Source organism: Prorops nasuta, unplaced genomic scaffold, assembly GCF_024137725.1.
Source record: "Prorops nasuta isolate Cenicafe-Biocafe unplaced genomic scaffold, Cenicafe_Pnas_1.2 PNAS00011, whole genome shotgun sequence".
Classification (NCBI taxonomy): domain Eukaryota; kingdom Metazoa; phylum Arthropoda; class Insecta; order Hymenoptera; family Bethylidae; genus Prorops; species Prorops nasuta.
In genome coordinates this window covers 8,351,375-8,423,463 of record NW_027116808.1, presented here as the reverse complement: position 1 = coordinate 8,423,463, position 72,089 = coordinate 8,351,375, and the positions used below count along the sequence as shown (strand labels likewise).

The window sequence follows — 72,089 nt, the reverse complement described above, 5'->3', positions numbered from 1 at the left end:
GATAGCACAAGATTCGTTATTTGGCTGGGTTGTGTATGGTACACTCGCGTCGCCCACGCATACTGCAACAGTAAACGTTCTTCATTGTTGTGACTTCGATAAAACGCTTCGAGATTTTTGGGAGATTGAAGAAGTTCCTAGCACTTATAGCTTGACCCCTGAAGATCAATTATGCGAGGACATTTTCGCGAGCAACGTTACTCAATTACCATCAGGCCGCTATCAGGTTGCATTGCCTTTCAAGACAGAGTCCTCCAAATCGGCACTGGGAGCCTCTCGCAGCATCGCCGAATCAGCTTTAAAGCGAGTTCTCTGTCGCATTAACAAATCTCCTGAGCAGTCTGAAAGCTATACTAAATTCATTAGAGAGTACGAGCAGTTAGGACACATGGAGAAGGTCACAACAAACGCGATTGACGCAGACTCCTTGGTTTACCTGCCTCATCACGCAGTATTTAAACTCGAGAATGGAAAACAGAAAATACGTGTCGTATTTAATGCGTCCGCTAAAACTAAGAGTGGTCTATCACTCAACGACGTACTCTTAGTAGGGCCAAAATTACAAAAAGATATAACGGCCATTCTTATGAATTGGCGTGATTTTCGTTTTGTTGGCGTAACAGACATTGTTAAAATGTTTCGCCAAATTCTAATCCGCCCGGAAGACAGAAAATTCCAAGCTATAATTTGGAAAGATGATTCTGGAAATACTCAAATATATCAATTGAACACGGTCACATACGGTACCGGACCTGCACCGTTTTTAGCTTCACGGGTAGTGCAGGAACTCGCAAATCAACATGGTAATGACTTCCCAGATGCGAAGTCCACCTTACTTCACTCAATCTATGTCGATGACATTCTTTTTGGAGCTAACAACCTTGCGGATTTACGCAATATCCAATCTCAATTAGTTCAGTTGTTGGATAAAGGTAAATTTGAGCTCAGTAAATGGGCCTTCAATTCAGCAAGCTCAGCTCTCCAAGAAATTTCTAATGATTCTAGTAACGCTAATCTTAATTTTAGTAGCGAAAGTCTTAACGAAACTAGCAAAGTGCTGGGCATATCTTGGAATACCAGCTCTGATTCATTTCAGTTTATAATTTCGCCTTCTTCCATCACTAAGTTAACAAAGCGCATGTTACTCTCGGAAAACGCGAAGATTTACGATCCTTTAGGCTGGATCTCACCGTTCACCATTGTGTTAAAGCAAATAATGCAATCCACATGGTTGCTCAAACTTAATTGGGATGACGAGGTTCCCGAGCCTATCCAATCTAAATGGATGTCTTATTACTCGCAAATGTGCGAATTAACAAAAATCACCATCCCGCGCTGGAATGGTCAACTTAGTGAAGCAGATAAATTAGAACTCTATGGGTTCTGTGATGCTTCAAATGTATCATATTGTGCTGTGGTGTATGCCAAATTCACCAACAACAATAATAGTCAAACATCAGTCAGCCTCGTAATGGCAAAAGCCAAAGTAGCCCCTCTTAAAGCAATTAGTATTGCTCGACTTGAACTAGTCGCCGCTGCTTATCTGACTAAACTAATGCTTCATATCAAGTCATCACTTAAACATTCAGTGCATGACATTTTTTGTTTCTCTGATTCACAAATCGTGTTGGCTTGGATTGCACAACATTCGTCCAAATGGAAGGTTTTTGTAGCCAACCGAGTCGAATATATACAATCAAGTCTACCAGAGGCTCATTGGTCTTATGTCAATACTAAGTCCAATCCTGCAGATCTCAACTCGCGAGGAATTCCTCCAAGCCAATTAATACACAGTGCGCTTTGGTGGAAAGGACCCTCAATAATTCGGGAAATGTCATCGGGAAATTCTCCTTTAATGTTTGAAACCAACGAGGAAATAAAGACCTCGTCGATCTATTCAAATCATGTCACACGAGATTTACCGTCATTTCTTTATAACTACTCGTCGTGGACAAAACTAATCCGTGTTGTTAGCTATGTGTTGCGATTTATAGATCGAGCGCGTAGAAAAAATGTTTGTCAACACGCGCACGTGTCAGCTCTCGAGCTACGTACTGCAACACTGCGTGTTGTGAAAATAATTCAAGCTGCTGCCTTCTTAACCGATATCTTAACGTTGCAAGGCAAAAAGTCAATTCCGTCAAATTCTCGATTACTTTCTCTTGCACCGTTTTTAGATGTGCAAGGAGTTCTCCGAATAGGTGGGCGTCTACAACACTCATTCCTGTCAGACAACCAAAAGCATCCCATTATTTTACCAACCAATTATTTAACCGAGCTACTCATTCGGCATATACACATTACGACCTTGCACGGTGGCCTACAGCTTACGTTAACAGTATTGCGGCAAAAGTATTGGGTAATCAATGCACGAAACGCTGCGAAAAGCATAATACATAGGTGCGTCACTTGCGTTCGTCAGCGTGCCAAGCTAGGAACACAATTCATGGGATCTTTGCCTACTGCTCGAGTAAACCGTAGCCATCCGTTTGAACATACTGGCATTGATTACGCCGGGCCCTTCCTTGTAAAACTGCATCAAGGCCGAAACTCAAAAACAGTTAAGTGTTATATAGCTGTTTTTGTATGCATGGCTACTCGTGCCATCCATCTTGAGCTTGTCTCCAAATATGATACGGATGCATTTTTAGCGGCTCTAGCTCGTTTTACTTCACGTCGTGGTAAACCCGCAGTGATTTACTCTGATAATGGGTTAAATTTTCAAGGAGCAAATAAGGAATTGAAACTTGCATTCCAAGGCTCTCTGAAACATGCGCAATCTATAGATTTTGAACCTATACGCGAAATAGAATGGAAATTTATTCCCGTGGCCACTCTTCATTGGGGTGGACTGTGGGAGAGTGGAGTACGAAGCGTAAAACATCATTTAAAGCGTATTCTCGGGACTTTTCTTCCTACGTTCGAAGAAATGACCACATTGATTTGTCGTATTGAAGCCTGTTTAAACTCCAGACCTCTTTCTCGCTTACGCGATGACATTGAAAGCTTGGAATGTCTAACGCCAGGGCACTTCTTGGTCGGTCGCGCTTTACTCGCTCCACCCGAAATGTCCGTTCTAGATTTAAAGGAATCTACTCTAAATCGATGGCAGAAAATCACTCGGATTACCGAGCTTTTTTGGCAAAAATGGTCGGGCGAGTATCTGCAATCATTACAATCTCGTCCAAAATGGCAAATCAGAAATAACGATTTTCGTGAAGGGGACATCGTTATAATTAAGACTCCAAACGCTCCACCTTGCAAATGGAACTTAGGCCGAATTACTCGTTTAATCATCGGTTCAGACTCAGTAGCAAGAGTAGCTGTGGTTCAAACAGCTAATAAACAGATTCAACGCAGCCTAACACAATTGTGTAGGCTCCCGGCATAAATACAAATATTGACAAACAATCCCAACGGCTTTGATCTGCCGAATCGTACATCTTCACCTTGACGCTCTACTTATTAAATCAGTTCTCCGTAATCATGGCTAGTGACAAGGTGCCTAATTTAGTCGACAACGTCGAAATGTTCTTAAGTGAGGTTTGGGGTGAAGAAGCGAACGCGTCCGATGTACTGGACCTTTCCTTCAGTGACTTGAGTCTTTCGGACGATGCTCCTTGTGTGGACTCTCTCCTGGAACTTCCGGATTTGCTTGTGTCAACGAAGGAGGAAGAAGACTCCAGGTTGCCGTTCATTTCAGATTCGCCCTGTCCACCCGAACCAGAATCAGCTGACGTTAGCATGGAACCCATTGCGGGACCTTCTCGTGCACCAGCACCAGCAATTGACTTAGCTGTTTTGTACGCGAGCAGTTGGGAGAAGGGAATCTTATACGATTCTACCGCTAAGGAGCTGGAGCGTACAGCAAAGTACGTTACAGTTTTAGCCTTCGGACTCACACACCGTATACCATTGCACGCTGTGTTGAAATATCGGCAGTGGAAGACGTGGGATCCCCAAGGAAAATTGCTCTTACGCTGGACTCCAGCGCTAGAGCTGAAAACTGCCAAACTCCTCGTTAAAAAATGAGTTAGTCTATGACCACTGGTGGATATTCGGAGCTTCGCTCAAAGGTTTTTTTTTTTCTCTCTCCACCATGGTCTTTGTTCTTACGGTGTTTTCACCATTTCAAATTTTAGCACATAAGTTTAGTTTCATGTCCAACATCTACGAGATTCATTTGAATTGACGCAGGATCGTCAATGCGGGGGAGGATTTGTTAGAGATCGGAGTGGGGGCGCGAGCGGTCTGGGACTCTCAGGCCGTCTCGCTCCTGCTCACACTCAGTCTCTCTTGGTCCTACCTCCAATCAAGGCCGACAGATGGCTCACAGCGCAGAGCTCTCTCTCGCTGTTACAATTTGTGTCCCTTGTATATATTAACTCCCCAAGAGTTCCGTCAATTTGCGGCTCTATTTAAACGGTCTAGACTCTAGACTTCGTCTTTTCTTTCTTCGCGGTAGCTTAGCCATCACTACCTTCCTGCGACGCCACTAAGTCTCTTAGTACGCATTTCCGCTCCATCGTCGATTTCTTGGACTCCAAGAAATCTTCTTCCTTTCTCTCTTTCTTCGTAGCCTGGGAGTCTCAGGTTCGGAGAATCCTGTCCTGGGACCTGGGGATCACAGGGTGGGATTTCGTATTTGCAAACTTTGGGTGGATTACTCATTTACTGTTCAGCCTCCTTTGGAGCATTTTTATTTTGTATTTATTTTTCGCAATCAAATAAACTGCCTTTTACCAGATTTCCTGGGCGTTGTTTTTTGCCACTCTAAAGCCTCCCTTCCTAGACATCCTCGCGGACATCACACAATCAACTTTCACACAATTATTAATATATAAAGAATTAAGTAATAGCTTAGATATAAATATATGGTAATATACTTACAACAAAATTGTGAGAAAGCTGGTTTCACACCTAATATACTTTTTAACGTGCGGTGATACCGCTCCTGGGTATTATTTGTTGTATCTTCAACTTTATATATGCTTAATAATTTGTTATTTGTGTTCTTAATCCATTGAGTTTCAAAGTATTTTAAAAGTCTTTGAAATAAGATTTTTAATTCCACTATTCCCTCTACTTCATTCTTTATACACAAGAATCCTTTTTTTATATCATTACTTTGAAGGTAAGGCAAATTGTAGAGTTTTCTAATTATTAATAATGTCCTTGCCTGCAAATTTGGCTTATATTTTTGTACTTCCTTCAGAATTTTTAATTTTTGTATGGGTTTACGAACATTCTACATAAAATTCAGTACGTGTTACTTATCAATTACAAAAGTTTTTTTTGTTTCAATTGGATTAATTAATTTTTCAATGTTCTACAGTTTAATTAGATATCAGATTTTTTAAAAACTTACGTAAGCAAAGTGAAAATAGCATCCTTGTAATTGAATTTCAGGAAAAACTTTTTTCATAGCGTTTTGTATTGATTTCTCATAGTCACTAATACAAATAGTAGGATTGAATTCTCTAAAGAGATTCTCTTTGAAAAATCTTAGCATATTTGTATAGATATCTTCCCGTTTTGTATTTATTAATATCCATATTAACGGAAAGAACTACGTATCGAATATCATACAAAATTCAAACGCAAAGAAAAATTATGTATATTTTATACATACGAAGAACATTATTAATTTACTATTTAGTATCGATGATTATATTATATGCGAAATTATTTATTACCTTATTGTGAATTTTACCCATTATAGTAAGTACTTGCTTTGCATCTACAATTTTTGGGACACACTGAAAAGTACCATCGATACTTATTACGGTGCAATTGTTTAAAACTTGTAATAATTGTTCATCATAAAATGCTACTGCAATATATTCATTTTCTGTATATTGCAATACTTTCAGTGGGTGTATTTCTTCTCCAGAGCCAAATGTCAAAAATTTTTTCCATTTTTGTGTACTTAAAACTGAAGCACAATTTTTCAAAAACTTCGGGGGAGAAGGATGATCTATTCTCCTCCATTTTTCAAGGGTTTTAACAACCTTAGGATAAGAAACTTTATCAGCTGCTTGTGTATGTCTACAATTGAAGATTAAGTATTAATGATAGAACAATATATATGCAAACCATTATTCTTAATGAAAAAAACAAATTAATTTGGATTTTTTAAGAATACCTATTTGCACATATATTATAAGCCTCTTTCGACGTACATGGTGTGGTTGTTATTTGTTTAAACAAATCTTCCCGAAATGCACAAATTTCTTCGTAATTTTGTGGTTTCTCATGACAATGGACTTTAACACTTGAAAAATTTCCATTTTTTAACATCGCTGTTGCATTACACCCCACAGTATTACATTTCAAATAACTGTAAATAACATATTTTATATTCACTTTTATTAATTCTTAATACTAAACATGTAGTCATAATGAAACCGTTTTATAAATGTTAAACTTGCATAACAATTCCCCCATTTGCCTTATTAATGGTCTTGCTTTTATGATATACGAATCCATCTGGATAATATACTGAAAAGTTTTTTCTGGATGTCATATTTTTTATAAGATTTTATTCCTTTTCGTTTAAAATGATAAACAACGAAAAATTTGTGTTTCGTTATTCGACGGTTTTCTGTTATCACACTTTGTTTACTACGTATCTACGCTTAAATATATAGCTCATATACAGGGTGGCCAACTTGAAATACAAAATTTTTAAATATTGCTAAAGATAAAGGATATAAATAAAATTTATTTTAAAATAGGTTGTCTGACTTTGAACAAAGAAATAAAATGTCGTTACTGATTTAATTTTGAAAGATTATTTTAAGGAAAAACATGAGATGATTTCAATTATACCTTCATTAATTTTATATATCATATCTTTTAGCCTCAGATTCAAATCTTTTGTAAATGCCTATAATATACAAAGTGACTAATTATAAGGTTTCGGATACCTTTCGAAATAATAAAAGCTACAAGTATTCAACAATATAAAAAGCAATATGTATTGATAATTAAAATTATTGCAGTCACCTAAAATACCCCTTTATGTATTAAACCAATAAATAGCCATTTTATTCTCTCTAATGTTTTTAAATTACTTTTTTACATTTCTTAATTTTATTTTTCGCTTAAAGAAATTTTTAACCATAAGCTGCTATTCAAAATAGGATTTAATTCTTGTGTATAAGGTGTTTTATTTTAAATTACTACAAGCAAATTTTTCAGAAATATGATAAAATCTTTAAGTAAAAATTCAATTAATTTCGAGGATTAAAATAAGCTATCCCGAATTTAATATGAATAATAAAGATTTCCATAAATTGTAAAAGGAAAACCTTCAATTGTTAAAATTAATTATACCATTTTTTATTCAAATTAAATTATTATATTCCTACATGCATGTATGACACATAGGTAATGTAATGAAAGTTCATTGAAAGTTTTAATGCATCTGTAAACTAAAATTTGAAAATTAAAACTATAAGCAAAGGTATTTTTAGCATTTTATTTCTGAAAATTTTAAAACGCCGTAACAGATTTTGTCTTTTCAAATTTTTCAATTTCTGATTTAAATAAGAAACTATCATTACAAATCGCGCTAATGTTAATAATATATTGTATTCATATAATACAATAAATTGCCGTTCACATAATTATATCAGAGAATTATTCCAGAATTAATCATAGCGGCAATATTATCAAATTTGTAAGTATCCCCTGAAAACGAGAAATTCATCAATCCAATACCGATGTTACATATTTTCAGTAATATATTAAGAGATTTTTGTTTGTTCAATAAACACATCATTAAATAAAATAATTCATTATTACCTTTCAGGCATTCTATCTTGAAGGAAAATAAAAATTTAGAAATGTATACAGATATTTACTGAAAAATGTTTTATTCTATTAAATAATAGATTATAAGCTGTTACACATTTTGCAAGCTGAACTAAAATGCAATTACACAGGTTACCAAATATAACCAAAGGTAATGAAGAAGTTTTTAATTTATTATTACCATGTTGAAGCATATTTCATGCATTATTAAAATATATATGGCTTGTGGTACTTGTGTGAAATTGATTAATGTAGTTTATTAGGAGCTCACCTTTTATTATATTATGAAAAAATGAGTATAAAAATATATAATAAAATTAGGTTTCTTTCACAAACTATAATAAAATACTTTGACCAGCAAAATGAAATATAAACCGCATCAAAATCACCAATAAATAGTCCGCCATTTAACAAAAATCCACTTAAAAGTTTCGAAACTATTAAATTCATATTTAAATGTAAATTCAATTTTCTGCATGAGTTTGAGTTTATAAAGATGTGATTGATATTCATTTGCTCCTTTGGGCAGGAGCATAACGAGGTAAGAACAATCAGATTCACCGTTAAATAAAAGTCGTCATAGATTGAGAGTCTAAGTAATGCGGTTACTGACCACCTATCGGTACAATGTACCTTCCATAGGGTGATGTGTCACATAAAAGGCCCAAGAGCTGCAATATATAAGAAAAATTCATTAATCTTCGTAACTGCAAGAAATATCAATTTATTAAAAAGGCCATTCTGAGCAAAAATAAGGAAGGAGTTTCTAAAAGGACCCAAAACAAATCGATATTTTTTATACTTAGGAACTTACACATGTACACTCATATATCTATATTTTGGGACACTATAGTTACCTTATCCTGTATAAAAGTAATATTTTATTATGGTACAAATATACTAATAACATTCTTAAATAATATTTAAGTAAACAGAGTGATAACCACAAATGTACATATATAAGTATTAACATATATTTTTCTTGGAGAAAACGATAATTTTTTGAGTATACAGACTTCTGAATGTATTCTCTTTTCTAATTTGTTAAACAGTAAATGTATATTTAAATGCAATTGGTTACCCTAAAGGAAAATAATAAAGGGCATATAATTTCCTTTATAAAAAATTATTGCAATAATATTTTCAATATAAACGTATGCTTAATGAAATATATAAGCAAAACTTAGTATGTAAGAGTAAAGTACATCCTAGCAATTAATGTAGAATGCATTAATCAATGTCCTATCAAATATATAAAATATATTCTTGAAGGGTAAGAAGATAAATAATTTGTACATATATACCAAACCCTAAGAAGATAATGGCAATGGGACATCGAAGAATCATAATACAGTGCAAAAAATGAAGTTAACGCAGCTTAGAAATAATAATCCTTGATACATGAAGACTGCGACAGATAAAATATGATGAGGCAGAGTAGGAATAGATTCTTACACTGTAGTCTGAAAATAATGTAGCAATTAAATTAACTAAAAAGTATAGAACAATGAAAGTAAAAGCACAAAAGGTTCTATAATATATGAATGTATTGCCTGATTGAACTCATTTTGTTACTTAACCACTTTCAATAAATGCCATATTTATTAAACATACAAATTTATAGAGATGTAAAAGATTGTAGTTAATCCAATTTCCTTATGATAGGAAATTATTGAAATTCCTTCAACATGTATGCATGAAGCATAAACATAGATTTTATATATGTAGCTGCCAAGCAAATCCTGTACTACGCTCTATTTTGAGAACAATTTCACCATATTTGTAGCGAACTATGCAACAATGTATATTACAATAACCAGCATTTCATTAGCAATATGAAAGATATCTTTTTTACTGATAAAAGTGTAAGTAGTTTGTACGTACCAAACTTCAAGAAGCTAATGTCCAAGGGATATCGAAGAGGCATAATACCTAGCACCTAAAATAAAGTATGCGTAGCTCAGCCACAATAGTTTTGAAACATATATGATGATGAAAGAGAAATTAAATATGAAGCACCTATTTTTAATAAGTTCCTCCCACTATGGACTGTAATTAAACTAACAATTAGGATAACCATAAACTGAAGAATGTACAAATATAAAATGTGAAATGTTTAACGCACCTTTAAATTTATTATTTGATATAATACTTAATACATGTTTCAAAATAATCTTACCAGCATCAGTCTATTTCACATAAAATCTCTAATTGCAAATGATATCATCATTAAATAGGCTTAATCAATTTCTCATATTGGAATTAAAATAGTACATTTTTTTTCTGCGGGTAGATGAAAGCATGCCTACGAAGACTGATTGACCCATAAGATTGTTATTTAAAGTCTTTCTTTTCATATTTTCCTGTAATAAAAAGTAACCATTTAGCTAAAAGTTTATTTTGAAAAATACAATCTACTTCATAAGTAATCAGATATTATGATGTAAATATAACAGTAATGTAATAATACTATTAGGATATATCAATAAACAATTATTCCATATTTATAAATAATTCTGTAAGATTTACCTTTTTAAATTTGTTAAGCCGACGCGGTAACCATTAGAATCGTTTGGAACGTCAGAAAAATTTGAACCAGCTTTACGTCGTAATGCAATGCAGTTACGACGGTTTACGTCCTCACCAGTCTTCAATATACATAGAACCTTGGAATAGTAGACTTTACATTATAGAAAACGTATCATGCGCAGACAAGCCATTCATATTCATAAAATTTATAGACGGCCGTGCGTAATAGTTATTTTAGCCTAGGGAATTTTCGGAGATAATAGGGTCTACCCTTTGGTTTGTTCTTGAAGCTCTTGAGTATGGTTATTTAAGGTAGTAATAGAAAGGTGTAAGGCGGAGAATTCCGACTGTACCACATGCGTCTGTTTTTCCAACAAGTGAGCGGTGTGTACTCCTTTCTCTTGCAGCTTTAATATTTCGCTGGTGTAGTATTCGCCATCTTCTTCGGTCAAGGTACCAAAAAGGGTTTTAGAGAGTCCTCCTACGAATCCGAGGGGAGCGCTTCTACGGTTCCGATTAAGGTCCGTAGAATGTAAGCCTCGGCGAAGTATTGAAGTGAAAAGTTCAGTGTCAACAATTTTGCGTCCGATCTCTTCAAGTTTACTATCATTGATGCAAGAGACGTTGCCCTTGCACACATAGAAGAGTGTGTCGTAGAATTTTCCGAGATTAGGGGCTTGGCTGGTCATACTGGTGATGTCAATGGTTGTGGCGACCTTCCATAGCACGGGATAGTACGGTAGGGTTGCGATTTTTTCGAAGAAGATACCGGGGTTGTGTTTCAAGTGAGTGATGTTGTATGCATTGGTCCAGGAGATCTGCGGGAGGCTTAGCATCATTATAAATAATATATTTATAATGGTCGTCATGGTAATATCGGTTGTGTAGTGCAGTGAATCTCGTGCGTCACAAAGTTGGTGTTGCAATCGCGAGTGGAGTGGGAAATTTGGTATAAAAGAGCGGTATTGATGCGGAGCGATATTGTTCTGATTAACGTAGCGACCGAAACAGCGCGATCAAAGTTGAAGGAGACGACAAGATCACGACAGGAACAAGAAAAAGGAAGAAGAAATGGCCAGAAGGAGATACCCGAGCTTGCTGAGTTTTGGCGGGAGGAGGTTCGCGGGAGGGGTGGCTGTGCACACTCGCTCCGGTAAGTAGTGTGGATAGTTGAAATTATGCCGCAGGGAGAAACTTGAGAGTTCTCTAATTCGTTTTTTTTCCTTGCTTGTAGTGGTGGTCCTGGACCTGGAAGAGATCCGGTGGATCAGGGAGGAGAGGAGGTCCTCTCGGGCGATCAACGACGACCTGGCGGACCGGATGATGGAGACCTGGTCCTTCCGAGAGGACTTCGACTTCCTGGGGTTGCGCTGGCTCCAGGACAGCGGATGGCGGCGGCTCAATCTCCAGATGGAGGACCCCTGGAGCGAATGGGAGCCGGAGCTCTCAGAGCAGGAAGTGCCAGCGTGGCACGGGTTGGCGTAGTTTTAAGTTAGGATTTAAGTAGGATTATTATTAAAGAAAACGATTGTAACAATATATGACAACTGAAAGAAATCCTTTAGTGTTTATTTATGGTGTATTCCCCTTGCGTCCTATCCTATGGGATTCCACTTGTCGAGAAAGGGGAGGGACTGGGTAAAGAGAGAGAGGGGTTGTAGTGGTTCAGTGATTATCAGTGAGTAACGGTGCCCTGCGTCTGGGGTTTTGGTGTCCGGGATTCTGGAGGACTGGGAGGGGGCAAGGCAAGGGAAGGGCCTTCCCGGGCAGGTTTCGAATCTCTCGTCCTGTACTGGCTATAGGAGGTGTCTGGGTGGCATGGATAAAATTTGGGGTAAAGAATGGAGGTATAATTAGGTTATAAGGATTCAGGAACGAGAAAAAAAAATATATGTTGGTTCTAGTTTCCCTCTGAATTCGTCTTCTTCCTTCTTTCTTTTCTTATATATATATATATATATATATATCCCAGGGTTCCTCAGCAGTTCCTTCGGGGGTCGTTTGGCAGTATCGTCTTTTAAGGGTTCGAGTTGATTGTTCTAGTTAGACTAACCGTGGAATAAAGGGAGGTTAAATAATCTCTAGAATAATTGCTAGCGAACAGTGATCATTACTATGGGTCGCTCAGTAAATGCTAATAATGCTGCAGGAGTCATTCTATAAAGAGAAAGTCGCACATGCATTAGATTTCGTGGTTAGTAGAGGTGGGTGTAGAGGAAGGTTTTAATTTGTCCAAATGTTTAGTGATGGGAATTCCAGAGTCAGTGATGAGGATAGCGTTGTGCTTATCGTTGATCGACTCTATGGTATATGGCCCGATATACTGGGAGTCTAGTTTATGTTTTCTAGGTTCTCGTAGGACATAGGCCAAATCTCCAGGGGAATAGGAAACAAAGGCTGCGTTCCGATCGTAATATTCCTTAGATTTTTCTTTAGCTTGGATTTCGCGTTCTCGGGCTAAATCGTGAAGCCAGGTTAACTGCTGAGCCAGCTCCTGTGCGTATGCGTCGTAGGTTAATAACTCCTCGATCGCATAGGCGGAGACGGGGGACTGAGTCTTGCGCCCATAAACTAATTCATAGGGCGTAAACCCTGTAGCTTCGTACACAGAAGTATTATAGGAGAACATGGCGAAGGGGATGAATAAATCCCAGTCCGAATACTGGTTGATATTATGTTTTAGGTATTCGGTGAGCACTAGATGACTTCTCTCTAGAGATCCATTGGTCTGGGGTCGATAACCGGAGGTGGTCAAGTGCTTGATTTTAAAAAGAGAGGTTACGCTTTTGAGTAATTTCCCTAAAAAGCTGGTGCCTCGATCCGTGAGAATGGCACGCGGAAGTCCGAATTGCGCAACGAAATGCCTCGAAAATGCGTCAGCGATGGTAGCGGCGCGAATGTTAGGTATTGCGACAGCAATGCAAAATTTAGTCAAATTACACTGCATGGTTAGGACGTGTAAATTTCCGGAGGGAGTAATAGGAAAAGGGCCTACAGTATCTAGTGCTACCTTATCAAAGGGGGCACAGGGAGTGTCAGTTATGAGCATAGGCAGTTTAGGTTTTACGCGAACCAGTTTCTGCCGTTGGCAACTATCGCAGGAACGTATAATGCTCTGGACGTCCTTATGGAGACCGGGCCAATTATAATGTTCCCTAATCCTATGATAGGTCTTGGTCATTCCTTTATGACCTCCAACTAAGCCTCCATGATACTCCAGGATGATGTGTCTTCTCATCTGAACTGGGGGAGTCACTACTTCTCCAGTGCAGATAGTGATTTCGACATCGTCATCGTGGAATGCACGGGAAAAGACGGAGCTCAAATAACGCGACGTCAGCCGGGTGGTTCCGAGTTTATACGGACCGATGCTGAACTTGGTAACGTTATTCTCATGGACAAATTCCTTTAACTTTTTCAGAGAATTAAGAATTTCTTCGTCGCTGGCGGGGATTAATTCGCTAGGATGGGTAATGACTAGGATGATCTTGGAGGTTTTGTAGGAAAAGTCCTGGATGGACCCATGAGGAAAAGGATGATGCTTTATGGTTTTCAGGTCGAGCTTTCCAGTTTCTATGAGCATTTGGCTAATGGGATCTTGAAAGGAACAGTCAGATGCGATCAGATGGACAATGTTGTTAGGACGATGGCATAGAACATAATCAGAGGTTTCTATGTTATATCGCATAGGGTTAGGGGGAGAGCTAGACGGGAATTTTTCTGAGATGGGATTGGGTTCGATACGGATGAGACCAGGATCTAGGGATGGATCGTATTGAGTAGGTGGCATGGTTTGGTTTTGGGTGGCATCCACTACAGTGATATCTGATTCTGCGTCGGAGCCAGAAAGGTCATCTTCAGGTTTTTCGAAATCACTAGGTATCCACGTGGATCGTCCTATGGGTTTTATTTTATCAGGAGATAGGAGAGTAAAGTTTAGAGGTTCGGATGTTGCGGTGGGTGTGATGCACGAGTCGGAGTCGGCTTCCTCATCGGAGTCGGTATCTTCGTCCGATGATTGTTCGTTGAGGAGGGACGTCAAGAGTTTATGAATTTCTTCTTGGCTAGAGCTCAAGTTGCTAATAATAGAACATTGTTCGGTGGTCAAAGGGGTATATTCGGCCTCGAACGAATCTCCGAGCACACTGGGTTCCTCAGAGACGTTTTCTATAAGGTTTTCCGGGTTGATGACGTTAGGGAGAGTCGTTTCTTCCACCAGGGTTGGTAGCATGCTTGTATAGGGCCTGGAGTTGATATTGGTTGAGGGGTGAACTTCCGAGGAGGTCTCGAGCTCGGCAGAAGAGTCTAATTCGGCATAATTAATAGGAGGAGCGGCTCTCCTCGCGGCGACGACTTCTCAGACGGGCACCAATCGACTGTGGGTCAACCGGAAGTTGTTTTTGATGGGGAAGGTAACTGAGGTCATCACGGAACACAGGCAGAGCAATCGGCACCGGATTCCGTGATAGAGCGTCAGCATTGCAGTTAGTTGCTCCTTTCTTATAAATGATTTCTTAGTCGAACTCCTCTAAACAGAGTTTCCATCTTTGGATACGATTAGTAGGGTCGGTTGCCTTGCTGAGCCACACGAGAGGTTGGTGGTCGGTGACGAGAGTGAATTTTCTTCCATATACGTAATGACGGAACTGTTTGATAGCATAGACAGCAGCCAGTCCTTCTTTCTCGGAAGTAGAATATCGAGTTTCAGGGTCGGTAAGCGTACGAGATGCGTATGCTATGGGTCGATCGTGTCCAAGCTTTCCTTGGCTGAGGATGGCTCCTATAGCAAATTCAGAGGCGTCGCAGGTGATAATGAACGGAATTTGGAAGTCGGGATAGGCCAGAACTGGAGCTTCGCACAGGCAGGCTCGTAAGTCTTCAAAGATAGCTTGGGCTTCCTCGTTCCAAGTAAAGGCGATACCTTTCTTGAGCAGTTGCGTCAGGGGTTTGGCTCTTTGGGCAAAATTTGGAATAAAACGTCGGTAATAACCGGCTAATCCTAAAAACTGTTTGATGTTTCTGGGGTTGGTAGGTACTGGAAATTTTCGTACAGCCTCCACCTTAGAGGGAAGGGGCTGGACACCATTCGGGTTGATAAGGTGGCCTAAATAAGTGATTTGTTGTCTTAGGAAGGCACTCATTTCCGATTGTAGCTTGAGACCGTATTGTCGAATTCTGCTGAATAAGCGCTTGCATTTTCCGAGGTGTTCAGGCAGTGTGGCAGAAAATACAATAATATCATCAAGATATACAAAAAGTTCCTGTCCTTGGAGTCCTTGTAAGACTCGATCCATGAGGCGCTGGAAGGTGGCGGGCGCATTTTTGAGTCCAAAGGGCATCCGGGTATATTCGTAATGTCCGAAGGGAGTAGAGAACGCCGTTTTATGCCTATCCTTAGGATGGAGGTGAATTTGGTGGAATCCACTGGCCAGATCGAAAATAGAAAAATACTTAGATACTCCTAGTTTGTCCAGGATGTCCACGATGATAGGCAGAGGGTAGGAATCTCCTACGGTTTGTTCGTTTAATCGACGGAAGTCGGTAACTAAGCGCCACCGTTTCTTTCCTTGAGAGTCGGGCGCCTTGGGTACAATCCACAGCGGAGAGTTGTAGGGCGAAGAGGAAGGGACCACTATGCCATTCTCTAAAAGTACATTGACCTGGCTCTGTACCTCGGAATGTAATGTTTCTTCAATTCGGTACTGTCGGATCTTGAAGGCGGCTCCTCCGGGGGTATCGATTTCGTGGTAAAGATCAGCCTTGTTCTCAGTGTCGGGTCGATCTCCAGTCAAATAGAATATGTCCGAATACTCATGAATTAATGACTTAATCACGGTTTGAGCTTCTGGATCTTCCGGAGGGGTTTTGAAGAACAGGGCTTCTAAGGCTATAGTCCTTTCCTGCGGTTTTAAAGGTTCAATTCCGTGGGTAGCGTCTTCGTAGGGCAACTCTCGTCTAGTTTCTTCGCCTAGGTAGGGAAGAGTGGTTGGAGAGTCTTCCTCCGGAGGTGATGTTGCCGGAGGGCTTATGGTAACATTAAAGGACTGAGGAGGATGATGAGAGGCGTTGACCTTAGTACACCCTTCTCTAATACTTAGGAGTTCGTCACTATTTTTGAAGGGTAGAGGCCTCACGGGTTTACCGGAGGTAACTAAGGTCCGATGTTACAGGGAGATCTGGGCTTCGGTTTGATTGAGGAAGGGCATCCCCAAAACTCCGGTGTAAGGGAGGTCGAAGTCCTCTATGACTTGGAATCTATGAGGTTCCTCATCGATGGTAAGGGTTACCGATCCTACTACGTCCAGTTGCCCTCTGAGACCTCGTAGGGCCGGGAAATCGGGGTATTCGAGTCCAATATCCTCTCGAAGGGCATCATACACTATGATGTTAATGTGTGAGCCTGTATCCACCAAAAATTCTCCGTCCAAGTAGCTCAGTTGGGGAACTTTCTTCAGTACTAAGGTCGCGTGAGGCGAATAGCTCAAAATGGCGGGTACAGGAGGCGGGTTTTTATTCTTTTTCTGGGGTGGAGTTAAAATTTGAACGGACGCGGTTTCTATGATGGGTTCGTCGACGCGTCGTCCGGGCGAACCTGATCGTAGTTTAAATCACCGATCTCTTCGACAGCCTCCATTACTGCAGTAGTGGGAACAAGGGTATTGGAAGGATAGGCAGGTGAAGCTCTACAGCTGGATGCTCTATGCCCAATCCTTCGACACCGTCCACAGGTGAGCTCTGGATCGTAGGGTTCTGACTGTGGAGGTCTAGGAGGTCGAGATCGATAGTGTTGATCGGAAGGAGGTGGATAACCATTAGGTCCGAGTGCAGGAGGAGGTTGAGGATAGCGAGGGACCGGATGGTATTGGGAATGATTTGGAGCAGGATAGGAAGAATGGTACGGGGAATGTTGATAAGCACTTGGTGTCTGGGAATAAGGAGGATAATTGGAGTGATCGAAGGCTTCTCTTCTCTCTATACCGAACTCCCGTAAGCGCGCGTAGTCGCAAGCCTCTTGTAGATTTCGGGGGTTTCGGGAATACACGGGGGTGTAATATTCTGGAGCTAATCCATCCATGAATACTTCCAGAAATTCCCGATCATTGGGCTCCTGTATCAAATCGAGCGATTCTGACCCGTATTTGTTTTCATAAGCGGCATCGAGGTTAGCTTTTAGGCGTTCAGCTCGATCTATATACGAACCTAAGGCTTCGTTCGGGCGCATAGCTAATTTTCCACATTGTGTGACTAAATCTAAGAACGTCCGGGGAGGTTGAAATTTTCGTCGTAAGTGAGTGATCAAGTCCTTGATGGTAGGGAACCGTTTACCAGTAACGCTCACGCGAGCAGAACCGATCAACTTGGCCAATACCAAGGGGACAAATTCTAGACGTGCGGCGTCAGACAGGGTAGAGTAAATATTTTCTAAATTTTCTATAAAAGGTCCCAGATCGTCTCGGGAGCCATTGTAAGATGGTACTGTTTGGAGTTGGATTAATACTTCTCCTCGGGGAGAGCAAATTCCGTTGGAAACATTTAAATAACCGGACGCATTTCCGCGGTGGCTACCGTTAGCGGGTGGAAGAGGTGGAGGTCCGGGTGGTGATCGTGTAGGGGTAAAAGGCATTTTATATCGGAAGTTAGTAGAGAATTTTGAATAAAACTGTGTCAAAAAAGCTGTTCACACCCTGAGGAAATTCTATGGAACGGAATTTCCTGCGAAATCCCACCCCTGTCACCAGATTTGTTACGTACTGGGTAGTCGTGGCCGCCTTTCGGTCGAGTTTCGCGCTGACACGACACTACAGTCTGGGTCAGTAGAAACGTCGATTGAGCTTTTCGACTATCAGTACAATGAACTATAGTATTACACTCCGAGCGGTAAGAATGTAATGAATTGGCAAGATTCGGGGTGAATGATAGTATGAATAAACATACGTTGGAACAGCAGTTTTGACACAAGACTATGTATTTTCAGGTATTACAATTATACTTACAGTAAACGCTAATAATGCTGGATCAGCATTCGCAGGATTATTTACTAATTGTCACAACTATTGGAGAGACTAGACTCTCCGATGGTTGTGGATTTCTCGCACTTAATTAATTATGATCAGTTCGTAGTAGTTGTGCTTGTCTTCCAGAACGGTCCCTGTTAGGCACGACTGAAAGATGTACACTCGCGACAATTTCTACACGACTTGTTTCGGATTGAATTATACTAGACTTAACTACCAGTACACGGCGACTGGGCAAGAGATTTGTTAGTATACGGTGGAGTACTCTGCTCCCGTGGAACGAACACTAGAGTTACGACCTTGGAACGCGGATGATGCGGCAGCGGCTAAGCTTGCACAGAATAAGACTTTACTTGAGGGTCGCGGAACTCGCATATATGTAGGAGGCTTAATAGGTGATGTGTCGTCAGTAGCGCCATGATCTTTCGACACATGACGACCAAAAAGTCTCCACATCCACGGCCGACGCCTAAGGTTTTGCGCATTTCCAGAAAGGAATTCCGGGCGTCAGCAATGTGCAATAATACCGGTATTGCACACGGACGCGTGCGATCTATTTTGGTTCGGCGAGGTGGCTGACCCCTACGTTGCATCTTCTATAAGTCCCCCCGCTAGTAAGTCCCCCCCCTTTAAGTCACCCCGCTTGTAAATCCCCCTCCTATAAGTAAGTCCCCTCCTAAAAATCCCCACCCTAGTAAGTCCCCCACTATAAGTTCTCCCGCTAGTAAGTCCCCCCCTATAAGTCCCCCCCACCGTTAGTAACCTCACCTATATGTCCCCCCCTATGAGTCCCCCCTGCTAATAAACCCCTTTATAAGTCCCCCATGCTATTACGTCCCCCTCCTATAAGTCAGTCCCCCCTATAAGTCCCCCCCTATAAGTTCCCCCGTTAGTAAGTCCCCCCCTATAAGTCCTCCCTGCTAGTAACCTCCCCCTATAAGTCCCCCCGCAAGTAAGTCACACTCCTATAAGTAAGTCCCTCCCTATAAGTCCCAACCCTAGTAAGCCCCCTTCTATAAGTCCCCCCGCTAGTAATTCCTCCCCTATAAATCCCCCCTTGTTAGTAACCCCACCTATTTGTCCCTCCCTATAAGTACCCCCCCCCCCCCCCCCGCTAGTAAGTCCCCCCTATAAGTCCCCTCCTATAAGCATGTTCCCCCTTATAAGTCCCCACCGCCAATAAGTCCCCCTCCTATAAGTAAGTCCCCCCCTATAAGTCCCCCCGCTAGTAAGTTCCCCTCCTATAAGTAAGTCCCCCCCTATAAGTCCCCCCGCTAGTAAGTTCCCCTCCCATAAGTAAGTCCCCCCCTATAAGTCCCCCCGCTTGTAAATCCCCCTCCTATTAGTAAGTCCCCCCCTATAAGTCCCCCCGCTAGTAAGTACCCCATATAAGTCCCCACCCCCCGGCTAGTAACCCCACCTATAAGTCCCCCATACAAGTCTCCACCCTAGTAAGTACCGCCCAAAAGTCCCCACCCTAGTAGGTCCCCCCCCTATAAGTCCAGCCCTATACGACCCCCCACTAGTAAGTCCCCCCCTAAAAATCCCCCCCTAAAAATCCCCCCCCTATAAGTCCCCACCCTAGTAAGTCCCCCCATATAAGTTCCCCCGCTAGTAAGTCCCCCCCTAGAAGTCCCCACCCTAGAAAGTCCCCCCCTATAAGCCCCCCCCTGCTAGTAACCCACCCCCCCCCCCACTATAAGTCCTCCCCGCTATTAAGTCCCCCTGCTTTAAGTAAGTCCCCCCCCTAAAAGTCTACACCCTAGTAAGTCCCCACCTAAAAGTCCCCACCCTAGTAAGTCCCCCCCCTATATGTCCCCCCTGCTAGTAACCTCCCACTATAAGTCCCCCCCCCCTCCGCTAGTATGTCCCACTCCTATAAGTAAGTCCTCCCCTATAAGTCCCAACCTTAGTAAGTCCCCCCTATAAGTCCCCCCCGCTAGTAACCCCACCTTAATGCCCCCTCTATAAGTCCCCCCTGCTAGTAACCGCCCCTATAAGTCCCCCTCCTTTAAGTCCCCCCTGCTATAAAGTCCCCCTCCTATAAGTCCCCCCTGCTATAAAGTCCCCCTCTTATAAGTCAGTCCCCCCTATAAGTCCCCCCGTAGTAAGTCCCCCCCGATAAGTCTCCCTTCGTTAGTAACCCCACCTATATGTCCCCCCCTATAAGTCCCCCCTGCTATTAAGTCCCCTCCTATAAGTCAGTCCCCCCTATAAGTCCCCTTCTATAAGTCCCCCCGCTAGTAAGTCCCCTTCTATAAGTCCCCCCCTATAAGTCACCCTCCTATAAGTAAGTCCCCCCCTATAAGTCTCACCGCTAGTAAGTACCCCCCTATAAGTCCCCCCCCCCCCCGGCTAGTAACCCCACCTATAAGTCCCCCATACAAGTCTACACCCTAGTAAGTCCCCCCCTATAAGTCCTCCCCCGCTAGTAAGTCCCCCCCTATAAGTCCTCCCTGCTAGTAACCTCCCCCTATAAGTCCCACCGCAAGTAAGTCACACTCCTATAATTAAGTCCCCCCCTATAAGTTCCCCCCCTATAAGTCCCCCCTGCTATTAAGTACCCCTCCTATAAGTCAGTCCCCCCTATAAGTCCCCTTCTATAAGTCCCCCCGCTAGTAATTCCCCCCGCTTGTAAATCCCCCTTGTTTGAAAGTTGATTGGGTGATATCCGCAAGGAGGTCTAGGAAGGAAGGCTCCAGGGTGACAAAAACAACGGACAGGAAATCTGGTAAAATCAGTTTATTTGATGAAAAAAAAATACAAAAGAATGAAAAGTGCTCCAAAGAAGACTGAGCCGCAAATTGATAATCCACCCAAAGTTACAACTACGAAATCTAATCCTGTGGTCCCCGGGTCCCCGGATAGGATTCCCCGCACCTGAGACTCCCAGGCAACGAAGATAGAGAGAAAGGAAGACGATTTCTTGGAGCCCAAGAAATCGTTGATGGAGCAGAAATGCGTACTAAGAGACTTAGTGGCGTCGCAGGAAGGGAGGAATGGCTAAGCTGCTGAGAAGAATGACAGAAAAGACAGAGTCTAGAGTCTAGACCGTTTAAATTGAGCCGCGCTTATCACGGAACTCTTGGGTATTGATATGTATAATAGACCCAAATAATAACAGCGAGAGAGAGAGTTCTACGCCGTGGGCCACCTATCGGCCTCTGTTGGAGGTAGGATCAAGAGAGACAGAGTGTGAGCGGGAGCGAGACGGCCTGAGAGTCCCAGACCGCTCGTACCTACACTCCGATCTCCAACAAATCCTCCCCCGCATTGACGTTCCTGCGTCAATTCAGATGAATCTCGCAGATGTTGGAAATAAACTAAACTTATGTTCTAAAATTTGGAATGGTGAAACACCGTAAATAAAGACCATGGTGGAAAAGAAAAAGAAAAAAACCTTTGAGCGAAGCTCCGAATGTCCACCAATGGTCGCAGACTAACTCATTTCTTAATGATGAGTTTGGCAGTTTTCAGCTCTAACGCTGGAGTCCAACGCAAGAGCAATTTTCCTTGAGGATCCCAAGACTTCCACTGCCGATATTTCAAGACCGCATGCAATGGTATACGGTGTGTGAGCCCGAACGCCAAGACGGTAACGTATTTTGCTGTACGCTCCTGCTCCTTTGCGGTAGAATCATACAGGATTCCATTCTCCCAATTGCTCGCGTATAAAACAGCTAAATCAATTGCTGGTGCTGGTGTACGAGAAGGTCCCGCTATGGGTTCCATGACCACGTCAGCTGATTCTAGTTCAGGTGGACAAGGCGGATCCAAAATGACCTGCATCCTGGAGTCCTCTTCTTCCTTCGTCGACACAAGCAAATCCGGAATTTCAAGCAGAGAATCAACACAAGGAGCATCGTCCGAAAGACTCAAGTCACTGAAGGAAAGGTCCAGTACATCGGACGCGTTGGCTTCTTCGCCCCAAACTTCACTTAAGAACATTTCGACGTTGCCGACTAGATTAGGCACCTTGTCACTAGCCATGATTAAGGAGTACTGATTTAATAAGTAAAGCGTCAAGGTGATGAGATGTACGAGTCGGCAGATCAGAAGCCGTTGGGATTGTTTGTCAATATTTGTATTTATGCCGGGATCCTACACAGCTGGGTTAGGCTGCGTTGAATCTGTTTATTCGCTGTTTGAACCACAGCTACTCTTGCTACTGAGTCTGAACCGATTATTAAACGAATAATTCAGCCTAAGTTCCATTTGCAAGGTGGAGCGTTTGGAGTCTTAATTATAACGATGTCACTCTCACGAAAATCGTTATTTTTGATTTGCCATTTTGGACGAGATTGTAATGATTGCAGATATTCGCCCGACCATTTTTGTCAAAAAAGCTCGGTAATCCGAGTGATTTTCTGCCATCGATTTAGAGTAGATTCCTTTAAATCTAGAACGGACATTTCGGGTGGAGCGAGTAAAGAGCGACCAACCAAGAAATGCCCTGGCGTTAGACATTCTAAACTTTCAATGTCATCGCGTAAGCGAGAAAGAGGTCTGGAGTTTAGACAGGCTTCAATACGACAAATTAGTGTGGTCATTTCCTCGAACGTAGGAAGAAAAGTCCCAAGAACACGCTTTAGATGATGTTTTATGCTTCGTACCCCGCTCTCCCACAGTCCACCCCAATGAGGAGTGGCCACGGGAATAAATTTCCATTCTATTTCGCGTATAGGTTCAAAATCTATAGATTGCACATGTTTCAGAGAGCCTTGGAATGCAAGTTTCAATTCCTTATTTGCTCCTTGAAAATTTAACCCGTTATCAGAGTAAATCACCGCGGGTTTACCACGACGTGAAGTAAAACGAGCTAGAGCTGCCAAAAATGCATCCGTATCATATTTAGAGACAAGCTCAAGATGGATGGCACGAGTAGCCATGCATACAAAAACAGCTATATAACACTTAACTGATTTCGAGTTTCGGCCTTGATGCAGTTTTACAAGGAAGGGCCCGGCGTAATCAATGCCAGTATGTTCAAACGGATGGCTACGGTTTACTCGAGCAGTAGGCAAAGATCCCATGAATTGTGTTCCTAGCTTGGCACGCTGACGAACGCAAGTGACACACCTATGTATTATTTTTTTCCAAGCGTTTCGTGCATTGATCACCCAATACTTTTGCCGCAATACTGTTAACGTAAGCTGTAGGCCACCGTGCAAGGTCGTGATATGTATATGTCGAATGAGCAGCTCGGTTAAATAATTAGTTGGCAAAATAATGGGATGCTTTTGGTTGTCTGACAAAAATGAGTGTTGCAGACGCCCACCTACTCGTAGAATTCCTTGCGCATCTAAAAATGGGGCAAGAGAAAGTAATCGAGAACTTGACGGAACTGACTTTTTGCCTTGCAACGTCAATATATCGTTTAAGAAAGCAGCAGCTTGAATTATTTTCACAACACGCAGTGTTGCAGTGCGTAGCTCGGGAGCTGACAAGTGAGCGTGTTGACAAACATTATTTCTACGCGCTCGATCTATAAATCGCAACACGTAGCTAACAACAGGGATTAGTTTTGTCCACGACGAATAGTTATGAAGAAATGACGGTAAATCGCGTGTGACATGATTTGTATATATCGAGGAGGTCTTTATTTCCTCGTTGGTTTCAAACATTAAAGGAGAATTTTCCGATGACGTTTCCCGAATTATAGAGGGTCCTTCCCACCAAAGCGTACAATGTATTAATTGGCTTGGATTGATCCCTCGCGAGTTGAGATCTGCAGGATTGGACTTAGTATTGACATAAGACCAATGAGCCTCTGGTAGACTTGACTGTATATATTCGACTCGGTTGGCTACAAAAACTTTCCATTTTGACGAATGTTGTGCAATCCAAGCCAGCACGATTTGTGAATCAGAAAAACAAAAAATGTCATGCACTGAACGTTTAAGTGATGACTTGATATGAAGCATTAGTTTAGTCAAATAAGCAGCGGCGACTAGTTCAAGACGAGCAATGCTAATTGCTTTAAGAGGGGCCACTTTGGCCTTTGCCATTACGAGGCTGACTGAGGTTTGACTATCACTATTGGTGAATTTGGCATACACCACAGCACTATAGGATACATTTGAAGCATCACAGAACCCATAGAGTTCTAATTTATCTGCTGCACTAAGTTGACCATTCCAGCGCGGGATATTGATTTTTGTTAATTCGCACATTTGCGAGTAATAAGACATCCATTTAGATTGGATAGGCTCGGGAACCTCGTTATCCCAATTAAGTTTGAGCAACCATGTGGATTGCATTATTTGCTTTAACACAATGGTGAACGGTGAGATCCAGCCTAAAGGATCGTAAATCTTCGTGTTTTCCGAGAGTAACATGCGCTTTGTTAACTTAGTGATGGAAGAAGGCGAGATTATAAACTGAAATGAATCAGAGCTGGTATTCCAAGATATGCCCAGCACTTTGCTAGTTTCGTTAAAATTTTCGCTATTAAAATTAAGATTAGCGTTACTAGAATCATTAGGAATTTCTTGGAGAGCTGTGCTTGCTGAATTGAAGGCCCATTTACTGAGCTCAAATTTACCTTTATCCAACAACTGAACTAATTGAGATTGGATATCGCGTAAATCTGCAAGGTTGTTACTCCAAAAAGAATATCATCGACATAGATTGATTGAAGTAAGATGGACTTCGCGTCTGGGAAGTCATCACCGTGTTGATTTGCGAGTTCCTGCACTACCCGTGAAGCTAAAAACGGTGCAGGTCCGGTACCGTATGTGACCGTGTTCAATCGATATGCTTGAGTATTACCAGAATCATCTTTCCAAATTATAGATTGGAATTTTCTGTCTTCCGGACGAATTAGAATTTGGCGGAACATTTTAATAATATCTGTTATACCAACAAAACGAAAATCACGCCAATTCATAAGAATGGCTGTTATATCTTTTTGTAGTTTTGGCCCTACTAAGAGTACGTCGTTGAGTGATAGACCACTCTTAGTTTTAGCGGACGCGTTAAATACGACACGTATTTTCTGCTTTCCATTTTCGAGCTTAAATACTGCGTGATGAGGCAAGTAAACCAAGGAGTCTGTGTCAATCGCGTTTGTTGTGACCTTCTCCATATGTCCTAGCTGCTCGTATTCTCTAATGAATTTAGCATAGCTGTCGGACTGCTCAGGAGATTTGTTAATACGACAGAGAACTCGCTTTAAAGCTGATTCGGCGATGCTGCGAGAGGCTCCCAGTGCCGATTTGGAGAACTCTGTCTTGAAAGGCAATGCAACCTGATAGCGGCCTGATGGTAATTGAGTAACGTTACTCGCGAAAATGTCCTCGCATAATTGATCTTCAGGGGTCAAACTATAGGTGCTAGGAACTTCTTCAATCTCCCAAAAATCTCGAAGTGTTTTATCGAAGTCACAACAATGAAGAACGTTTACTGTTGCAGTATGCATGTGCGACGCAAGTGTACCATACACAACCCAGCCAAATAACGAATCTTGTGCTATCAGTGCACGGTTCGATGAATGAATTATTTGATTCAGTAAAAGCTGAGGGCAATAATCTGCACCAATTAAAATATCAATTGGATTTTTAACAGAAGCATATTCGTCCGCGAGGTCCAGAGAACCTAAATGAGGGAATTCAAGAGGTGAATACGACCGAGGACTATAATTCGTGATTTTTGGTAAAATTAATGCCGTCACCTAGAGTGAGGCCTGATCGTGTTTGACAGACTGTAAGATGAGTTCAGCTTTGCTCGAGACGTTACGTACCGCACCTCCTGTGACTCCGTAAATCGTTGCATTAACTTTGCGGCGTGTAACTTTTAATAACTGGGCTAGATTTTCCGTCATGAACGATGTTTGTGAGCCCGGGTCGACTAAGCCTCTAATCATAATTTGACGGCCATTTGGTGCTGTAGCGCGCGTGAGAAAAGTAGCAAGGAGTGTCGTGCGTTCGTCCATGGCACTCACATGAGCAACAACAGAAGTCGAAGACTGATCAATGGTTTGAAGACTCGTGGGTGAAGCAGCTTGAGATGATTTACGTTGAGGCGTCGGATTAGCTTGTTTCTCAAAATGCAAAAGCGTATGATGTGCCTTGGAACATTTTTTACACCGAGAATTACTTCGGCAAGACGATATCGAATGTCCAGGTCTCAAGCAATTGATACAAAGTGAGTTATTTTGCGCTGCTTTATATCTGGCTTGAGGGTTCAAGGCAATAAAGCTGTTGCATTGATAGAGAGGATGATCCGCGTCACAATAAAAGCATTTTGGTTTATCCACGATTGCGTTGAGTGATTTCAACGACTTAGGACGAGAAGTTTTATCAGTAGTTTGTTTACTACCTTTGAATTTATTACTAATAGATTCGAGCATATTAATCTGCTCGGTGATGAACTCTAAAAACTGAGTGAAAGAAGGATATATCAATACACGTCTTATTTCCTTCTCCAATTCCACAGTGATAACTTGATCTAGCTTGTTTGAGAGGATGTGGACCAATATGGCACTCCAACCATCAACTGGATATCCTAATGTCCTCAGCGAGTCGAGCGCAACTATAGTTATATCGCGTAGTGTTTTCATGGACATGAGATTGTCAGCGAAGACTTTCGGAATGAGCGTTAGTTTGCTAAGAAGGTTGGACGTAATAATTCGTTCATTTGTATACCTAGTCACTAATGCATTACATGCTGTTAAGTAACTATCGTTACTGGCGGCTAAGGATCGAATTACTGAGCTAGCTTCTCCTTGAAGACATGCCTTTAAATAATGAAACTTTTGAATACCTGGTAATGTCGAATTATCGTGAATCATTGATTTGAAAGAGTCATAGAAGGTTGACCACTCAGAATAGTCACCACTAAACTTGGGTAAATCTAACTTAGGAAGTTTCAACGAGGGAGCATGGGTCCGCCCTGCAGTGACAGGAGCGACTTGCTCACCGCTTAAATTCTCGATTTGCTCTAAAATGTATTCTTCCGCAGTCAAATACGCCGTCATAGCTCGCTCATAAGTATTCTGCGTCGTATAGTTAAACTGTTGCAAATCTTTTTCCGATAAATGATTAGTGATCGTCACATGATTCGTTTGTATTTTCGCGAGAATTTCCTTGGCACTAGCCAGACGACCATTTAAATAAGGGACGGTAAAATAACCTATACCACGCTTTTTGGTGTTGACCAGTAGCCGTTCTAATTCTGAGCAATAAAGACCAACGTGACCTGCGCACATGAGTATCTCCTCCTGCGTTACCATTTTGCCACCAGAGACACTCCCCCAGTCACCTCGAAGAATCACCAACCAAAATTCAACTCAATTGAATATGTACCGGTTATATCCGGCTCGAAGGACCAGAAATTTGTTTGAAAGTTGATTGGGTGATATCCGCAAGGAGGTCTAGGAAGGAAGGCTCCAGGGTGACAAAAACAACGCCCAGGAAATCTGGTAAAATCAGTTTATTTGAAGAAAAAAAAATACAAAAGAATAAAAAGTGCTCCAAAGAAGGCTGAGCCGCAAATTGATAATCCACCCAAAGTTACAACTACGAAATCCAACCCTGTGGTCCCCAGGTCCCCGGATAGGATTCCCCGCACCTGAGACTCCCAGGCAACGAAGATAGAGAGAAAGGAAGACGATTTCTTGGAGCCCAAGAAATCGTTGATGGAGCAGAAATGCGTACTAAGAGACTTAGTGGCGTCGCAGGAAGGGAGGAATGGCTAAGCTGCTGAGAAGAACGACAGAAAAGACAGAGTCTAGAGTCTAGACCGTTTAAATTGAGCCGCGCTTATCACGGAACTCTTAGGTATTGATATGTACAATAGACCCAAATAATAACAGCGAGAGAGAGTTCTACGCCGTGGGCCACCTATCGGCCTCTGTTGGAGGTAGGATCAAGAGAGACAGAGTGTGAGCGGGAGCGAGACGGCCTGAGAGTCCCAGACCGCTCGTACCTACACTCCGATCTCCAACACCACTCCTATAAGTAAGTCCCCCCCTAAAAGTCACTACCCTAGTAAGTCCCCCCCTAAAAGTCCCCACCCTAGTAAGTACCCCCCCCCCATAAGTCCCCCCGGCTGGTAACCACACCTATATGTCCCCCCCTATAAGTCCCCCTCCTATAAGTCAGTCCCCCCTATAAATCCCCCCGCTAGTAACCCCACCTATAAATCTCCCCCTAAAAGTCCCCCCTGCTAGTAACCCGCCCCCTATAAGTCCCCCCGGTAGTAAATCCCCCTCCTATTAGTAAGACCCCCCCTATAAGTCCCCCCCCGTTAGTAACCCCACCAATATGTCCCCCACATAATTCTCCCCGCTAGTAAGTCCCCCCTATAAGTCCCCCCGCTAATAAATCACCCTCCCATTAGTAAGTCCCCCCCCTATTAGTCCCCCCGCTAGTAAGTCCCCCTCTATAATTCCCCCCGCTAGTAAGTCCCCCCTATCAGTCCCCCCGCTAGTAAATCCCCCTCCCATTAGTAAGTCCCCCCCTATAAGTTCCCCCGCTTGTAAGTCCCCCCCTAAACGTCCCCACCCTAGTAAGTGTCCCCCTATAATTCCCCCCTGCTAGTAAGTCCCACTCCTATAAGTAAGTCCCCCCCTATAAGTCCCCCCCACTAGTAACCCCACCTATATGTCCCCCCCTATAAGTCCCCCAGCTAGTAAATCCCCCTCCTATTAGTAAGTCCCCCTCTATAAGTCCCCCCCCCGTTAGTAACCACACCTATATGTCCCCCCCCCCCTATAATTCCCCCCGCTAGTAAGTCCCCTCTATAAGTCCCCCCGCTAGTAAATCTCCCTCCCATTAGTAAGTCCCCCCCTATAAGTCACCCCCACTAGTAAGTCCCCTTCCTATAAGTCCCCCCCTAAAAGTCCCCACCCTAGTAAGTGTCCCCCTATAATTCCCCCCCGCTAGTAAGTCCCACTCCTATAAGTAAGTCCCCCCCTATAAGTCCTCCCCGCTAGTAACCCCACCTATATATCCCCCCTATAAGTCCCCCCGGTAGTAAATCCCCCTCCTATTAGTAAGTCCCCCCTATAAGTCCCCCCCCCCCCCGCCGTTAGTAACCCCACCTATATGTCCCCCCCATAATTCCCCCCTCTAGTAAGTCCCCCCTATAAGTCCCCCCGCTAATAAATCACTCTCCCATTAGTAAGTCCCCCCCCTATAAGTCCCCCCGCTAGTAAGTCCCCCCCTATAATTCCCCCCGCTGGTAAGTCCCACCTATCAGTCCCCCCGCTCGTAAATCCCCTTCCTATTAGTGAGTCCCCCCCGTTAGTAACCCCACCTATATGTCCCCTGTTCCCCCTATAATTCCCCCCGCTAGTAAGTCCCCCTATAAGTCCCCCCTGCTAGTAACCTCCCCCTATACGTCCCCCCCCCTAGTAAGTCCCACTTCCTATAAGTAAGTTCCCCCTATTAGTCCCAACCCTAGTAAATCCCCTTCTATAAGTCCCCCCGCTAGTAAGTCCCCCCCCGTTAGTAACCCCACCTATATGTCCCCCCCCCTATAATTCCCCCCGCTAGTAAGTCCACCCTATAAGTCCCCCCTGCTAGTAACCTCCCCCTAAAAGTCCCCCCCCCCCCTAGTAAGTCCCACTTCCTATAACTAAGTTCCCCCTATTAGTCCCAACCCTAGTAAATCCCCTTCTATAAGTCCCCCCGCTAGTAAGTCCCCCCCTATAAGTTCCCCCGCTAGTAAATCCCCCCCCCCTAAAAGTCCGCACCCTAGTAAGTGTCCCCCTATAATTCCCCCCTGCTAGTAAATCCCCCTCCTATTAGTAAGTCCCCCCCTATAAGTCCCCACCCGTTAGTAACCCCACCTATATGTCCCCCCTATAAGTTCCCCCTGCTATTAAGTCCCCCTCCTATAAGTCAGTCCCCCCTATAAGTCCCCTCCCCTAAGTCCTCCCGCTAGTAAGTCACCCTCCTATAAGTAAGTCCCCCCGCTAGTAAGCCCCCTCCTATAAGCAAGTCACCCCCTATAACTCCCCACCCTAGTAAGTCCCCCCCTATAAGTTCCCCCCTATAGGTCCCCCCGCTAGTAAATCCCCCTCCTATTAGTGAGTCCCCCCCCCGTTAGTAACCCCACCTATATGTCCCCCCCTATAATTCCCCCTGCTAGTAATTCCCCCCCTAAAAGTCCCCACCCTAGTAAGTGTCCCCCCCATAATTCCCCCCCCCCTAGTAAGTCCCACACCTATAAGTAAGTCCCCCCCTATTAGTCTCAACTCTAGTAAATCCCCTTCTATAAGTCCCCCCGCTAGTAAGTCCCCCCTATAAGTCCCCCCGCTAGTAAATCCCCCTCCTATTAGTAAGTCCTCCCCTATAAGTCCCCACCCGTTAGTAACCCCACCTATACCTCCCCCCATATAAGTTCCCCCTGCTATTAAGTCGCCCTCCTATAAGTCAGTCTCCCTTATATGTCCCCTCTTCTAAGTCCCCCCGCTAGTAAGTCCCCCTCCTAAAAGTAAGTCCCTCCCTATAAGTCCACACCCCAGTAAGTCCCCCCCTATAAGTTCCCCCGCTAGTAAGTCCCCCCCTAAATGTCCCCACTCTAGTAAGTGTCCCCCTATAATTCCCCCCTGCTAGTAAACTCCCCCTAAAAGTCCTCCCCGCTAGTAAGTCCCACTCCTATAAGTAAGTCCCCCCCTATTAGTCCCCACCCTAGTAAGTCCCCCCCTATAAGTTTCCCCGCTAGTAAGTCCCCCCCCTAAAAGTCCCCACCCTAGTAAGTGTCCCCCTATAATTCCCCCCTGCTAGTAAGTCCCTCTCCTATAAGTAAGTCCCCCCCTATAAGTCCCCCCCGCTAGTAACCCCACCTATATGTCCACCCCTATAAGTCCTCCCGCTAGTAAATCCCCCTCCTATTAGTGAGTCCCCCCCTATAAGTCCTCCCACGTTAGTAACCCCACCTATATGTCCCCCCCTATATTTCCCCCCGCTAGTAAGTCCCCCCAATAAGTCCCCCTGCTAGTAAGTCCCCTCCTAAAAGTCCCCACCCTAGTAAGTGTCCCCCTATAATTCCCCCCTCTAGTAAGTCCCACTCCTATAAGTAAGTCCCCCCCTATTAGTCTCAACCCTAGTAAATCCCCTTCTATAAGTCCCCCCACTAGTAAGTCCCCCCTATAAGTCCCCCCGCTAGTAAATCCCCCTCCTATTAGTAAGTCCCCCCCTATATGTCCCCACCCGTTAGTAACCCCACCTATATGTCCCCCCCTATAAGTTCCCACTGCTATTAAGTCCCCCTCCTATAAGTCAGTCTCCCTTATATGTCCCCTCTTCTAAGTCCACCTCCTAAAAGTAAGTCCCCCCCTATAAGTCCCCATCCTAGTAAGTCCCCCCCTATAAGTTCCCCCGCTAGTAAGTCCCCCCCCCTAAAAGTCCCCAATCTAGTAAGTGTCCCCCTATAATTCCCCCCTGCTAGTAACCTCCCCCTAAAAGTCCCCCCCGCTAGTAAGTCCCACTCCTATAAGTAAGTTCCCCCCTATAAGTCCCAACCCAAGTAAGTCCCCCCCTATAAGTCCCCCAGCTAGTAAATCCCCCTCCTATTAATAAGTCCCCCTCTATAAGTCCCACCCCGTTAGTAACCCCACCTATATTTCCCCCCTATAATTCCCCCCGCTAGTAAGTCCCCTCTATAAGTCCCCCCGCTAGTAAGTCCCCCCTTAAAGTCCCCACCCTAGTAAGTCCCCCCCTATAAGTCCCAACCCAAGTAAGTCCCCCCCTATAAGTCCCCCCTGCTAGTAACCCCACCTATAAGTCCCCCCCCTATAATTCCCCCCGCTAGTAAGTCCCCTCTATAAGCCCCCCCGCTTATAAATCCAACTCCCATTAGTAAATCCCACCCTATAAGTCACCCCCACTAGTAAGTCCCCCCTATAAGTCTCCCCTGCTAGTAACCTCCCCCTATAAGTCCCCCCCTAGTAAGTCCCACTCCTATAAGTAAGTCCCCCCCTATTAGTCCCAACCCTAGTAAATCCCCTTCTATAAGTCCCCCTCCTTGTAAGTCCCCCCGCTAGTAAGTCCCCCCCTATAAGTCCCCACCCGTTAGTAACCCCACCTATATGTCCCCCCCTATAAGTTCCCCCTGCTATTAAGTCCCCCTCCTATAAGCTAGTCCCCACCCCTAAGTCCCCCCGCTAGTAAGTCCCCCCTGCTAGTAACCTCCCCCTATAAGTCCCCCCCCCTAGTAAGTCCAACTCCTATAAGTAAGTCCCCCCTGCTAGTAACCTCCCCCTATAAGTCCCCCCCTTTGTAAGTCCCACTCCTATAAGTCAGTCCCCCCTATAAGTCCCTTCTCGAAGTCCCCCCGCTAATAAGTCCCCCCCCTAAAAGTAAGTCCCCCTCTATAAGTCCACCCCTATAAGTCCCCCCTGCTAGTAACCTCCCCCTATAAGTCCCCCCCCTAGTAAGTCCCACTCCTATAAGTCAGTCCCCCCTATAAGTCCCCCCGCTAGTAAGTCCCCCTCCTATTAGTAAGTCCCCCCCTATAAATCCCCACCCGTTAGTAACCCCACCTAAATGTCCCCCCCTATAAGTTCCCCCTGCTATTAAGTCCCCCTCCTATAAGTCCCCCCCCCCGTTAGTAATCCCAAATATATGTCCCCCCCTATAAGTCCTCCCTTCTATTAAGTCCCCCTCCTATAAGTCAGTACCCCCTATAAGTCACCCCCTATAAGTCCCCACCCTAGTAAGTCCACCCCTATAAGTTCCCCCGCTAGTAGGTCCCCCCCTAAAAATCCACCCCTATATGTCCCCCCCTATAATTCCCCCCGCTATTAAATATCCCTCCTATTAGTAAGTCCCCTCCCTATAAGTCCCTCTCCTATAAGTAAGTCCCCCCCGCTATTAACGCCACCTACAAGTCTCCCCCTCTAAGTCCCCCCTGCTAGTAACCCCCCACCCCTTATAACTCCCCCCCGCTAGTAAGTCCCCCTCCCATAAGTAAGTCCCCCCCTATAAGTCCCCCGCTAGTAAATCCCCCTCCTATTAGTAAGTCCCCCCTTATAAGTCCCCCCTGCTAGTAACCCCCCGCTAGTAAGTCGCCCTCCTATAAGTCCCCCCGCTTGTTAGTCCCCCCATATAAGTCCCCCCGCTAGTAAATCCCCCTGCTATTAGTAAGTCCCACCCTATAAGTCCCCCTCTCTAGTAATTCCCCCCCGCTAGTAACCCCAGCTATATGTCCACCCTATAAGTGCCCCCTGCTATTAACCATCCCCCCCTATAAGTCCTCCTGGCTAGTAAGTCCCCCTCCTATAAGTAAGTCCCCCCCTATAATTTCCCTCGCTAGTAAGTCCCCCCCTATAAGTCCCCTCTCGTTAGTAACCCCACCTATATGTCCACCCCTAAAATTCCCCCCTGCTAGTAACCCCTCTTATAAGTCCCCCCTGCTATTAAGTCCCTCTCTTATAAGTCAGTCCCTCCTATAAGTCCCCTTCTATAGGTCCGCCACGCTATTAAGTCCCCACCCTAGTAGGTCCCCCCCCCCCTATAAGTCTCCCCACCCGATAGTAAGTCCCACTCCTATAAGTATGTCCGCCCCTATAAGTCCCCCCCTATAAGTCCACCCATATATGTCCCCCCCGCTATGAAGTCACCTCCTATAAGTCCCCCACCTATAAGTAAGTCCCCCCCTATAAGTCCCCCCTCGCTAGTAAATCCCCTTCTTATAAGTAAGTCCCCCCATATAAGTCCCCCCCCCCAGTAAGTCCTCCCCTATATGTCCCCCACGCTATTAAGTCCCCACCCTAGTGAGTACCCCCCTATAAGTTCCCATCCTAGTAGGTCCACCCGTATAAGTCCACCCCTATATGTCCCCACCGCTAGTATGTCCCCCCCTATAAGTCGCCACCCTAGTAAGTCCCCCCCTATAATTCCCCACGCTAGTAAGTCCCCCCCCCCTGTAAGTCCACCCCTATATGTCCCCCCCGCTAGTATGTCACCCCCTATAAGTCACCACCCTAGTAAGACCCTCCCTATATGTCCCCCACGCTAGTAAGTCACACTCTATTAAGTCACCACAGTAGTGTGGCTATAAGGATTCTGGGACCGGCTGGCGAGGGGGTCGGGGTTTCGCGTGGGAAGGGGAGGTAGGGGAAATACCCCCACTTCTTAGCGGTGGGGGATTGCCCCCACTCCACGGTGGAGGGGTAAGCCCGGTGGTGGGGGAAAATTAATCACGTGACACTCCAATTGTTTAGCCTTTAACAAAAAGGTTTATTTATATCGTTAGATCTCTTGGTACTGATAACGTGGTATAACTTTATAAGAAGTTTGCGAATCTAAATTCCATTTTATAAATTGCGATTGTGTAGTACATCGCGCGCCTATCTGCCTATTTTGTTATTTCATCCATTGGTATGCCTAATTTCAAATGAAAAACTCCAGCCGGTGTTCGCAACGGGTCCGCCAAACGTCCCAGCCCTTTACGCGAGAGATATAAGAGAGAGAACACATATTGTAAAATTAATTTATTATGAAAGGAATTGAGGGAACGAATAAATACACGTAGATTTTGGGAAACAGCCTTGCGGCATAAAAAACACACTTTATTATTTAAAATATATATTCTTCACAATCTTCATTTTTTTTTCCTGATAATCTGCAGCGAGATAGCTGGGCTCTGCGTTTTGATTAGTCCTTCCATCTAAAATCAAAATGGTCCACTTTGCCTCGTCGAAGTAAGGTCTACCTCAGGCTCCATTTGCGCGCAGCTTGTGTTCCCGTGACAAAAGTCTCCGATTGCGTTGCCAATATTTCTCACCTTAGACATAATTGAAATCATGTTGTTACTTTTCGCATAGTAATAGCTCTATTTTTGAACAAACCAAGTATACTTACAAAAATTCAGCACGCGATTTTTAGGTTTACGCCGCCTCTTCATCTCCTTTCTCTTCTTGCTCCTCTTACTCCTCTTTCTCCTCTTACTCCTCTTCCTGTTCTTGCTCCATTTGTTCCTCCATTTCATTAGTTATCTCCATAAGTTCCTCAACTAAGGCGGCAAAATCTGGGTCATCCCCAATGTCCTGCACCACCTCCACATTCTCCCACAAATCATCTTGCTTTTTCGGTATGTCACACAACATTGTTCTTTACACTACCGTCGCTAGCGTTAAAATGATCTCAAGATTTTTCGTCACTAGTCGCTCAGATGCAAAACGATCTTCCAATGAAATATGAACTGACCGATTACGCACGTATTTTTTAGTTAATCTGATGCCTTTCTTTCCTCTTTATCAATACATATTAGTCTTCTCTTTATCAAAACGTATTAGCTTCCTTTCCGAGAAGTGGAACGCAGTCAAAGAGAATGTCAATAGAGACTTACTAGCATCCTCGTATATTTTTATTTGTACCTCTAAAAGCAAATTCTAATTTGTAAGGTTGATAAAAAAAAGGAAGTATAATTTTTTATTTTGAAGGTTTTATTTATACAATAAATAAATACTGGGAAAAAATGTTGACATCATTTTTTATTGGTTATTCTAAGTAAATAGCGGCAGATGGTAGTGACAGTAGCAGTAGGAGCGGTATCATCTACGAGAAAAAAGTAAGGAAAAATATTTATTATACTACTTATCCAAGCACTCGATGCCAAAAAAATTTTTTTTTTTTTATCGATTCTTACCGATTGTGGGGGGTCTCCGTAGATGAATCGGACAGTAGCTGGAGAACGTCTGCATCCTCGTCGAACCGTATTATGTTTTCTGGATATAGTTCTTGTTCCATATCAATACCCTCCCACTCCATTTCACTACTAAAATCTGATAGACGATCATCATTATCGTCATTATCCCCATCGGACTGTGGGGATTGTTGCCGCTGAAGCTTCTTCCTCAACATTCTCACCATTGCGGTCAACACGTTGTTATCCTCGTCTTCAATTTCACCCCAATCTCCTTCCAAATCTACTTCTTCTTCTTCTTCCTCCACTGATTCTTTCATATTTAGAATGTTATCAATGTTTTGTTCAGTAAATAATCTGTATAATTTAATTACACCCATTTTTTTTGTAGGAACTATCACGTTAAGCAAACTCGGTAGACTGAGAATGGAAGAGATGTAAGCTCAATACGAAATATATTAACAATACGTATTATTATTTTCTCTATCAATACGTATTAGCTTTCGCCACCTCACAATAGCTATCAACACGTTATTATCCTCCTCTTCCATCTCACTACTATCTTCCACTACCTCGTCCATACTTTGGATGATCTCAATATTTTAACTAGCATCCTGATACGATGAACGTTAATAATATTGTTTTATCATTTTTCACGTGATTTCAAGGGTGAGGAGCAGGGAGATGGGGGTTACGAGTTGAACGATCGTTGGAATTTTTAATTAAAACTTATATATTTTTAAAATAATAATAATATTATACACATAATAATATTGCTCCTAAACTGTAGCAGCAGCAGCAGCAGCACCAGCAGCAGAATCTGCGATTAAAAAATTGAAAATGATTTATTATTAGTCTTAAATTTTAATTTCGTGAAGTACTTAATGTTAGTAGAGTTTAAACTTTTCTTACCGATTCGTGATGGTGGCTGTTAAATGCAATCACGACCCCTATGCTCACGTAGACCACATATTGCACAGCTTACAATACGTGGTATAGGTTGATGATCGGTATCACCAGCAGCACCAGCAGCACCAGCACCAGCACCAGCAGCATCAGGCTGCAGCGGTGCATTTAAAGGTCTACGAAGTGGTTGATGCTGCTGCAGAAGTCTCCATCTATTTGGTACAACTAACTGCGGTGTTGGCTGTTGTACAATCCTAAATGGCTTTACGATTGCTACAGGCTTTACTGTTTGTTGATAATCCAATAATGTCATTTTTTTGTCTGGCAAACTGATTTTTTTTTTGTTTGAATCCATTTCGTCTACTGTCAGAAACACTACTGAATTCGAGATTGCTCTCCAGTACGAATAATTCTTATCTATCTCTACTCTAGATTGAGTTACATCTCTTAATCAAAACGTATTAGATTTCTTTCCGTTTACTCCTGATGAAATAGGAAGGGGAATATTTACAATAATATTTTTTCAATAATTTTTTATTTAATCTCTACTTTTTCTCTCATGTTTTTTTTTTAAATATTATACACAAAATTTAATAGTAAAAGAAATAGAAATGTGGTTGTTCCTCTTCTTCTTCCCTCTTAGTCTGCTTTGACTCAATATCCTCCTCCTCTACTTTTTTCTCCTCTTCCTCTTCTTCCTTCTTCGTTTGCTTTGACTCAATATCTTTTTCCTCCTCCTCTTCCTTCTTCGTCTCCTTTGACTCAATATCTTTTTCCTCAGCCTGTTTCTCTTCGTCTTTCTTCACTTTATTAAAAAAAAAAAAAAACAATTATGAAAAAGTGTAAAAAATAAATACTTACAATTTTTATGCAAATAAAGATGCAGTTTCCGTTCATACTCTTCGAAGTAACGATTGAAAAAATCGTTAATTCGATTGACGTATTCCTCTGCCAATTCTCTGGGAAGAGTGGGTGAAAGAGGAACAATATCCTCTTGAATCATGATTAATTTACACTTTTCGCAGCTCATTTTTTTTTCCTGTGTGCAGCACCGACAACGGTATAAGATTGAATGAAAATTTGAGGACTTGTGTTCTCCTCTTTATTTCTCTAAATAGTTTACAAAGAATCACATATTTGCTTTTATCCACTTGGCAAAAACTGACACCTCCTCGTAAGGACAGTGGATACGTTCATTGTCCAAGTTCGTCTCTCGAACGTGTAAATTACACTGTGTTTTTTCAAAATCATATAATTTAATTAAATCCTTAAACTTAGGACAACCATACACTTCTAAATTGATATTTTCCACATTCATCCTATTCAATATATTTTTTTCAATATTCCCTCCTTTGTAGGCTTCTACGGGATTCTCGCAGGTTAAGCAATCTCCAATAAAATCTTCTACATCCTCCTGCTCGTATTTCTCGAATCCCGTATCACTGTATTTTATACCATGCACCATATTGAGCAAATACCACACAGTTTTTTTGTCTTTCTCACTAAGGTTTTTAATAGTGTCACGCAAACGAAAAGATGCGTAAGAAATTTGGTTACTTATTAAATCAATTATAGCTATATCTTTATATTTAAGTTCTTTTTTATAAACTAAGAAACCTTCTATATTCATTATGTGAGTTATTCTATGCATCGTTGCGCTCGCGCTATTCTCGACGAAGAAAAGAACTGAAATGAAGCATCCGAAGAAATATCTTCGTCGAGAGAAAGACTTTATCGTTTCTTTAAAATATAAAGTTACATTTGATAAGGAGTCCATTCTTTCTTAATTACAATGGGAAAAAATCTTAGAAATTATCCTCTCCAAAAAAAAAAAAAAACATTGAATTTTAATACGTTTAGCATATTTGTTCCCCTGATGGAGGGGGAAAAGGAATTTCTTAAATGCGATAAAAAAAAAAGATCGTTCGGTATTGCATCGAGCGACTGACGACGATAATGACACCGACATTCATTGATTTTCAAGGTTTTGTATTGACCGACAAAAGTTTTATAGTTAAAGAGTTTGCGGTGTTGCGTGATAATGAAGTGTATCACAATGTATTTTCACCACCATTTCAAGAAGCTTGGTTGAGCGATCTCGAGAGAGAACAGAATGAGTAAGTATTTTTTTTTTTTTAAAGATAAAAAATATAATGCTTTTTTCTTTTTAAAGTTGGCTTTATTTTAATCGCCATGGATTCAATTGGACTGACGGTCATTCACCTTATTACACGTATAAAGATGTAATAAGAAAGTATGTAACGTCATACGAGGAGGAGGATTGGATTTTCGTGAAAGGACGGGAGAAATATGATCGGTTGAGAAAAATTTGCAACTTAGAAAATATATACAATGTTAAGGAGTTTGAGTGGGGTAAGTTCAGTCTTAGAGGGAGTAAAAATTTCGAACCACCGTTACCCAAGTGTATGACTCATTATGGTATATGTTCACTGCAAAATGTGTACTATATGAAATCTGTATATGATGAAAGAAATAAATGAATTCTGTGAAAAATTGATAACAATGTATATCGATTGCATCTCGGACGAAACAATGGGATGTGTATATCACCTCTACTCCCATTTTCTATTCGCTATATATGAGCGTTACTCTTCGCGAAAGACACATTCACAATTAATAATTTATTGTTGCCTACCGTATGACAGAATCTTAAATTTTTTAAAGAAACAAAAATGTCTACTGAATTGCGAAGAAAGTTTTTTACAATCAATAGCGCGAACGAATACGATGCGTGGGTACTGGAATGTCGCGAGCATATTCGACGATTGAGCAACGCGGATCGAGCTTTGCCCGTTGGAACGCGTCAAAAGAATTTCGCCGAAATCGCGTCTATAAAATGTCTATTGCTACGAGCGCAGAGAGAACTGAATCGTATTAAATCAGGCGCTGGTTGTAGCAATGACGTTCAAGAACTTATCTGGGAGGAGCTTGATTCGGCGTTTCGAAGTCGAATATGCAGCGGTATGGTAGTTAACAGTAATTATATAGAGCCTAAGGATTTTTTAGTAGACGCGGAAGTATTATTGCGTGTGCGTATAGATCAGGTATTTGTTAGTGCAAATAGTGTTAAGGTTAATTGTGTATTTAACGGACAATTCATCTCCAAGGACAATAGTGATGAAAAAAACATCAGTACGACTAACGCAACATTGTATAAAACTGATAATTTTAGTGACTGGTATAGGAAAAATATTTTAGACGTTATTATGAAAAAATTAAGCGAATTTCAAGAGAGTGATAGTGGATGGGCTTTACAAAAAATCCATTATTTATTAGTTAACATTAATCGTTTTAACCCGTTGCACGCGGGTTGTAGAATTACTCTGCCACCTGCTATCGCAAGTAGGAAATCTCTGATAAATTTGGAAACCAGTGATAATGCATGTTTCGCGTGGTCCGTGACGACGGCACTCTATCCGGCAAAACCTACGGCTCATCCAAATCGTACGTCCTCTTATCCACATTTTCGGACTGTTTTAGACGTCGGTAGCATAACCTTTCCGACTACGCTAAAACATTTCCCGAAATTCGAGACGGATAATAAGTGTCGGTCAACATCTTTACCTTGGAGAATGATATCGATGCAAAAATCGTACCTCTTCAGGTGACGAAGAAGAAGAGATCGAGGCATGCCAATCTTCTTCTCGTCAACGATGAACAGGGAGCTGCACATTTCATGTGCATAAGGAATCTGTCGAGATTGGTGCGAAGTCAATTCACCAAGAGCAAAATTGCACATTATATATGCGATTGGTATGTATTAATAATAATACAAATATAACTGCATATGATTTATTTTTAGATGTCTCCACTACTTTTGCACAGTGGAGAAGCTGGAGTCGCATGAGCAAGATTGCGCGCGGCTTAACGATAATCTCCGATTGATGCTACCGAGAAAGTCCGAGGATCGCTGGGTTTCCTTCAAGATCATCAAAAATGGGGAGCGAGTGCCATTCGTCGTATACGCGGATCTCGAGTGCATATTATCAAAAGTTGAACAATCGAACAGTAGTAGTAGTAGTATTTATCAGAAACATGAACCTATAAGTGTAGGCTATTATTTGAAAAGTGCTCGCGATGCGTCACTCTCGAGATATGATGCTCATCGGGGTGTCGACTGCATCGAATGGTTCGTACGCGAGCTCGAGGTCATTGCGCGTATCGCGAGCGAGAAACTGGGCACTATCGTACCCATGCGTGATCTTAGTCTTACTGAACGATCGCGTCACTATAATGACCCCAATTGTCATATATGCAAAAAGCCGTTTCTTCCGAATCAACTTCGAATTCGCGATCACAATCATCTGACCGGCAGATACAGAGGACCGTCTCACAATAATTGTAATTTAAATTTTAAAGATTCGCATGTCATTCTAGTGATTTTCCACAACTTTTCCGGCTATGATTCGCATTTTATTCTCGAGACTATCGCTAATTTGTACGAGAGATCGGTATATCTGCTGCCTGTACATAAGGAAAAATACATTTCATTCACCAAATATTTGCGACATTATAATATACGGTTGAGATTTATCGATTCGTTCAAATTTATGGCCTCCAGTCTGGACAAATTGAGCTCGTACTTGACGGAATCGCAGCTGACAAATTTGAGGTCACAATTTTCGGACTTGAGCGTCGAGCAGTTCAACTTGCTTACGAGGAAAGGTATTTTTCCTTACGACTATATAGATAGTGCGGCTCGATTGGAAGAGACGGCTTTACCACCGCGCCAGTCGTTTCGCAACAGACTGACCGACAGCGATATTAGCGAGGAAGCATGCAGTCATGCCGTAGAGGTATGGACCAAATTCCAGATGCGCACACTTGGGGAGTACAGTGACCTGTACTTGAAGACGAAGACCGATGTCCTATTGTTGACCGACGTTTTTGAAAGTTTTCGCGATAGTTGCATGCTAAATTATAACTTGGATCCAGCCCATTATTATACACTTCCGGGCTTCACCTGGGACGCGATGTTGAAGCATATGGGAATCAGGCTGGAGCTTTTCACGGACGTGGATATGTTGCTGTTCGTGGAGCGCGGTATACGCGGTGGTTTGAGTCAGTGCTCCTATCGCTACGAGAGGGCCAGCAATCGGTATATGCGGGACTACGATCCGGCGGAACCGTCGAAGTATCTCATGTATTACGACGTAAACAATCTGTATGGGTGGGCAATGTGTCAGCCGCTGCCCACCCATGGATTCCGATGGATCGAAGACGCTGCCAATCTCGATATCTCCGCTATACCCTCGGATCATCCCGAGGGTTATATTTTGGAGGTCGATTTGGAGTATCCGCGCGAGCTTCACGACAAACACGCGGACCTACCGTTCTGCATGGTGCGCGAGAAACCGCCGGGCGCGAGCCAGTAGAAGCTGCTGGCCACTTTAAACGATAAGACGCGTTACGTAATACATTATCGCGCACTGCAACAATGTATGCGTAATGGACTCGTACTGAAGCGTATACATCGCGGTTTGAAGTTTCAGCAGTCCACCTGGCTACGCGATTACATCGAGCTGAACACGTGTTTGCGCACCGCGTTCACTAACGAATTTGAGAGGAATCTCTTCAAGATGATGAACAACGCGGTTTTCGGTAAAACAATGGAGAACGTGAGGAATAGAGTTGACGTGAGGCTCGCAACCAAGTGGGAGGGAAGATACGGGGCGGAAACCCTGATTTCCAAACCGAATTTTCACAGTCTCGCGATTTTCAATGAGAATTTGGTCGCGATTCAATTGTCGAAATTGTCCGCGAAATTTGATAAACCCATTTACGTGGGAATGAGAGTTTTAAATATTTCAAAAATTTGCTTGTATGAATTTCACTATGACTATATGCTTCCTACATTCGGCAGGGAATGTAGAGCGATGTATACCGACACGGACAGTCTGATATACAGTGTCGAGTGCGACGATGTTTACTCGTACATGAAACGCGATCTCGCGCGACTCGACACCAGCGATTATCCTGACGATAATCAGTATGACTTGCCACGCGTCAACAAAAAGATACCTGGTCTGATGAAGGACGAGAACAATGGTCGTATCATGACCGAGTTCGTAGGACTGAGGGCAAAAATGTATACTTTCAAGGTGCAGGACTGCACGAGAATTATTAAAAAAAGCCAAGGGTGTCAAAGGTTACGTTATCGATGGAAATATAACATTTGACGACTACAAGGATTGTTTGGATAATTTCACCGTACAGTCTCGCAATCAAAATTTGATTCGATCGAAGCTGCACCAAGTTTTCTCGATCAGTCAGAGAAAGGTAGCCCTCAGTCCGTACGACGACAAGCGTTTCGTTACACCCGGCACCGCGGCGACTCTACCCTGGGGACATTATAGTCTAAAAGAATAATTTATTCACTTTATTATTGTTTTTATTTTAAGAATACATATATTTTTTTTTTTTAATGACACATCTTAATAAAAGTTCTTATAAAACATTGTTCTTATTTATCCAGGAATTGTGCGTCCTGTCGAATCCCAGAAACTTAACGAACAATTTATCGCCCTTTCTGCGCAATACTCTCTCCACCAGATACACATCGGGATTGATAGTTTTCGAAAGCTCGTATTCGTAAAATCCATCCAACAGTTCCGTACCCCTGGAATCCTTGAGGAGATACGTAACGGGATTGGTCCTCTGCACTTTCGCCACCTCGAATATTTCGGTCGCCTAATTTGGCGTGTAGCCTTTGGCGAACATCTGCTTGTATTTACTAATTCCTACGAAATCGCCGACTTTGAACTTGGCACGACCTACGACCTTGATGTGACTGTATACTGTCTTGAGTAGCTTATCTGCATGCTCGGGTCTCACATCCACGGGACGCATTCCCGTGGTACGATGCTTTCGCGCATTGTACGCATCCACCAACTCTTGCAGCATAGCACGCCACTTGTAATTGTCGTTCAGCGTAAATCGTTTCCACATTTCTGTCTTCAACGTACGATTCCAGCGCTCGACTATCGACGCTTTCATCACGCTGTAAGTCGAGTAGTGATTTATTCCGCGTTTCTTCATCAACGCCTGAAAGTCACTGTTGTAAAACTCCTTGCCGTTGTCGGTCTGTAAATTTTTCGGACATCTGCCGGTCTTTAGGATTCCCGTCATTGCCATCGTCACTTCTCTGCCGCTCTTGGTCTTTAATACCACCGACCAAGCGTATTTCGAGAGGGTATCGATTACAGTGAGAATGTACTGGTGACCCGCATCGATATAATTGCGCATATCAACAAGATTGGCCTGTCAGAGATCGTTGAAGCCGCGCACGATGACTCTTCTGCGTGGAAAATTTATCCTTGCCGGTGCATGGAGCTCCTCCACCAACTGTATCTTTTCTTTGCTCATTTTTTTTTCAAAAAAAAAAAATAGGCAGACTCTTGTCCTGCTCGACGATTCTTATAAATTAACACTGATAGTTCCACCTGTTTCAAATATCAGATCTTACTTACCCAATTTCTCACCAATTTTTTCACACATTGTTTGCAAAATTTGGTTTATTTTTTTCTCAAATTGTTCATTATGTTTATTCAAGGTCATTGTCAAATATTGTTTAAATACAAGCAGTAAATATTCTAAATTTGGTTCGTGAAAGTGTTTCCTACTCTCACCATCCAGTCCAATTCCAAATTTATTTATCGACATTTCAAAATAAATACACTACTGTCACTTTTTTTTTTCAAAAATCAGTCTCTTGTTCCTATTTATTATTATTCCTCTTTTTGATGGCTCGTAATGCCAAGAGTATACAGTCTACGATGTATGTTAAACAAATGCAAATTTCACAACAGCAGGAATCAGACATTTAATTTTTTTTTACCTCGTGCTACCGAAAGACGTTGATATTACACTGAGGTAAGAATGTAACGTGTAACTTTCTTTATACGATAAGATCCTCGTCGAGCAACTCCTCGATTATCGACTGTATCTCGTTGTGATGACTCGTATTACCGGCAGCCACCGATGCGATCAAAAGTCTCAAACGTTCGATCAATTCATTCGGATCGTTCCAATGTACGTACTTGATTGGTCCCTCGGTGACACGCATAAGACCTTTACCCCCTTTTTTTGATGATGTTGACGCTTTACTGACGCCTGATGTTGACGCGTCAGACGTTGACGATTTTCTTGCCCCTGATGTTGATGGTAACCGATCAGGCGGTAACATTGGTTTTCCCAATAGCAATGGTTTCATAATTTCTGTATATTTTACACCTTTATTACCCTTGGTTTGTTTTAAACTATCGTTTAACAGTTTATGCGCCTTAGTTTGATTGAGAATACTCTTGTATTGTTCCAAATCTTCCGGTTTTACAATAGCTCGATTGGGTTCTCTCATGAAAACTAGTTCATAAGTACCTACTGTACCCGTGTATAGCGTCTTATCGAGAATAATATCTCCTTCATGACTAATATCAAATTTACATCTACCAAGCGTCAGTTGTTCATTTTTATAACGAGGTCCAAAAGCACGATCAATCAAGTTTTCCCTATCGGTTAGAAGTAATTTAATATACTTGCCAGGGATCGGATGTGTTCGATTATGTTGAAAGGCAAATTGTAACAAGCGTGGTTCCTCGTTTTCATAAATATTTAATTTATCTAGCAAACTTTTTTTCGAATCGGGCGACGTTTGATCGGTTATAAAAGACTCGTCGTCGGTCATGAAATCCAATGGATTCGTAATAGTTTCATCACTACTATTAAGATTCTTCGCCCATTTAGCAACTCGATGCGGTGTCGATGTGAAGTAGGCTCCCCTCCTCAATTTATCGTTGTATTTGAAAAAAGGATTATAATTATTTATGTTATTACTATCCTCCGTTTGCGAAACGAGTTTCTTCAATGGATCGACTATCGGCTTGAATGTCTCGTTCAAACTGCTCTCCATTATCGCCTTCTCCGATTTCAAGGCACGATGCTTGTCGCGAATGACCTCGCTCGTCTTGGCGATCCTCTTCAGAAGCGATTTTTCATCCATCGCGATGCTGTATACAACAGCTTTCCCCGAATTGAACCGACACGGTTTTTAACCGACCTGTTACTGACGCGGTTTCTTAACAGACCCGACCGGCCTGTTCGTCGGCACTCGACTATCTGACGCTGTTTTTTAAACTGACACTCTCAAGGCCGTGATCGTGGCGTACTCGTTGAAACCTTACCGGCCTGATTATCGACACTAAAGGCCGTTCACTCGATCGTGGCGTACTCGTTGAAACCTTTGCAATATCGACCGTTATTCAGAGAGCTATCCTTGTCTATTACTAAGAAACCGTAATCGCGACTCCAACAGGTCGAACACAATGTGAGAAATTTCTCATACGACATGTCACTGTTGACGTGATCGTTGAAAATATGCTTCAGATTAGTTCCATCCTGCTTAAATATTATTAGAAAGTTTGCGTTATCTCGTATCAGATGCTTTGGTATTTTCGCATAAGTCTGACAGAGGTAGAAGCAATCGATGTTGGAATGTCTACCCATGCAAAAGTAGTCCCTTATATTGTCCTGCTTGTCGTTGGCCATATCGTCGAATATGAAAATGGAATTCGGCTTTGCATCTGCGACGTTCACAATCTCGCAATTGTTTGAAAATTGAAAGTAACCAATTTCCTCCGTGTCCTGCAGAAGCTGCTCCAGATATCGATACTTCGGTTGCTGCAGCGATTTCGAGTAGACGTACAGGTTCTCGAATCTCACACCGTGCGGACTCTCTATGAGGCTCAGCAGCACGTTTGTCTTACCGCAATTCGACGGACCGCAAACTATGCAGCGTATCGGAGATGGTAATAGCGATCCGTGACGTTTTTTTATTTGCGTGGTAGCATCGTGAGCATCCAAATTTGTCACGCGAATAGTCGGCACGTGCTTCACGAAATGCATCCTCGCTATTAACTTTCTGACATAGCTGTATCGTTCATTTATATTTCGCGAATTACGGAACTATTCGGTCAGTTGCCATTACGATGGCGTTCATGCTAGTCGTCGTCGATTCTCTGCAGAACTTGACGAATCATCAGCTCGAACACATACCGAAGATCGTATTGCTCGAGTACTTTCCAGATAGTATCGCGAGTGTGTGGGAAAGATTACCTCGTCACATTCGCGCGGACTCGGATGTGCAGCAATATCAATATTGCTTGCAACACTACAATCTACCTAATACTACTCACCACGATGGACCACCGAGACTGATCAAAGACTATTACGTTTGTCAGCAAGAGGAGAGAGAGAAGCAGTTGCTCTAAATGTCTGGATCGTTCTTCAATAAAGTCTTAAAAAATTGCCATTTGAGCTGCACGTGCCCGGTCACAATTATTGCGGGCCCGGCACTCGACTTCGCGAAAGATTGGAGCGCGGCGATCGTGGTATAAATCCGCTGGACGAGGCCTGCCTCGATCACAACTTAACATATTGGCACAACGAGGATCTACCGGAGCGTCATCAGGCCGATAAAGTGCTAGCGAGGAGAGCGCGTGAACGTATTACCGCAAGAGACGCGACCTTGGGTGAACGCGCGGTCGCCACAGCCGTATGGGCATCGATGAATGCTAAGCGTAAACTTGGCTTGGGATTACATAATAATATTGTCGGGATGAAGAAAGCAGTAGCGGCTAAAATAAAGAACAACAAGAAAAAAATTGGTACTACTACGAGGAAGAGAAGAATTCGAGTGCCAAGGAAACGGGGCGGTATAAAACCTATACTCCCACTGCTAGGTGCAGTCGGAGCACTGGCAGGTGGAGCATCGGGTATAGCGACGGCTGTAAACCGTGCAAAAGATGACAGAGAACGATTGCAGGAAATGCAACGTCACAATCGCGCGATGGAAGCGTCGGCGAAGCGCGAGAGAGGCCGAGGTATTTATCTGAAACCGTACAAGCGAGTCGTCGGAGAGGGGAACCGTGGAGGTATAAAAAATCAACAACAAAAATAACGGTCGGAGAAGAGGAGCGGGAAGAAAATGAATGAGGGGAAATTTCGTCGCAATGTAGAAGCTCTCCTTCCGGATTCTGGTGCTACTAGCAACATACAATTGGCACGCATCTGCCGACGCATACCACATTTCCGTGGAGTCTTTATGCGCACATCTCTGCCGCTCGATGGGCCGCGGTGCAACGAGTGCGCGATCGTGAATCTCGACGATCAATGCGGCCCTGGTACCCACTGGGTAGCCTACGTCAAGCGTAACGACATCGTCGTATATTTCGATTCCTTTGGAAATTTGAAACCGCCGAAAGAATGTGTACATTATTTTGGTCCTAACATTACAATCTACTACAATCATGATCGATATCAATCGTACGATAAAAGCAATTGCGGTCAGTTGTGCGTGAAATTCCTGCGAGAACAGATACTTTGAAAAAAAACAAAATGTCTTTCACCGTGACATTATCGGATCGTAAATCTGTATTAAATTCAGATTTCTTTCCCCCGATCAATCTGCAAGACGAACGCTACGAGATCGGTCTCGTGGACATGCAAACGTACAACTCGATAGCCAATGTGGACGAGACGAATAATAAGTTTTACTACGATAACGATAAGGTACTGACGATACCCAGAGGCTGTTACGAATTGAGTGCGATAAATGAGTATTTGCAGTATCAAATTTCTGCGAGACACGAAATTAAAAACGACATTAACAGCGTTATTCTTCTACGAGCGAACAATAATACACTGAAGAGTGAAATATTTTGTAAATATTCTATTGACTTTGGAAAACCGAATAACATTGGCTCGCTACTGGGCTTCTCGTCGAATCGCGTGATCGAACCGAACGCCCAGGCTGAATCCGATGAAACCGTGAAAATTGTGAAAACAAATATTCTAAGCATCGAGTGCAACATTGCGGGTGGTGCGTACATCAATGGTAGACCACGACACATTATTCACGAGTTCTTTCCCAGCGTACCACCGGGCTATAAAATCTCGGAGGTACCGAAAACCGTCATTTATCTACCGGTCCTCGTCAGAGTAATCGACCGTCTCACGTTACGTATCCTCGATCAGGACGATCGTCTCGTAGATTTTGGACGTGAAGAAATTACCATAAGATTACACATTAAGAAAAATGTTAATTTACAAAAGTAACGAGGATTATAAAGCGGTGAAAGTGGATGAAACGTCCGCTAGTCGTTCGTCCTGCGTGGAGTCGAATACACCGGTTAATCGGAGTGAAAGCAGGAATCGCGACAAGAGGAGCTTCTTGCTAACGAGAAGAAATATAGAATTTTTACAATCATTGGGATTCACCGTCAAGAGATTGGGCGAAAGTACATAGTGGAACAATGGCAGATCCCTTGAACGTCACCGCACCGCTGACCTACGACAATCGCATCACCAAAATGGAGATGCATGCCTACAATCCGTATGCGAACGCCTCTTTGGCGAACAGCGACGAAATTCGCATTCCCATACAGCAGCAAGATTTGATACTACTGCCGTGCGAGAGTTATCTCTACGTCGAGGGACAGCTGGTGGAGGGCACGCGTGACGCGAGCGTCAACAACGAGGATATAGTTACGCTCGACTGCAATTCCGCGGCCTTTCTCTTCGACGAGATTCGTTACGAATTGAACGGTATCGAGATCGACCGATGCAGAAACGTCGGCATTACCAGCACTCTGAAGAATCTCGTTTCCCTGAGCACCGAGGAGAGCGCCAGTCTACGTCATTCCGGATGGTTCGTCGCTACAGCCAAAGACCGACTCAAAAAGGAGGCGGCTGTTAAGAATTTCAGCTTTTGCGTGCCCCTGAAAATGCTGCTGGGATTCTGCGAGGATTATCGGCGAGTCGTCGTTAACGCGCATCACGAGCTCGTTCTCATTCGCGCCCGCGACGGTACAAACGCCATTTACTCATCGATGAAAATCACCGATTCGTCGATCAAGCTGCTACGAGTGCAATGTAGAATACCCCATGTGACCCTGAACGAAATTACGAAACTCCAATTTCTCAGTATCGTCGATCAGGACAAGAGTCTGTCACTCGCTTTTCGCGCCTGGGAACTTTACGAGTATTCCCTTCTGGCCAAGACACAGCGACACACGTGGTCCGTGAAAGCGTCCACGCAATTGGAGAAGCCGCGATACGTCATTCTGGCGTTCAGAACGAACAAAAAGAGTAATCAGCACGAGGATATGCTCAAATTCAGTCATTGCAAAGTACTCGATGTCAAACTCTATCTGAATTCCGAATCTTTTCCGTACGATCGTCTCGACACTGATTTCACGAAATCCTGCTATTCCGTCCTCTACGACATGTATGTAAAGTTTTTCACCTCCTATTACGCTGGTGAGAAACTCGCGAGACCCATGCTCGACTATACGGACTTCTTGACGTACGGGTCGCTCTTCGTCATCGACTGCTCGCATCAGAACGAGTCCATAAAAACCGGCACGGTCGACGTCAAACTCGAGATCGAGTGTATGGAAATCATTCCGGATAATACTACAGCCTATTGTTTAATCATACACGATAAAATTGTACAATATAATCCTCTTACGAATATTGTTAGAAATGTAAGTTAAAATTAAGAAAACAATTTTTATTAAATAAATATATAATAAACAACAAATTTATTCATTTTTTTTTATACAAAATACCTATCAAACTTTAGACTTAAATTCCACGTTGTGATATTTTCCTCCTTTATATAACATTATTAAATTATTGGCTGCTGCAGCCTTTTGTAGCTGCTGCAACTGCTCCGTATCTTCCGCCAATTTTGCCATTCTCCCTGGCAAGAATACCCAATCGGCTGTTGACAGCTTTACAATGATTTTAATTCCATATTTTGTCATAATTTTGTCCACTTCGGAAATATCGTATTCTTGATTTTCCGTCAAGCTATTTAATTTCACAAAATTTTTTGGAATGACGCTTCCCTATTCATTGATTTTATTGAAATTCATTTTTATCTCTATGAAAAAAAATGATTAGTCTCATTAAAGTTAAAAACTCAATTAAATAATGCATGTACTAATCGAATGAAAAAAAAAAATATCCTTACCTTTTTCTTTATGTAACAAACAAGTTTCTTTTTAATGAGTTTAATCACACACTTATTTTTTTCTTAATACGTCAAGCACCCGTGGTACTGCTATGCAGCTCTCGTTTAACAGGCTGACTTTTTATACGAACGATATTATCGTATATTAAGCGTATTTAATTTCAATGTTTGGAAGGGGTAATTTTTTTTTTTACTTGCGATAAATTTCCATTGTGATTGACTTATCACGGTATAACTCAATAGAAAAAAAACGATATTATCGTATTTCTTGGAAAGAGTAATTTTCTAAGATTTTCTTACTTGCGATGAATTTCCATTGTGATTGTAACCTATAGGTTAAAGACAATAGGAAAAAAAATATCTCTATACGGAGATTATTCAGAGGGTATGGTTCTTCTTATTTTGATTAAGAAAGAATTAACTCCTTATCACATGTAACTTTAAATTTTAAAAACCGATAAAGACTTTCTCTCGACGGGATATCCTCGGTGGAGCAGCATTCAGTCCTCAAACCTTCAACAGTACAGTACACATTAAAAAATCATAGAAAATTAATCGATCGTTGACCTTGATGGATTTAGCACTTCGTTATTTTTTTCTGGAAGCATTTAAGTTTGCTTTATTTAAATTTTCGTTACTTTCCTGATTTACTTGGTGCATGCCTTCAACAGTGCAGTACACATTGAAAAATCATAGAAAATTAATCGATCGTTGAAATTGATGGATTTAGCACTTCGTTGTCTTTTTTTTCTGGGAGCATTTAAGTTTGCTTTATTTAAATTTTCGTTACTTTCCTGATTTACTTGGTGCATTGTGAGGATAAAATCTAAGGAAGGAGGAGGATGAAAATCGATCTGTATCTACTACTTCTTTTTCTTCGATGAAAAACGTGCTGCATTTTTGTAAGTATACTAGCTTTGTTAAAAAATAGAGCTATTACTATGCGAAAAGTAACAACATGATTTCAATTATGTCTAAGGTGAGAAATATTGGCTATGCAATCGGAGACTTTCGTCACGGGAACACAAGCTGCGCGCAAATGGAGCCTGAGGTAGAACTTACTTCGACGAGGCAAAGTGGACCATTTTGATTTTAGATGGAAGAACTAATCAAAACGCAGAGCCCAGCTATCTCGCTGCAGATTATCAGAAAAAAAAATGAAGATTATGAAAAATATATATTTTAAATAATAAAGGGTGTTTTTTATGCCGCAAGGCTGTTTCCCAAAATCTACGTGTATTTATTCGTTCCCTCAATTCCTTTCATAATAAATTAATTTTACAATATGTGTTCTCTCTCTTATATCTCTCGCGTAAAGGGCTGGGACGTTTGGCGGACCAGTTGCCAACACCGGTTGGAATTTTTCATTTGAAATTAGGCATACCAATGGATGAAATAACAAAATAGGCAGATAGGCGCGCGATGTACTACACAATCACAATTTATAAAATGGAATTTATATTCGCACACTTCTTATAAAATTATACCACATTATCAGTACCAAGAGATCTGACGATATAAATAAACCTTTTTGTTAAAGGCTAAACAATTGGAGTGTCAAGTGATTAATTTTCCCCCACCACCGGGCTTCCCCCTCCACCGTGGAGTGGGGGCAATCCCCCTCCGCTAAGAAGTGGGGGTATTTCCCCTACCACCCCTTCCCCCGCGAAACCCCGACCCCCTCGCCACCCGGTCCCAGAATCACTATAGCCACACTACTTCCGTTGAATCTATCGTCTATCTCGTCTCGATTCGATTATACATAGCTGGATACCTGAAAATCGATTATGTCAAGAGCTATTTATAATCAAATCGCGACGAGATAACCATAGAGTCAATAAAAACTTTTTTATTCACCATGATTTGATCTACAAAAGTCTCCATTGGATCTATCGCCTATCTCGTCTCGATTCGATTATAAATAGCTGGATACCTGAAAATCGATTATGTCATCAGCTATGTATAATCGAAACGCGACGAGATAAACATAGAGTCAATAGGAACTTTTATATTCAACATGATGTGATCTACAGAAGTCTCCAATGGATCTATCGTTCATCTCCTCTCGATTCGATTATACATAGCTGGTTAGATGAAAATCGATTATGTCATCAGCTATGTATAATAAAATCGCGACGAGATAGAGGTTAGATCCAATGGAGAATTTTGTATATCACCTAATGGTGAATAAAAAAGTTCCTGTTGACTCTATGGCTATCTCGTCGCGATTCGATTATACACAGCTGATAAAATAATCGATTTTCAGGTATCCAGCTTTGTATAATCGAATCGCGACGAGATAACCATAGAATTAATATGAACTTTTTTATTCACCATCATGTGATCTACAAAAGTCTCCATTGAATCTATCGTCTAACTCGTCTCGACTCGATTATAAATAGCTGGATACCTGAAAATCGATTATGTCATCAGCTATGTATAATCGAAACGCGACGAGATAAACATAGAGTCAATAGGAACTTTTTTATTCACCATGATGTGATCTACAGAAGTCTCCAATGGATCTATCGTTTATCTCGTCGCGATTCGATTATACATAGCTGGATACCTGAAAATCGATTATGTCATCGGCTATGTATAATCGAATCGCTACGAGATAACCATAGAGTCAATACGAACTTTTTTATTCACCATGATGTGATCTACAAAAGTCTCCATTGGACCTATCGTTTATCTCGTCGCGATTCGATTATACATAGCTGCTGACATAATCGAATTTCAGGTATCCAGCAGGGTATAATCGAATTGCGACGAGATAACCATTGAGTCAATAGGAACTTTTTTTCTCAACATGATGTGATCTACAAAAGTCTCCATTGGATCTATCGTCTATCTCGTCGCGATTCGATTATACATATCTTGAATCCGGAAAATCGATTATGTCATCAGCTATGTATAATCGAATCGCGACGAGATAGAGGATAGATCCAATGGAGACTTTTGTAGACCACCTAATGGTGAATAAAAAAGTTCCTGTTGACTCTATGGCTATCTTGTCGCGATTCGATTATACAGAGCTGATGACATAATCGATTTTCAGGTATCCAGCATGGTACAATTGAATCGCGACAGAATATCCATAGAGTCAATAGGAACGTTTTTATTCACCATGATGTGATCTACAAAAGTCTTCATTGGATCTGTCGTCTATCTCTTAGCGATTCGATTATACATAGCTGATGACATAATCGATTTTCAGGTATCCAGCTATGTATAATCAAATCGCGACGAAATAACCATAGAGTCAATAGGAACTTTTTTACTCAGCATGATGTGATCTACAAATTTTCCATTGGATCTATCGTTTATCTCGTCTCGATTCGATTATACATAGCTGTATACCTGAAAATCGATTATGTCATCCGCTATGTATAATCGAATCGTGACCAGATAACCATAGAGTCAATAGGAACTTTTTTATTCACCATGATGTGGTCTATAAAGTCTGCATTGGATCTATCGTCTATCTCGTCGCGATTCGATTATACATAGCTGGATACCTGAAAGTCGATTATGTCATCAGCTATGTATAATAAAATCGCGACGAGATAGAGGTTAGATCCAATGGAGAATTTTGTATATCACCTAATGGTGAATAAAAAAGTTCCTATTGACTCTATTGTTATCTCGTCGCGATTCGATTATACAGAGCTGATGACATAATCGATTTTCAGGTATCCAGCCTTGTATAATCGAATTGCGACGAGATAACCATAGAGTCAATAGGAACTTTTTTATTCAACATGATGTGATCTACAAAAGTCTCCTTTGGATCTATTGTTTATCTCGTCGCGATTCGATTATACATAGCTGGATACCTGAAAATCTATTATGCCATCAGCTATGTATAATCGAATCGCGACGAGATAACCACAGAGTCAATAGGAAATTTTGTATTCACCATGATGTGATCTACAAAAGTCTCCATTGGATCTTTCGTCTATCTCATCGAGATTTGATTATACATTGCTAGATCCAGAAAATCGATTACGTCATCAGCTATGTATAATCGAATCGCGACGAGATAACCATAGAGTCAATAGGAACTTTTTTATTCACTATGATGTGATCTACAAAAGTCTTCATTGGATCTGTCGTCTATCTTGTAGCGATTCGATTATACATATCTTGATACCGGAAAATCGATAATGTCATAAGCTATGTATAATCGAATCGCGACGAGATAGAGGATAGATCCAATGGAGACTTTTGTAGATCACCTAATGGTGAATAAAAAAGTTCCTGTTGACTCTATGGCTATCTCGTCGCGATTCGATTATACACAGCTGATAAAATAATCGATTTTCAGGTATCCAGCTTTGTATAATCGAATCGCGACGAGATAACCATAGAATTAATATGAACTTTTTTATTCACCATCATGTGATCTACAAAAGTCTCCATTGAATCTATCGTCTAACTCGTCTCCACTCGATTATAAATAGCTGGATACCTGAAAATCGATTATGTCATCAGCTATGTATAATCGAAACGCGACGAGATAAACATAGAGTCAATAGGATCTTTTTTATTCATCATGATGTGTTCTACAAAAGTCTCCATTGGATCTATCGTCTATCTCGTCGCGATTCGATTATACATATCTTGATACCGGAAAATCGATTATGTCATCAGCTATGTATTATCGAATCGCGACGAGATAGAGGATAGATCCAATGGAGACTTTTGTAGATCACCTAATGGTGAATAAAAAAGTTCCTGTTGACTCTATAGCTATCTTGTCGCGATTCGATTATACAGAGCTGACGACATAATCGATTTTCAGGTATCCAGCATGGTACAATTGAATCGCGACAAAATATCCATAGAGTCAATAGGAACGTTTTTATTCACCATGATGTAATCTACAAAAGTCTTCATTGGATCTGTCGTCTATCTCGTAGCGTTTCGATTATACATAGCTGATGACATATTCGATTTTCAGGTATCCAGCTATGTATAATCAAATCGCGACGAAATAACCATAGAGTCAATAGGAACTTTTTTATTCACCATGATGTGATCTACAAAAGTCTCCATTGGATCTATCGTCTAACTCGTCTGGATTCGATTATAAATAGCTGGATGCATGAAAATCGATTATGTCATCAGCTATGTATAATCGAAACGCGACGAGATAAACATAGAGTCAATAGGAACTTTTTTATTCACCATGATGTGATCTACAGAAGTCTCCAATGGATCTATCGTTTATCTCATCGCGATTCGATTTGTTATGGGTTCACACCATGACAAACTAATTCAAGTACTTTTGGTACAACTAAATTTATTCAGTCCTTGTAGAGTTATTTTACAATGTTGAGATATAAAAATAAATTACAGTTTTACAGGTTTTTAGAGGTTTTAAATAAAAAGATTATCTAATTGAAGTTAGATTGAAATTAGAGTAACTTGGGAGCTAATGCTCGGTTAAAGTCAGATGACTTGTTCTAGTTACTGCTGGGCCTGGACTGATCGGTCAGGAACCGAGCAGTCAAGTCGTTGCCTCAAAATGCATCGATTCTCATGACCATATATGGTATGGTTTTAGGGAATCGATCGTGCGTCAGTGGTTACTAAGTCAACCGTGCGTCAATAAGACGATTGTTCTAATAGCTGACTAAGATTTTTAGCCACGCGCGCTCTGAGGTCCTGGCAACAGAGAAGTACTGTTGCCTAAGAAAGAGGTTCAGTTTGCATACGAATGACGCCACACGGCTCTTGATTAGAATGCAACCGGAGCCTTTTTGAATTAACTAACTTTTATGAATTAAATGTTTTAGTTCTAGTTATTGGCTAGTTAATAGAGAAAAGTAGTTTAAGTAGTTATATGTATATAACACCCCTCCCCCCCTGGGGGAAGAGTACCATAAGGGACTCTTAATTGTTTACAGCACGGACATGTGGTCGGAGTTTTGAGAGTTAACATCCTCTTGCATCTCCATCGCTTCTTTTTTTATTACTCTGGTCCTTGGCTTGGGTGTGGGCCTACGTTGACAATAGTGCCACAATGCGTAGAGTCCTATTCCAAGTAGTAGTAAAACCAAGGCTGAGTATGAGGATACTGTGTGGTGAAACAGGTAGTGGCCCGTCCCTTGACCTTTTTTTTCTAGGTCCTTCTCTAGGTCCTTTAATTGAACGCTGAGGGTGTTGAGTTCGTTCGCTTTGTTTAACACATTGTGAAGTCGAGGTATCTTGTTGGTGTCCGCTGTATTCATGCTGTTTTTGGGATCAATTGTATTTAGAGAAAAATTATAGTTTGGAATGTAATTCCTTCGCTTGCTTATTCTATAGGTTTGTACGGTTTCCAATATAAAATCAGTAGCTGTTAGCAAACAATTATTATGTAGGTAAATTGTCCCGGAGCCCATTAATTCTACGCTAAATTTCGGTTTATTTTTACAAATTATCTCTATAATTTCTCTATGCGGAGTCGTAAATATCCATGATGATGGATTGTTCATTGGTATCAGCATTGGCTGAACCAGGTGTACTGCTTTATGTTCACATGTATCTGTTTCTATCGCTTTAAGATATAAGGCAATTTCACATGGGTTTACGCTTTTTATCTTTATCATCGGTTTTTCTAACGGGCAAAAATATTGGTCGTTAATTATGTTACAATTTCCTAATTATTTTAGGTCATATTCTGTGTACCTTTCTGTTGTACTATCTATTGCTAGGTATTCTCTTTTCAGATTTATTATTGTAAAGAGTGTTTTTGAAATGTTTGTTGGAATCGGAATAGGGTATAAGTGTATAAGCTCGTATTCTTTTGGTGTAACTAATGGTATACTTAATATTACTATTAGTTTATTGGTTTTAGACCAAATTGTGGGTTTCATTAACCTTGCAATTAAGTGTATATTTAGATTGTCTAATGTTATTGGGAATTTCGTACCCGATGGAATGTGTTGTACCGCATCTTTTAAATATTGTAAGATTTTTGAATGTGGGATAACTTTTGGGTTAATTATTCCGTTTGTTGCTTGTATCGCAAAATTTAGGAGATGATCGGTATCTATCATTAGCTGTTCCGCGGCAAAGTCTATATTATATAACGTTTCTTTTTCCGCTTGCTGCGTAAGCAGACTATTCGCCGTGCGTGATAGCATTTCTTCGTTCGCGTACAGATTTCTTACGCTGCTATTAAATATTTCTAAATTCCTAACAATAATTTGTATTTGACTTTTTAATGCTTTTTTATTAGTATCTACTTCATTATCTAAATCTTCTAAATGTTTATTTATTTTTTCTTCATCTTCGCTATCCATTGTTCCGAGTAACGATTTTCCTAATGAACCAATCGCATTAACTAAACCTCGCTTTGATCTATCTGTATTTTCTGTTATTTCAGTAAGTTCTTGTAAGTTTCGTTTTGTCGTGTTTAATTAATAGTCTATGTCGTTTATCGTGTTCATGCAAGTTTGCTTGTTGTTGTCGTTATTACAAAATCGTTGTTCTTTCATTATTTTTTCTAGTGTCTTGTGTCTCGTATAATATTCGGTGACGTCCGTTGTAATTACTAGTTTCCATTTTTCTTTGTAGTAGTTTATAGTTCCAATACGTTCGTAAAAGAGTCCTGGTTGTCCAACTATGGGGTCTATTTTGACTTGTTGTTTCGTCCGTCCAATGTGGATGATTGTTAATAACAATAGGAACCTAGAAAGAATGTTATTTATTAGAAAGTGAAAGATTTCTTTCTTTTCTTGTCTTCTTTTTTTTTTTTTTCAGTGCTGTTCGACCCATGGCTTGAACGTTATGCGATCGCCAGGTCAGCGCTTTTTTTTATGTGTTCCTAAGTGGGGATTTTCCTATATAATGTGCGTTTTTCGGACGTGAAGTCATTTTCGTTCCTTCTTTCGAAGTGCATAGTTGCTCTACGTTTTTAAAAGAAAATATGGTTAGTGCTCGGAAGCAACAGTTGGCTAAGTACCGGCCTCATGATCGGGGATTATGCAACGAGCATGGCGTTCCCCTCTTTGGATTTTTTGGTGGTTGTAAGTATTTAAAGAATTACTTTTTGTTATATATTTGGTTGTAACTTTTCCGTTTTTAATATCGTTGTCTGTTTCGTTTAGTTTTATGGAAAAATCTCCGAGCCGTCACTGCGCGGAAACAATATCGCCGGCAGGAGCGGTACTTCGCGGAGGCTCACGCGGACTTCGCGGAGCAAGACAACGACTTCCATGAAGTCTTTGACTACTACGGGATCCGGTGGTTGCAGTACACCGGCCTGGTACCCCAACGTGGCTGGGGGTACACTAATCGTCAAGTGGAGTATCCGGAGGAATGGTATCCACATGCCCCCTCGGATGACTATGTCCTGTGGTTCCACGGGCTGATTAATTAAGAGGAGTAAAAAAAAAATTGTTTGTATAACTTTATGTTTTAATTTTTTTCTTTTTATAATAAATTGAAAATTTTACTCAATTTTGTGATTCTCCTTTATGTTTTCCTTTCCTAAACGAATTTTTGAATAAATTATTGATTTTACCTAATTTTTTTCTTATTTTATTTGTATTTTCCTTCCTTTTAGTATGTATTTAATATAAGATAGCTCAGGTTTAGTTTTAATTACGATTGGTTGTTAGTTTGCAGTAGAGTAGATTTGTTAGTTATTTTTTAAAAAAAAATTATAGTGTTAATTATTAAAACTACGCGATTAATTATTATACTTATTTGACTATTCACATAATATAGGGTTTTAATCTGTTTACGTGTACATTCACGAATTTTTTTCCGGTTAGTATTTCGTAGTTTAAGTCGTTTCGTTTCCTTGTAACCGTATAGGGACCATCGTAGATAGGTTCAAGTTTCTTTGGTCTACCATGCCGAATCATTTCCCTTTTTAGCAAAACTTTATCTCCTATATTAAAGTTAATTTCTCGCGTGTTTTTATCGTATTGCAGTTTAGATTTTTCTTTTTCCCTTATCAGATGGTCTTTCATCATGATTCCTGCCGAACGCATTCTTTCGCGTAATTCTTCACGGTAATCTCCGTATGTATATGATGGTTTCGGCTGTGATTTTAGGGATGTTGGGAGTTCTATTTCTCTCCCAAATAACAATGAAAATGGAGTTTCGTTTGTGGCAGTATGAGGGGTTGTATTATATGCAAACATAGCGTAGGGTAGCCACTCATCCCAATTATTTAAGTCGTCATTAACGTAGCTTTTTAAGTATGACGTTAGTGTTCTATGCGAACGTTCTAAAGCTCCATTTGATTGTGGATGGTATGCGGTTGTTTGAATTTTCTCGATCTTCAACAATTTGCATACGTTTTTGAATAGTTGACTGACAAAGTTAGTACCTTGATCAGTTAATACTTTTTGCGGGATTTCGAATATAAAAAGTATTTTTTCCACAAAATATTTAGCCACTGTAGAAGCTGACAGGTCTGGTATTGGTAAGGCAATACTATACCTCGTAAATAAGTCTTGGAACGTCAGCGCATATTTATTTCCACGTGGTGTTGGCGGGTAGGGTCCAATAATGTCAAGTGCTACCTTTTCGAAGGGTTCTAACGGTGTATCCGTAATAAGCATTGGAGCCCTTTTTACTCCCCCTGTTTTGTTCCTTTGGCATTTGTCGCATTTTGCGATGTATTCCTGTATATCTTTTTTCATGTTGGGCCAGGTATGTCGGAGTTTAATTCTTTTTAATGTTCTGTGTATACCTTCATGACCTCCAAAGGGTGTGTCATGGTATTCGTACAGTATGCGAGCTATTTTTTCAGCGGAATATGTCTCCTCTTTTTCCAATATTTCTGACTCGCTTTCTTCCTCTGATTCGCTTTCTTCTGGCCTTGACGAGTCAGCTGTGTCGGCGTCAACGTTCGGCGTCTCCTGTTCTGGGTCCACGTTCGGTGTCGCTAGTGATGTAACAGTTTCAGCTGTCGTCTTCTCTTTGCGGGTTTTTTGTTTCTTCTGTAACAACTTAGGATCTGCTATTGGAGATTTTGCCTTATCATTTGTTAGCGGATCTGAGGATACCGTTTTCGCTGTGGCCCTTGTGACAACATGTATTCTACTAAGAGCATTTGCGTTGGTGTTTTGTTTTCCTGGCCTGTACTTTATTTCGTAATCGTATTCCTCAAGTTTCAATCTCCATCTCATAAGTCTTGATCCTGGATCTTGAATATTGAATAACCATGTCAAAGGTTGATGGTCTGTAACTAAAGTGAATTTTGTTCCATATAAGTATGGTCTGAAATTTTGAACTGCCCAAACTATGGCTGCTAGTTCTTTTTCGGTTGTACTATAGTTTATTTCTGCTTTGTTTAATGTTCTACTGGCATATGCCACTGGCAGATCTTCTCCCAGAATTCTTTGTGACAACACGGCTCCTACTGCTAGTTCAGATGCGTCCGTAGTTAAAATGAAAGGTTGTTTAAAATCTGGGTATTGCAATATTGGTGCGCTTACGAGTTTCCTTTTCAGTGTGTTGAAAGCGGTTTCTTCCGCCGTAGTCCAATGAAAATTTTTTCCTTTTTTTAAGAGTTCTGTTAGCGGTTTGGCTAGGTCAGCAAATTGGTCTATAAAACGTCTATAATAGCCTGCTAATCCTAGGAATGATTGAATGTCTTTTACATTTTTGGGTCGTGGATATTTTTCCACAGCTGTTGTTTTGCTCGGATCCGGGTAGATTCCTTTATCCGATATTATATGTCCCAGATAACATGTTTCTTTTCGTAGAAAACGACATTTTTCTGGTTGTAATTTTAACGTATTTTCCCTTAATCTGGTAAACACTTCTTGCAGCCTTTTATTATGTTCTGTTAAAGTTGGTGCATGGATTACTATATCATCCAGATACACGTAACATTTGATTCCATGCAGTCCTGACAACACTGAGTTCATCATACGCTGGAATGTTGCGGGTGCATTTTTCAAACCAAATGGCATACGATTATATTCGTAGTGTCCCATTGGCGTAGAGAATGCTGTTTTCTCCTTGTCCTTCTCTGCCATTTCTATCTGATGGAAGCCTGATGCCAAATCTAATGTTGTGAAATATTTAGAATATCCTAATTGATCTAGTATTTCTGTTATATTTGGTAAAGGAAATGCATCTCCTACCGTTACTTCGTTTAATTTACGGAAGTCTACGACTATGCGCATCTTCACATTTCCCTGGGCATCAGGTTTCTTAGGAACCACCAGGAGTGGTGCATTCCATTGACTTTTACTCGTACGTACTATACCTTCTTCTTCCATCTGATTTATCTGTTTATTTATTTCGTTCTTATGTTTTTCTGGCAGACGATAAGGTTTCTTGAAAATTGGGGTGGTCCCTTCTTTTACGGTGAGTGTGTTTTACTGCTTTTGTAGTCAAAAGACGATCTCCTTCTATTTGGAATATATCGCTGAAGCTTTTACAAATCATGTATAATTTCCGCTTTTCTTCTTCATTGAGATGGGCTACATCTATGAGATTTATCAGTTTATCAATTCTATCTTCATTGTAATTGTTTATGTGATAAATTGCTGGAGATTGAGAGTGTTCGATGTTTTCTTCGGGTGGGTCGGGAATTTTTTCTAGTTCCACTATTGGGGTATTTATCTCCTGCTCGTCTTCTGTAACATTAATTATGCTGACGCAGCAGGTAGACTCAGACGGCCTGGTGACACAGTTTCCCATGTATACGCCTGGTCTAATCTCTTGAGCAGTCGCTAGCCCCTCACTCGTGCTATGTGTTATCGCCGCCACTAAAGTTTCGGTTCTCGGTTTCAGGGTCACTGTCCGGGGAACTGAGTAGTGCATTTGCCAGCTGTGTCCTAGCATTGTAATTGAATGATCTCGGTTTACCGTGTAAACATTTTTCTCCCAGAAATCTACACCTAAGATTCCGTCTGCGATTAATGGGAATGAACTAGGTATTACCTGGAATGGATGCAAAATTACGTGTTTCCCTATTTTCACATGTAGTTCCACTGTTCCTGCAGTAGTGAATGGGTAGTTTCCTAATCCAGTAACGGTGTTTTCCTTTTGGTTGATCATCGTTTTTCCTTGGAGAACTCCTGCCTTTATGATAGAAATATCAGCTCCTGTGTCAAAAAGTAACATAGCTGTTCGGTTTTTGAATTCATCAGCTTGAACTTCAATTAAATTTCTATGTGACGAGTTCTGTAATACGTTTAGTCTCGTAGTGTCGAGTCGTACTCGTTCCTCCGCTTGCGACTCTGCGGCACTTGTTTGCTGAGTGGATTCCCTTTGTTTTTTCCTTTTTAAGGTTCGGCACTCTTGGACTGTGTGTCCAGGTTTTTTGCAATAATTGCATACATCAGATATTTTATTTATTGATACTCTCTTATCTTGAGGTTTTTTAGCGTTAGATAATCGTGCGTAGCAATTTTTTGCGAGGTGTCCCTTTCTATCGCACCTTTCGCAATGTAGGTTATCATTTTTCTTATTATTACCTGTATGAGAGCCTTGTTGAACTCCTCTCTTGTTATGATTAGGTTCATGATAGGATGGGTAGGTGCTATCTTCTTCTATAGCTATAGAGATAGCTTCTTGTAGAGTGAGGCATTTAGAAGCCTTCACTATCGTTGCAATACGCGAATTTAAACCGTGATTAAATTGAATCAATGCTTGTTTTCTCAGCAATCCTTCTATTGCGGCATTACTGTCTGCTGAGATTCCTGGGTCTAAGCTTAATTGTAATAGCTCGGTTAGCAATCCTTCTATTCGGTTAGCGTATGCTTTTACTGGCTCGTCCTTCCTTTGTCGGCTAGTATATAGGTCGTTTTGTACGACTGCTACTGATCGTTTAGGCCTGAATATGGCTTCTAATTCTACGACTAAATCGTCGATGGTATCAATGGCCCTATGTTTAAGTTCATGGAACGCTCTGCCTTTTAAACTTGAGAATCTAATGAATTGTAATAGGTCGCTTCGATCTTTAGGGGCTATACCATCGTGAATAAGGTACTCTGTACTTATAAATGGGTCTAATCCATCTGGATTCCCTGAGAAAGTGGGTAACATTTTCATAGCTGTTTCGAACGAGAATCGGGGTTTCGGTTCGTCTTCGTTATGAGTTAATTCTTCCCGTTCATGATTTGAACCATGGTTTAATGGTTTAGAGAAGGTCCTCCGTGAAGGTTTCCTTATTGTGGAACTTCCGCAAGGTCGCGGTTCGTTTTCTGTTGCATAATAAATCGCATCCTGCCGGAAACGTAGTTGTCTAAGTTCTTCTCTTAGCCTAGCATTCTCTTCTTCGAGAGGATTAGTCTCTCGTCGTAAGGTTTCAGTTAGTCTGTTTATTTCAGTCGTTACTGGCGACTGAGACACCCTTGGGGCAGGTGTTACAGATAGTCTGGTATCCAGAGTTCTATCTGTGTATTTCGTTCAGGAACCAAGTTTGGGTCATGAAAAACAACACGATCGCGATTTGCCATAATGGAGCTTCCGCGCCTACGAATAGTAACGTTGCGTCTAAGAGCACTGCGGTTTACGCTCCCAACTAATGGATTTCGGTGTGTGTTTGTATTTGATGTGCTAGGAAATGCAACGGTATCGGTCACTTCTGGGCTTTCCGAATCGAATAGTGCGCGTCCGGTATTTTCCTGCACTTCATGCAAGAAGGAAGTTACTTCGTCACTGATAGAGACTTGATTAAATAAGCGCCTAGAAGTTGCTGTAAGATTTGGAACCGATTGAGTCCGGTCAAAGTTTCCGTCGTCTTGACTCATGAGAAAATTTTTCCTCTAAAATTTAATTTCGCTCGCGGGGCTCGCGTTTACAATGATTCGCAAAGTAAATAGTTTTGCTACTGATTTTTTACAAGTTGGAACCATACTCACCAAAGATCCACTCTTCTTCAGTTGAGTCCTGATGTCGTAGGTCCTCTTGTAGATTCCTTGAGTAAGCTGGTCGGTGATGTTGAATCCTTTAGGTTAGGCAGTGATCTTCCGAATGAACGAGGTCGAAATGTTGAGACTGCGATAATGATCGATGAGTCCCTTGAGGACTGGAGTACTGAGGGGTTGATTTGAAGTGAGAATTCCTCCAGTTGTTGCCGTCGTAGTAGTTGATGAGCGTAAGGAAATCTCCTTTCTTTTTCCAGCTGCTTCACCAGTCGATAGATCTTTCAGCCTATCCCACCGCTGCCACCACTTTTGTTATGGGTTCACACCGTGACAAACTAATTCAAGTACTTTTGGTACAACTAAATTTATTCAGTCCTTGTAGAGTTATTTTACAATGTTGAGATATAAAAATAAATTATAGTTATACAGGTTTTTAGAGGTTTTAAATAAAAAGATTATCTAATTGAAGTTAGATTGAAATTAGAGTAACTTGGGAGCTAATGCTCGGTTAAAGTCAGATGACTTGTACTAGTTACTGCTGGGCCTGGACTGATCGGTCAGGAACCGAGCAGTCAAGTCGTTGCCTCAAAATGCATCGATTCTCATGACCATATATGGTATGGTTTTAGGGAATCGATCGTGCGTCAGTGGTTACTAAGTCAACCGTGCGTCAATAAGACGATTGTTCTAATAGCTGACTAAGATTTTTAGCCACGCGCGCTCTGAGGTCCTGGCAACAGAGAAGTACTGTTGCCTAAGAAAGAGGTTCAGGTTGCATACGAATAACGCCACACGGCTCTTGATTAGAATGCAACCGGAGCCTTTTTGAATTAACTAACTTTTATGAATTAAATGTTTTAGTTCTAGTTATTGGCTAGTTAATAGAGAAAAGTAGTATAAGTAGTTATATGTATATAACAGATTATACATAGCTGGATACCTGAAAATCGATTATGTCATCAGCTATGTATAATAAAATCGCGACGAGATACAGGATAGATCCAATGGAGACTTTTGCAGATCACCTAATGGTGAATAAAAAAGTTCCTATTGACTCTATGGTTATCTCGTCGCGATTCGATTATACAGAGCTGACGACATAATCGATTTTCAGGTATCCAGCTTTGTATAATCGAATCGCGATGAGATAACCATAGAGTCAATAGGGACTTTTTTATTCAACATGACGTGATCTACAAAAGTCTCCATTGACTCTATCGACTATCTCGTCTCGATTCGATTATTCATTGCTGGATACCTGAAAATCGATTATGTCATCGGCTATGTATAATCGAATCCCGACGAGATAACCATAGAGTCAATAGGAACTTTTTTATTCACTATGATGTTGATCTACAAAAGTCTCCATTGGATCTATCGTTTATCTCGTCGCGATTCGATTATACATAGCTGGATACCTGAAAGTCGATTATGTCATCAGCTATGTATAATCGAATCGCAACGAGATAACCATAGAGTCAATACGAACTTTTTTATTCACCATGATGTGATCTACAAAAGTCTCCATAGGATCTATCGTCTATCTCGTCTCGATTCGATTATACATAGCTGGATACCTGAAAATCTATTATGTCATCAGCTATGTATAATCGAATCGCGACGAGATAACCATAGAGTCAATACGAACTTTTGTATTCACCATGATGTGATCTACAAAAGTCTCCATTGGATCTATCGTCTATCTCCTCTCGATTCGATTATACATAGCTGGTTACATGAAAATCGATTATGTCATCAGCTATGTATAATAAAATCGCGACGAGATAGAGGATAGATCCAATGGAGACTTTTGTAGATCACCTAATGGTGAATAAAAAGTTCCTATTGACTCTATTGTTATCTCGTCGCGATTCGATTATACAGAGCTGATGACATAATCGATTTTCAGGTATCCAGCCATGTATAATCGAATTGCGACGAGATAACCATAGAGTCAATAGGAACTTTATTATTCACCATGATGTGATCTACAAAAGTCTGCATTGGATCTATCGTCTATCTCATCAAGATTTGATTATACATTGCTATATCCAGAAAATCGATTATGTCATCAGCTATGTATAATCGAATCGCGACGAGATAACCATAGAGTCAATAGGAACTTTTTTATTCACTATGATGTGATCTACAAAAGTCTCCATTGGATCTATCGTCTAAATCGTCTCGATTCGATTATACAAATTTTGATACCGGAAAATCGATAATGTCATCAGCTATGTTTAATCGAATCGCGACGAGATAGAGGATAGATCCAATGGAGACTTTTGTAGATCACCTAATGGTGAATAAAAAAGTTCCTATTGACTCTATTGTTATCTCGTCGCGATTCGATTATACAGAGCTGATAACATAATTGATTTTCAGGTATCCAGCCTTGTATAATCGAATTGCGACGAGATAACCATATAGTCAATAGGAACTTTTTTATTCAACATGATGTGATTTACAAAAGTCTCCATTGGATCTATTGTTTATCTCGTCGCGATTCGATTATACATAGCTGAATACCTGAAAATCGATTATGTCATCAGCTATGTATAATCGAATCGCGATGAGATAACCATGGAGTCAATAGGAACTTTTTTATTCATCATGATGTGATCTACAAAAGTCTCCTTTGGATATATCGTTCATCTCGTCTTGATTCGATTATACATAGCTGAATACATGAAAATCGATTATAACATCCGCTATGTATAATCGATTCGTGACGAGATAACCATAGAGTCAATAGGAACTTTATTATTCACCATGATGTGATCTACTAAAGTCTGCATTGGATCTATCGTCTATCTCATCAAGATTTGATTATACATTGCTAGATCCAGAAAATCGATTATGTCATTAGTTATGTATAATCGAATCGCGACGAAATAACCATAGAGTCAATAGGAACTTTTTTATTCACTATGATGTGATCTACAAAAGTCTCCATTGGATCTATCGTCTAAATCGTCTCGATTCGATTATAAATAGCTGGATACCGGAAAATCGATTATGTCATCAGCTATGTATAATCGAATCGCGACAAGGTAAACATAGAGTCAATAGGGACGCTTTTATTCACCATGATGTGATCTACAAAAGTCTTCATTGGATCTGTCGTCTATCTTGTAGCGATTCGATTATACATATCTTGATACCGGAAAATCGATTATGTCATCAGCTTTGTATAATCGAATCGCGACGAGATAACCATAGAGTCAATAGGAACTTTTTTATTCACCATGATGTGATCTACAAAAGTCTCCATTGGATCTATCGTCTAACTCGTCTCGATTCGATTATAAATAGCTGGATACCTGAAAATCGATTATGTCATCAGCTATGTATAATCGAAACGCGACGAGATAAACATAGAGTCAATAGGAACTTTTTTATTCACCATGATGTGATCTACAGATGTCTCCAATGTATCTATCGTTTATTTCATCGCGATTCGATTATACATAGCTGGATACCTGAAAATCAATTATGTCATCAGCTATGTATAATAAAATTGCGACGAGATACAGGATAGATCCAATGGAGACTTTTGTAGATCACCTAATGGTGAATAAAGTAGTTCCTATTGACTCTATGGTTATCTCGTCGCGATTCGATTATACAGAGCTGACGACATAATCGATTTTCAGGTATCCAGCATGGTACAATTGTATCGCGACAAAATATCCATAGAGTCAATAGGAACGTTTTTATTCACCATGATGTGATCTACAAAAGTCTTCATTGGATCTGTCGTCTATCTCTTAGCGATTCGATTATACATAGCTGATGACATATTCGATTTTCAGGTATCCAGCTTTGTATAATCGAATCGCGATGAGATAACCATAGAGTCAATAGGGACTTTTTATTCACCATGACGTGTTCTACAAAAGTCTCCATTGACTCTATCGACTATCTCGTCTCGATTCGATTATTCATTGCTGGATACCTGAAAATCGATTATGTCATCGGCTATGTATAATCGAATCCCGACGAGATAACCATAGAGTCAATAGGAACTTTTTTATTCACTGTGATGTTGATCTGCAAAAGTCTCCATTGGATCTATCGTTTATCTCGTCGCGATTCGATTATACATAGCTGGTTACATGATAATCGATTATGTCATCAGCTATTTATATGAAAATAGCGACGAGATAGAGAATAGATCCAATGGAGACTTTTGTAGATCACCTAATGGTGAATAAAAAAGTTCCTATTGACTCTATTGTTATCTCGTCGCGATTCGATTATACAGAGCTGATAACATAATTGATTTTCAGGTATCCAGCGTTGTATAATCGAATCGCGACGAGATAACCATAGAATCAATAGGAACTTTTTTATTCACTATGATGTTGATCTACAAAAGTCTCCATTGGATCTATCGTTTATCTCGTCGCGATTCGATTATACATAGCTGGATACCTGAAAGTCGATTATGTCATCAGCTATGTATAATCGAATCGCAACGAGATAACCATAGAGTCAATACGAACTTTTTTATTCACCATGATGTGATCTACAAAAGTCTCCATAGGATCTATCGTCTATCTCGTCTCGATTCGATTATACATAGCTGGATACCTGAAAATCTATTATGTCATCAGCTATGTATAATCGAATCGCGACGAGATAACCACAGAGTCAATACGAACTTTTGTATTCACCATGATGTGATCTACAAAAGTCTCCATTGGATCTATCGTCTATCTCCTCTCGATTCGATTATACATAGCTGGTTACATGAAAATCGATTATGTCATCAGCTATGTATAATAAAATCGCGACGAGATAGAGGATAGATCCAATGGAGACTTTTGTAGATCACCTAATGGTGAATAAAAAAGTTCCTATTGACTCTATTGTTATCTCGTCGCGATTCGATTATACAGAGCTGATGACATAATCGATTTTCAGGTATCCAGCCATGTATAATCGAATTGCGACGAGATAACCATAGAGGCAATAGGAACTTTATTATTCACCATGATGTGATCTACAAAAGTCTGCATTGGATCTATCGTCTATCTCATCAAGATTTGATTATACATTGCTATATCCAGAAAATCGATTATGTCATCAGCTATGTATAATCGAATCGCGACGAGATAACCATAGAGTCAATAGGAACTTTTTTATTCACTATGATGTGATCTACAAAAGTCTCCATTGGATCTATCGTCTAAATCGTCTCGATTCGATTATACAAATTTTGATACCGGAAAATCGATTATGTCATCAGCTATGTATAATCGAATCGCGACAAGGTAAACATAGAGTCAATAGGGACGCTTTTATTCACCATGATGTGATCTACAAAAGTCTTCATTGGATCTGTCGTCTATCTTGTAGCGATTCGATTATACATATCTTGATACCGGAAAATCGATTATGTCATCAGCTATGTATAATCGAATCGCGACGAGATAGAGGATAGATCCAATGGAGACTTTTGTAGATCACCTAATGGTGAATAAAAAAGTTCCTGTTGACTCTATGGCAATCTCGTCGCGATTCGATTATACAGAGCTGATAAAATAATCGGTTTTCAGGTATCCAGCTTTGTATAATCGAATCGCGACGAGATAACCATAGAGTCAATAGGAACTTTTTTATTCACCATGAGGTGATCTACAAAAGTCTGCATTGGATCTATCGTCTATCTCGACGCGATTCGATTATACATAGCTGGATACCTGAAAGTCGATTATGTCATCAGCTATGTATAATCGAATCGCGACGAGATAACCATAGAGTCAATAGGAACTTTTTTATTCACCATGATGTGATCTACAAAAGTCTCCATTGGATCTATCGTCTACCTCGTCTCGATTCGATTATACATAGCTGAATACCTGAAAATCGATTATTTCATCAGCTATGTATAATCGAATCGCGACGAGATAACCATGGAGTCATTAGGAACTTTTTTATTCACTATGATGTTGATCTACAAAAGTCTCCATTGGATCTATCTTCTATCTCGTCGCGATTCGATTATACATAGCTGGATACCTGAAAGTCGATTATGTCATCAGCTATGTATAATCGAATCGCGACGAGATAACCATAGAGTCAATAGGAACTTTTTTACTCAGCATGATGTGATCTACAAATTTTCCATTGGATCTATCGTTTATCTCGTCTCGATTCGATTATACATAGCTGGATACCTGAAAGTCGATTATGTCATCAGCTATGTATAATCGAAACGCGACGAGATAACCATAGAGTCAATAGGAACTTTTTTATTCACCATGATGTGATCTACAAAGTCTGCATTGGATCTATCGTCTATCTCGTCGCGATTCGATTATACATAGCTGGATACCTGAAAATCGATTATGTCATCAGCTATGTATAATAAAATCGCGACGAAATACAGGATAGATCCAATGGAGACTTTTGTAGATCACCTAATGGTGAATAAAAAAGTTCCTATTGACTCTATGGTTATCTCGTCGCGATTCGATTACACAGAGCTGATGACATAATCGATTTTCAGGTATCCAGCTTTGTATAATCGAATCGCGATGAGATAACCATAGAGTCAATAGGGACTTTTTTATTCACCATGACGTGTTCTACAAAAGTCTCCATTGACTCTATCGACTATCTCGTCTCGATTCGATTATTCATTGCTGGATACCTGAAAATCGATTATGTCATCGGCTATGTACAGGGTCTTTTCCTAACGGCGGGACATAGGATTGTGTTATTTGACTATAGCATTGAAGTACTTACTATACATTAATATAATTAATAAAAGCGTAGATAGTTAAGTTTTAATGGTTACTTTAGTTTAATTGCTTCTATTATTTATTATAAATATCATTTTACTTAATTAATCATGGTGACTTCGATTAATACTTAAATTAAAGGGAAAATAGTAATTTGACTATAGTAAAAAGTACTATAGTCAAATAACACGAAATCTCCTATGTCCCGCCGTTAGGAAAAGACCCTGTATAATCGAATCCCGACGAGATAACCATAGAGTCAATAGGAACTTTTTTATTCACTATGATGTTGATCTACAAAAGTCTCCATTGGATCTATCGTTTATCTCGTCGCGATTCGATTATACATAGCTGGATACCTGAAAGTCGATTATGTCATCAGCTATGTATAATCGAATCGCTACGAGATAACCATAGAGTCAATACGAACTTTTTTATTCACCATGATGTGACCTACAAAAGTCTCCATTAGATCTATCGTTTATCTCGTCGCGATTCGATTATACATAGCTGCTGACATAATCGAATTTCAGGTATCCAGCAGGGTATAAACGAATTGCGACGAGATAGAGGATAGATC

The 72,089-nt window shown here is 41.2% G+C and overlaps 2 protein-coding genes across 2 annotated transcripts in view; one reads left to right on the top strand and one right to left on the bottom strand.

Moving 5' to 3' along the window:
* LOC136777327 (uncharacterized) overlaps window positions 1-3,391 on the top strand; it is a 5,148-nt gene extending 1,757 nt beyond the window's left edge. Inside the window, exon 1 of the mRNA XM_066733496.1 lies at window positions 1-3,391. This exon is cut by the window's left edge and continues 1,757 nt beyond it. Coding sequence (XP_066589593.1) covers window positions 1-3,391 — 3,391 coding nt within the window.
* Window positions 3,392-22,699: 19,308 nt separating this feature from the next.
* LOC136777326 (uncharacterized) lies at window positions 22,700-27,594 on the bottom strand. Its single transcript, XM_066733495.1, has 3 exons — window positions 26,104-27,594; window positions 25,035-26,034; window positions 22,700-24,951 (listed from the first exon to the last, which is right to left on the bottom strand). The coding sequence occupies exons 1-3, from the start codon at window positions 27,592-27,594 to the stop codon at window positions 22,700-22,702; spliced, it is 4,743 nt and encodes a 1,580-aa protein (XP_066589592.1).
* Between the last annotated feature and the right edge of the window lie 44,495 nt (window positions 27,595-72,089).

Bases quoted from the DNA above. Each gene is read 5' to 3' on its own strand.
- LOC136777326 (XM_066733495.1), bottom strand. From the start codon at position 27,594: ATGGTAACGCAGGAGGAGATACTCATGTGCGCAGGTCACGTTGGTCTT. The intron at 26,035-26,103 runs GTACGTAACGTC...GCCTCACTCTAG, and splicing joins ACGGAGTCACAGGAGGTGCG to GTGACGGCATTAATTTTACC. The intron at 24,952-25,034 runs GTGATGACTTCC...ACAACCTTGCAG, and splicing joins GGAACTCGCAAATCAACACG to ATTTACGCGATATCCAATCT.